Below are 72,089 nucleotides of genomic sequence, written 5' to 3'. Positions count from 1 at the left end.
TTAGCAGTCGTGTTTGCATGTGAAAAGTTCAGATCTTACATAGTTGATACCAAAGTCACTATTCGCACTTATCACGCTGCTATTAAATACCTTATGGAAAAGAAAGACGCTAAACCTAGACTTATCAGATGGGTTCTCTTGCTACAAGAATTTGATTTGCATGTTGTCGATAGGAAGGGTGCTGATAACCCCGGAGCAGATAACTTGTCTAGGTTGGAGAATGTTCATGATGACCCACAACTTATTGATGATAGCTTTCCTGATGAGCAACTGAACGTCATCAATGCTTCACGTAGTGCACCGTGGTATGCTGATTATGCAAACTATATCGTTGCCAAATATATACCACCTAGTTTCACATACCAGCAAAATAAGAAATTCTTCTTTGATTTGAGACATTACTTTTGGGATGATCCTCACCTTTATAAGGAAGGAGTAGATGGTGTTATTAGACGTTGTGTACCTGAACATGAACAGGGACAGATCCTACAGAAGTGTCACTCCGAGGCCTACGGAAGACACCATGCGGGAGATAGAACTGCACACAAGGTATTGCAATCAAGTTTCTATTGGCCCACTCTCTTCAAGGATGCCCGTAAGTTTGTCTTGTCTTGTGACGAATGTCAAGGAATAGGTAATATCGGTAAACGTCAGGAAATGCCTATGAATTATTCACTTGTCATTGAACCATTTGATGTTTGGGGCTTTGATTATATGGGACCTTTTCCAAAATCCAACGGGTATACTCATATCCTAGTAGTTGTTGATTACGTCACTAAGTAGGTAGAAGCTATCCCAACTAGTAGTACTGATCACAACACCTCTATCAGGATGCTTAAAGAAGTTATTTTCCCTAGATTTGGAGTCCCTAGATATCTAATGACCGACGGAGGTTCACATTTCATTCATGGTGCTTTCCGTAAAACGCTTGCTAAGTACGATGTCAATCATAAAATTGCATCTCCCTATCACCCTCAGTCCAGTGGACAAGTAGAGCTAAGCAATAGAGAGATTAAACTAATTTTGCAGAAGACTGTCAATAGGTCTATAAGGAATTGGTCTAAGAAGCTCGATGATGCACTGTGGGCTTATAGAACTGCCTATAAGAATCCCATGGGCATGACTCCGTACAAAATGGTTTACGATAAAGCATGTCATTTACCTCTCGAGCTTGAGCATAAGGCTTATTGGGCAATCAAAGAGCTCAACTTTGATTTCAAACTTGCTGGTGAGAAGAGGTTATTTGATATTAGCTCGCCTGATGAATGGAGAACTCAGGCATATGAGAATGCCAAGTTGTTCAAAGAAAAGGTTAAGAGGTGGCATGATAAAAGGATACAAAAACGTGAGTTCAATGTAGGTGATTATGTCTTGCTATATAATTCTCATTTAAGATTTTTTCCACGGAAGCTTCTCTCTAAATGGGAAGGTCCTTACATTGTTGAGGAAGTATATCGTTCTGGTGCCGTCAAGATCAACAACACGGAAGGTAATTTTCTGAGAGTGGTAAAAGGGCAGAGAATCAAGCATTATATCTCAGGTACTCCCATAAATGTTGAAAGCAATATTATCAATACCATAACTCCGGAGGAGTACCTAAGGGATATTTATCAGCCTGTTTCAGACTCCGAAAACGAAGAGGTATGTGATTCGGTAAGTAAACAGACTCCAAAAGTTTTCCAGTAGGAATTTTTCTCCGTTTTGGAATTTTTGAAAAAATAGAAAAATTTAAAACAGTCCGGAAAGCGCACCAGGAGCCACAAGCCTGTCAGGTGCGGGCCACCCCCCTGGCTGCGCCTGGGGGCTTGTGACCACCTCGTGTGCCTCCCGGACTCCGTTTTCTTGCGGAGTACTCCTTCTGGTCGGAAAAAAATCTTTATATATTCTGCCGAAAGGTCTGACCCTCGTATCACGCAAATTTCCTCTGTTTTCGTTTCGAGCCTGTTTCTGCCGCAGATTTAGAGCAAGATGTCTTCTCAAGATTCAGAGGGGGAGAGCTATGTGGCTGATTACCTTGCTAATCCCAAGGTCTATGGGGATTTGGATCACTATGGTTGGACCACTCATGAGGAAGAAGATTATGACCCCAAGGGGAAGGAACGAACAAGCTCCGATGAACAGGAGGCTCCTCTACCTCAACCTGGAGACACATACATGGAGTTCAAAAAGTCAAGCCTCTCTGACTCAAGGAACAAGCCTAAGATTTTGTTTATCCCTTCTCGTCTTTTGCAGGAAAGTCAACAAGAATTATGCCAAAGGGTGTTGAAGCTTGAAGAGGAAATCAACGATCTGAAGGAGCGGAACTTTGTGCTCAAGAGGAAATTAAACAAATTCAAGAACTCTGCAACAACTCCACCACCATCACCTTCAAAGGAAGACAACTAAGCATGGGTATGGGCAATCCCCTTGGATTATGCCAAGCTTGGGGGAGTTGCCCCGGTATCGTATCACCATCACATCTTTTGCCTTTACCTTTTCTAAGTTCGATCCTTTTTGGTTTTATCTTTCTCTAGTAGAATAAAGGTCTTAGTGTTTTAGGCTTGAGTTTTTATTTGTGTCACCCCCGATATATTCGAGCTCGTGAGCCATATAATAAAGAGTGTCTTAGTTAAGGGCATTGCCTCATGCCATGATCAAGAGAATGATAAAAGAACAAAAGCATGAAAGATCATGTAATGATCTTATGGGAAGTGATGGATTCACATATAAAAATAATGTTGATTGAAACTTGTTGAGGGTAGACAAACGTAGACCTTGGCCATTGTTGCAATTAATAGGAAGTGATAAAGAAGTAGAGGTTCACATATAAATATATCATCTTTGACACCATCTATGCTTGTGAACACTCACTCAACTATTACATGCTTAGAAGTAGATGTTGAACAAGGCAGACAACATAATGAATTGTGTTTGCTTGGTTCCGAACAATGTTATATGATTAGAGATCCCTTAGCATGTGATGATTGCTTCCACCTCATATTAGCCAAAACTCCCGCACCAAGTAGAGATACTACTTGTACATCCATAAACCTTCAACCCAGTTTTGCCATGAGAGTCCACCATACCTACCTATGGATTGAATAAGATCCCTCAAATAAGTTGTCATCGGTGCAAGCAATAAAAATTTCTCCCTTAATATGTATGATCTATTAGTGTGTGGAAAATAAGCTTTATACGAACCTGTGATGAAGAAGACATAAAAGCGACAGACTGCATAATAAAGTTCTTTATCACAGGAGGCAATATAAAGTGACGTTCTCCACACTAAGAGGACACACATCAAAACCTCAAAAGCACATGACAACCTCTGCTTCCCTCTACGAAGGGCCTATCTTGTACCTTTACTCTTTTGCCCTTGAAAGATTCATGGTGATCTACACCAATTCCTCATTTCGCCTTTTTCTTGGCTAACGTCATATGCTAGGGAAAGATCTATATTCATATGTCAGCTTGGAAGTAAGTATTCACGAATTATCATTGTTGACATTGCCCTTGAGGTAAAAGGTTGGGAGGCGAAACTATAAGCCCCTATCTTTCTCTCTGTCCGACTAAAACTTTGATCTCATGAGTACCACGTGAGTTGTAGCAATTGTAGAAGACAAAAGGATGATTGAGTATGTGGATTTGCTTTACAAGCTCTTATTTGACTCTTTCCGATGTTGTGATAAATTACAATTGCTTCAATGGCTAAAGGCTATCGGTTGTTAATGCTCCGTAAGGCTCTTGATCCATACTTTACCTTGTGAAGGAATTGTCACTTTAGCATAAGAGTTCATATGGTGGTATTGCTGTTCTGACTAGGATCATGATGCCTGCATGTCCGTATCTTGTTTTGTCAACACCGCTCTCTCTAAACATGTGGGCATATTTATTGATCTCGGCTTTCGCTTGAGGACAAGCGAGGTCTAAGCTTGGGGGAGTTGATACGTCCATTTTGCATAATGCTTTCATGTTGATATTTATCGCTTTTTGGGCTGTTATTACACTTCACAGTATAATACTTATGCCTTTTCTCTCTTATTTTGCAAGGTTTACATGAAGAGGGAGAATGCCGGCAGCTGGAATTCTAGCCTGAAAAGGAGCAAGTTTGAGATACCTATTCTACGCAACTCCAAAAGCCGTGAAAATCAACGAGAATTTATTTTGGATTTTATAAAAAATACTGGGTCGAAGAAGTACCAGAGGGGCGCCAGCAGGAGGCCACAAGCCTGCTAGGCGCGGCCTCCCCCCTGGCCGCCCCTAGGGGGCTTGTGGGATCCCAGCTGGCCCTCTGCCCCCCCCCCCTCTTTTGCTACAAGAAGGGTTTCGTTCCAGAAAAAATCAAGAGGAGGCTTTCGGAAGGAATCGCCGCCGCCACGAGGCGGAACTTGAGCAGAACCAATCTAGAGCTCCAGCACGAAGATCGTGTCGGGGAAACTTCCCTTCCTGAGGGGGAAATCGTCGCCATCATCATCACCAATACTCCTCTCGTTGGAGGGGACTCGTCACCATCAACATCTTCATCAGCACCATCTCATCTCCAAACCCTAGTTCATCTCTTGTAACCAATCTCCGTCTCGCGACTCCGATTGGTACTTGTAAGGTTGCTAGTAGTGTTAATTACTCCTCGTAGTTGATGCTAGTTGGATTACTTGCTGGAAGATTATATGTTCAGATCTTTGATGCTACTCATTACCTCTCTGGTCATGAATATGATTATGCTTTGTGAGTAGTCACTTTTGTTCCTGAGGACATGGGATAAGTCATGCTATAAGTAGTCATGTGAATTTGGTATTCGTTCGGTATTTTGATGTGTTGTATGTTGTCTCTCCTCTAGTGGTGTTATGTGAACGTCGACTACATAACACTTCACCATTATTTGGTCCTAGAGGAAGGCATTGGGAAGTAGTAAGTAGATGATGGGTTGCTAGAGTGACAGAAGCTTAAACCCTAGTTTATGCGTTGCTTCGTAAGGGGCTGATTTGGATCCACTAGTTTAATGCTATGGTTAGACTTTGTCTTAATTCTTCTTTCGTAGTTGTGGATGCTTGCGAGAGGGGTTAATCATAAGTGGGATGCTTGTCCAAGTAAGGGCAGTACCCAAGCGCCGGTCCACCCACATATCAAACTATCAAAGTAGCAAACGTGAATCATATGAACATGATGAAAACTAGCTTGACAGAATTTTCCATGTGTCCTCGGGAGCGCTTTACCTCCTATAAGACTTTGTCCAGGCTTGTACCTTGCTACAGAAGGGATTGGGCCACTTTGCTACACCGTTGTTACTTTTGTTACTTGCTACTTGCTACGAATCATCTTGTCACACAACTACTTGTTACCGATAATTTCAGTGCTTGCAGAGATTACCTTGGTGAAAACCACTTGTCAGATCCTTGTGCTCCTCGTTGGGTTCAACACTCTTACTTACCGAAAGGACTACGATAGATCCCCTATACTTGTGGGTCATCACTCGCTACCCCGTGGATTGTATCACGGAGAGGGAACATTGCAAGCTAATTGCTAAATACCAAAACCTAACATTAAAAGTGGCGGTCGGCTATGCCTTACCTCGTCGACCTGATGGAACTTTTCATTTCAATCCGATTCCAGATGGTGGATTTGAGGGGTTGGAGCTTGAATACCCTACAGGTGAAGGGGAGATTCATCTGGAAAATGCCTTAAGGACTAAGTGTCTTTGGACAAAGGAAAACATTCTGCTTCCAAAATGGACGCCGCCTCAGCAGACTCAGGTGGAGGAGGCCCCTCGTCTCTCTCCGCCGCATCAACAGACTCAGCCGGAGGAGTCCCCTCAGTTGTCTCTGCTGCGTCAGCACACTCAGATGGAGGAGGCCTCTCAGTTGTCTCCGCCGCATTAGCAGACTCGGCCGGAGGAGGCCCCTGAGCAGAATCCTCCTCTACGTGAGTTGTCTCTGCCATGTCAGCGGACTCCGCCTCCTCTGCCGCGTCAGCTGACTCCGCCTCATCAACAATGACAGAAGAGACCTGCTGCCGCTCCGGCGGCTAGCAGTACAAAAACAAAGAAATATATAACACTTCCAAGAGTCAACAACGCTCCTCCCAAGAGACCCTACGACATGACTAAGGAGGAAAATGTGGAAATCGTGGATGCCCAAGTTAAGACCCATTTTGCACCGAAACATCCACCTCCAAAGGATAAAATTGATTCGGTAAAAGCGAAGCGCTGTCTATATGCCCTTAAGCGACCACCACCGCGTCCTCTGCTATCACACTATGAGCAAACTATTGAAAAGACATATGTTGAAGCGAAGGAGTAGGGAATCTTAAGTACCAGTGGTGCAATAAGTGGGAAAAAAATTCCCCAGCTCGATGAACAGGAGAAGAAATCGTGCCCCCGCTCAAGGTGTTTACCGATGTCGCTGATAACCCACAAGTGGATCGCAACAGTTTTCGAGGGTAGAGTATTCAACCCAAATTTGTTGATTCGACACAAGGGGAAGTAAAAGAATATTCTCGAGTATTAGCAGTTGAGTTGTCAATTCAACCAAACCTGAAAGACTTAGTATCTGCAGCAAAGTTTCAGTAGCAAAGTAGCGTGATAGCAATGGTAGCAATGGTAACAGTAGCAGCAGTGACAACAGTTGCGGTAACAGTATTAGCAGTGACAGCAGTAGCGGCAAAGTAACGTAGCAAGGACCAGTAGGAAAAACTCATAGGCATTGGATCGGTGATGGATCATTATGTCGGATGGCATTCATCATGTAACAGCTATAACATAGGGTGATATGTAACTAGCTCCAGTTCGTCAATGTAATGTAGGCATGTATTCCGTATATAGTCATACGTGCTTATGAAAAGAAATTGCATGACATCTATTGTCCATCCCTCCCGTGGCAGCGGGGTCCTAATGGAAACTAAGGGATATTAAGGTTCTCCTTTTAATAGAGAACCGGAACAAAGCATTAGCACTTAGTGAATACATGAACTCCTCATACTATGGTCATCTCCGGGAGTGGTTCCGGCTATTGTCACTCCGGGGTTGCCGGGTCATAACACATAGTAGATGACCACAACTTGCAAGATAGGATCAAGAACACACACATATTGATGAGGACATAATAGGTTCAGATCTGAAATCATGGCACTCGGGCCCTAGTAGCAAAGTAGTAGCAACATCAATCTCAGAACACAGTGGATACTAGGGATCAAACCCCATCAAAACTAACTCGATTACATGATAGATCTCATCCAACCCATCACCATCCAGCAAGCCTACGATGAGATTACTCACGAACGATGAAGAGCATCATGGAATTGGCGATGAAGGATGGTTGGTGATCACGAAGGCGTCGATTCCCCCTCTCCGGAGCCCAGAACGGACTCCAGATCTGCCCTCCAAAGGAAGAACAGGTGGTGGCAACGGCTCCGTATCGTAAAACGCGATGAACTCTTCTCTCTGATTTTTTTCTGGGCGAAAGAGACTAAATAGAGCTGGAATTGGAGGCGGCGGAGCCCCGAGGGCCTCACAAGCCTGCCAGGCATGGCCAGGGGGGCCATGCCTCCTGGGCTTGTGGGCTCCTCGCTCCGTCCCTCCAGGAAATTCTTGCGGCAGTATTTTTTATATATTCCACAAAAAATCATCGTAAATTTCCAGGTCATTCCGAGAACTTTTATTTCTGCGCAAAAACAACACCATGGCAATTCTGCTAAAACTAGCGTTAGTCCGGGTTAGTTCCATTCAAATTATGCAAATTAGAGTCCAAAACAAGGGCAAAAGAGTTTGGAAAAGTAGATACGATGGAGACGTATCAACTCCCCCAAGCTTAAAGCCTTGCTTGTCCTCAAGCAATTCAGTCGACAAAATGAAAGAGACAAAAGAAAAACTTTTACGAACTCTGTTTGATCTTCTTGTTGTAATTATGTCTAACTCATATTCAGATTTTCAGCAAGATCAAAAGCTAACCACATAAGCAATGACATTTTGGTCTCATGGTAAACTCATATCAATGGCAAAATCAACTAGCGACCAATAATGATAAGTTTCAAACGTCAACACTTAATCAAAACAATCAACAAGCAATATGAACATATGGTATCTTGCTAGCTCTTTCTGAGACCGCAAAACATAAATGCAGAGCACCTTCAAAGACCAAGGGCTGACTGAACATTGTAATTCATGGCAAAGAAGATCCAGTCACAGTCATACTCAATAACAATTAAAAGCAAAGCATAAAAATAATGGAGGTGCTCTCTAATTGATGCTTTTATAAGAAGAGGATGACTCAACAGAAACATAAATAGATAGGCCCTTCGCAGAGGGAAGCATTGATTTGCAGAGGTGCTAGAGCTCAAGCTTTTAAAATAGAGAAAAATAATTTTGGGTGGCATGCTTTCATTGTCAACGCGATAACCAAGAGTTTTCACCATCTTCCATGCTACGCAAACTATAGGCGGTTCCCAAACAGAAAAGTAAAGTTTTGACTCCCCCACCACCGATCAATCACACTCCACGACTAGCCGAATCCTCGGGTGCCGTCCATACCAACAACAATCAAGGGGGAGTTTTGTTTGCAATTATCTTTTCGATTTGAGCATGGAACTGGGCTTTCCAATTACCGGCCCCTTTCTCGTGAGTGATAGTGAATAAACACGTATGGAGGATAACACGCCTAGCATGGAAGATACTGATCGCCCCTTGTCACCACATGAGCGGTTCGGGCATGCAAAACAGATTATTACTTGAAGGTTTAGAGAGTGGCACATGCAAATTTACTTGGAACGTCAGGTAGATACCGCATATAGGTAGGTATGGTGGACTCATATGGAACAGCTTTGGGTTTATCGAAGTGGATGGACAAGAAGTATTCCCGCTTAGTACAAGTGAAGGCTAGCAAAAGACTGGGAAGCGACCAACTAGAGAACGACAACAGTCATCAATATGCATTGAAATTAATCAACGTTGAGTGCAAGCATGAGTAGGACATAAATCACCATAAACATGAATATCATAGAGGCTATGTTGATTTTGTTTCAACTACATGCGTAAACATGCGCCAAGTCAAGCCACTTGAATCATTCAAAGGAGGATACCATCCTATCATACTACATCATAATCATCTTGAAATTCATGTTGGCATCCAAGACAAACCATTATAAGCTCCTAGCTAATTAAGCATGGCATCAAAAACTATGATCTCTAAGTTGTCATTGCAAACATGTTTCCCTCATAACAAAGCTGGATTAGGAACGATGAGCTAGTCATATTTACAAAAACAAAATAGGTCGAGTACATACCAGCTTTTCCGGGCTCAGTCACTTCATCATAAATCGTCATTATTGCCTTTCACTTGCACGACCGAATGATGTGAATCATAATGAGAGTGTTTGTGCATTGACTAAGCTAGAATCTGCAAGCAAACACGAAGGAGAAGAGAAAGTAATATGGCTCTTTGACGGATAAACAGATATGCATGCGAGAGCCACTAAACATTTTAACCATGGTGTTCTACCTTGACCCAAAGAAAACGAAAACTATTTACACAGGAAAGCTCCCAACAAGCAAAAGAAGAACGGGAAATCTTTTTGGGTTTTCTCAATCTAAACAAACACACGAGAAGAAAGCGAGAAAAAGAAAGAAACTAGCATGGATGATACAGTGGCAAGGTGTGAACACCGACTAACAAAGTGAAAGCGTGAGCAAGAATATAAAGTCGGTGAGAAACACGTACTCCCCCAAGCTTAGGCTATTGGCCTAAGTTGGTATACTCCCAAGGTGGGAAGTAGCCGTCTCCGGGGTACTCCGGAGTGTACTGAGGGTGCCACTGCTTGGTGAGCTCCTCTCGCTCCCACTAACAAACTGGCGTCTGGTACTCGACTGGTAGCTCGGGCATGGGCGCCTTGGTGGCGCTATGCCCCAATATGTGTAGATGTCCGAGGCATAATAATGTACCTGCCTAGATGAAGATTGAAGAAAGAAGGAGCAGGCAAAGTAATATTCTCACGAGTACCCTGACTAAATACCAAGTTATAAATCATCCTCTTATTTATATCTTTATCAAGAAAGTCATGGCGAACCATGCAATCATAATCTAGATATCTCTCGGGAAGAAGCATCTCTTCTTCCTCGTGCAGTCTAATAGCTATCTCAAAATGTCTAGCAAGACGGGTAGCATAGACACCTCCATAAACAGCACCTTTAGTACGATTCGTGTTCAACCATTGAGCCACTATAGCGCCCAAGCTATAAGTTTTATCATTATAAAGAGCTTCGCGCAAGACCGCAAGATCTGGGGAGCTAAGGGCTCCAGCTTTCCCACGGCCAATCAAACATTTTCCCGCGAATAGAGAGAAATACCGAAGCACGGGAAAATGTATGCTAGCAACTCTAGCGCTAGATACTCCTCTCTCCTCTCCTACAACAATAGTATCAATGAAAGCCTCCAAGTCCCGTGGATGAGGTTCATGAATATCCCCAACATAAGGTAATTTGCAGACATTGCAAAAGTCCTGAAGTGGCATGCGCTGGCGGATATCATATAACTTGAACTCAACCATAGGAGGGTTCTTCCTTGGATAGAAATTAAAGCTTTGCACGAAAATATTAGTGAGGAGGAGGTATTGTGGGCACTTATCTTCAACAAATGCGGTAAGGCCTCCGTTCTCCACCAAGTAATAAAAATCCTCATAAAGACCGGCGGCACGTAAGAACACATCGCTTGGCCACTCGCACGCTCGAACTTCTGCAACTCGGGGGACCGGATACTTGGGTTTCTTCTTTTCATTTTCATAATCCTTGGGGTCACGGCTTGAAGAGCCTCTTAGGAACCTCCTCGTCTGTTCCTTTTTCTTTCTCTGAAAATTTCTGAAATTTTTAGTGACTCAAAGGAAAAGTGAACAAGGCTCAACGAAACTCATATCAACTACTCCTACAAGTGCCTAGAGGCCATATCATGCATCAAAACTACTTGGGACCAACTAAAATTAACATCCAAAGTTCAAGAACAGGGTCACCAAGGCAGCAATAATACGCAACGAATAAAGCACTAGAGCAAAAACTAATTGGACCAATGGAGGAGTCACATACGAAGGAACAATTCCCCCAAAACAGTTTGGTGAATGGGGCTTTGCACAAGGAGATCGAAAAACGCAGCAAGAAGAGCAAGAACACGAGTTTGAGCTGTGGAATGATTTTTTCTGGAGGTAGGAGAAGGAGATGGGAGCTGGAATAAGTGGAGGGGGCCACGTGGGGCCCACAAGCCTGGCAGGCGCGGCCAGGGGGTGCCCGCGCCTCCTGGGCTTGTGGCCCACTGGTGCAACCCCCTGACTAGCTCTTTATCTCAGAATTTTTCAAAAATTCCAGAAAAAATCATACTTGATTTTCAGGGCATTTGAAGAACTTTTATTTTTGGGACACTTTTCTAAGGGATGCAAAAACAGAAAACAGGAAAAACTAAAGCTAAATTTATCATTTTTATTCTAAACAACAGAAAATAAAAGCTGGGAACAGAAGGTTGTGACTCCTAGATTCATTCATCTCATGGTCTTCAAAAGAAATCCGTCAATGAGGTTGATCAAGTCCCCTTGACAAACTTTTTTCGAATCGCATAAAACCGGAGAATTTTCAAATAGTCACTAGGTTACCTCAATGGGGATGTGCATATCCCCAACAAGCAAATCATACTTCATCTTAATAGTAGGTATAGGGCATTCAAAGCTCCCAATAAGAATCGATGAAGTTTTTTTAATAGCATTGATGCAATGTACTCGATATTGTTTCTTCGGAAAGTGCACCGTATTCTAATTACCATTGACATGGAAAGTGACATTGCCTTTATTGCAATCAATAACAGCCCCTGCAGTGTTTAAAAAGGGTCTTCCAAGGATGACCGCCATGGCATCATCCTCGGGAATATCCAGAATAAGAAAGTCCGTTAAGATAGTAATGTTAGCAACTACAACAGGCACATCCTCGCAAATGCCGATAGGGAAAGCAGTTGATTTGTCGGCCATTTGCAAAGACATTTTAGTGGGTGTCAACTTATCCAATTCAAGTCTACGATAAAGAGAGAGAGGCATAACACTAACACCGGCTCCAAGATCGCATAAAGCAGTTCTAACGTAGTTTCCTTTAATGGAGCAAGGTATAGTGGGCACTCCGGGATCACCTAGTTACTTAGGAGTTCCACCCTTGAAGGTGTAATTGGCAAGCATGGTGGAAATCTCAACCTCAGGTATCTTCCTTTTGTTAGTCACAATATCTTTCATGTACTTAGCATAAGGAGACATTTTGAGCATATCTGTCAAACGCATTTGTAGAAAGACATGTCTAATCATTTCAACAAAACGCTCAAAATCCTCATCATCCTTTTTCTTGGATGGTTTGGGAGGAAAGGGCATGGGTTTCTGAGCCCATGGTTCTCTTTCTTTACCATGCTTCCTAGCAATGAATTCATTCTTATCATATCTCCTATTCTTAGGTTGTGGGTTATCAAGATCAACAAGTTCAATCTCCACATCCTTATCATTGCTAGGTTGAGCATCATCATGAACACCACTATCGATATTATCACTAGGCTCATGTTCATCACCAGATTGTGTTTCGGCATCAGAAACAGAGACATCGTTTGGATTCTCGGATGTAACAGGAGCAGGTTTGCTAGCATGCAAGTTCCTATCATCTTTCTTTTTATTCCTATTACTAGGATTACTAGGTGCCTCAGTGCTAACTCCTTGAGAATCTTGTTTAGTTCTCTTAGGATGACCCTCAGGATACAGAGGTTCCTAGGTCATTCTACCACCTCTAGTGACGACTCTAACATAATTGTCATTCAACTCATTGAGCAAGTCATTTTGAGCCTTAAGTACTTGTTCTACTTGAGTAGTGACCATAGAGGCATGTTTACTCAAAAGCTTAAGATCATTGACATTTCTATCCACACAAGCACTTAAATGACTAAGCATACGAGCATTATGTTCCAATTGTCTGCTAACATAATCATTGAAACTTTGTTGTTTGGCAACAAAGTTATCAAATTCATCTAGGCATAAGCTAGCAGGTTTATCAAAAGGAATATCGCTCTCATTGAATCTACGAAGAGAGTTTACCTCTACTACCCATGTCAGGTTATCAAGACCATGTATTTCTTTGATAGGTGGTAGATTCTTGACATCTTCAGATTTAATGCCTTTCTCTTGCATAGATTTCTTAGCTTCTTGCATATCTTCAGGACTGAGAAATAGAATACCTCTTTTCTTTGGAGTTGGCTTCGGAGGTGGTTCGGGAATAGTCCAAGCATTATCATTACTCAAGATATTATTCAATAGAATCTCAGCTTGTTCCATAGTTCGTTTCCTGAAAACACAACCAGCACAACTATCTAGGTGGTCCCTAGAAGCATCGGTTAGTCCATTATAAAAGATACCAAGTATTTCATTCTTCTGAAGAGGGTGATTAGGCAAAGCATTCAGCAACTGGACAAGCCTCTCCCAAGCTTGTGGGAGACTCTCTTCTTCGACTTGCATAAAGTTATATATATCCTGCAAGGCAGCTTGTTTCTTATGGACAGGAAAATATTTCTCAAAGAAGTAGTAGATCATATCCTCGGGACTACGCACACAACAAGGAGCAAGAGAAGTAAACCAAGTCTTAGCGTTATCCTTTAGCGAGAAAGGAAACAGCTTAAGGATATAGTAATGGCGAATATTTTCCTCACTCGTGAATAGGGTGGCTATATCATCCAGCTTGGTAAGATGTGCTACAACCGTTTCAGACTCATAACCATGAAAAGGATCAGATTCGACCAAAGTGATTAACTCAGGATCGATAGAGAATTCATAATCCTTATCAGTTACAAAGATGGGGGAAGTAGAAAACTTAGGATTGTATTTCATTCTAGCATTCAGAGATTTTTCCTTCCACTTGCGCAGTATATTCTCAATATCATAGCTATCCTTACAAGCAAGAAAGTCCTCAGCTACCTCTCCCTCCATAACATAACCCTCAGGTATATCAGGCAATTCATATCTAGGACCGCTAGTTCTAACAGGTGAAACAACAGGTTCTACTTCAATAATTTCAGCAGTTTCCGAATTATCATCACATTCAACAGCAACTCTAGCAATTTGTGCATCAAGGAATGCATCCAGTGGCAAAGCAGTATCAAGAAAATCATCATAATAAGCATCATGGATAGAAGAAGTAGTATCATCAAGCACAGGCGACACATCAGAATTTCTAGTAGGTGGTGGTGTGACAAACTTACTCATAACTGAAGGTGAATCAAGTGCAGAGCTAGATGGCAGTTCCTTACGTGTCCTCGTAGTTGAGGGCAAGACTTTAGTTTTTGGATCTCTCGGATTCCTCATAGTGATCAACAGACGTAAATCCCAAGTGACTCAGAGAATAGAGCTAGGCCTTCCCCGGCAACGGCGCCAGAAAATAGTCGTGGTAACTCACAAGTATAGGGGATCGCAACAGTTTTTTAGTGTAGAGAATTCAACCCAAATTTGTTGATTCGACACAAGGGGAAGTAGAAGAATATTCTCGAGTATTAGCAGTTGAGTTTTCAATTCAACCACACCTGAAAGACTTAGTATAAGCAGCAAAGTTTCAATAGCAAAGTAGCATGATAGCAATGGTAGCAATCGTAACAGTAGCAGCAGTGACAGCAGTAGCGGTAACAGTAGTAGCAGTGACAGCAGTAGCGGCAAAGTAACATAGCAAGGACCAGTAGGAAAAACTCGTAGGCATTGGATCGGTGATGGATGATTATGCCGGATGACATTCATCATGTAACAGTTATAACAGAGGGTGATATGTAACTAGCTCCAGTTCGTCAATGTAATGTAGGCATGTATTCCGTATATAGTCTTACGTGCTTCTGAAAAGAACTTGCATGACATCTATTGTCCATCCCTCCCGTGGCAGCGGGGTCCTAATGGAAACTAAGGGATATTAAGGTTCTCCTTTTAATAGAGAACCAGAACAAAGCATTAGCACTTAGTGAATACATGAACTCCTCATACTATGGTCATCTCTGGGAGTGGTTCCGAGCATTGTCACTCCGGGGTTGCCGGGTCATAACACATAGTAGGTGACTACAACTTGCAAGATAGGATCTAAAACACACATATATTAGCGACAACATAATAGGTTCAGATCTGAAATCATGGCACTCGGGCCCTAGTGACAAGCATTAAGCATAGCCAAGTAGTAGCAACATCAATCTAGAACATAGTGGATACTAGGGATCAATCCCCGTCAAGAACTAACTCGATTACATGATAGATCTCATCCAACCCATCACCATCCAACAAGCCTACGATGTGATTACTCACGAACGATGAAGAGCATCATGGAATTGGCGATGAAGGATGGTTGGTGATGACGAAGGCGTCGATTCCCCCTCTCCGGAGCCTAGAACGGACTCCAGATCTGCCCTCCATAGGAAGAACAGGTGGTGGCGGCGGCTCCGTATCATAAAACGTGATGATCTCTTCTCTCTGATTTTTTTCCGGGCGAAAGAGACTAAATAGAGCTGGAGTTGGAGGCGGCGGAGCCCCGAGGGCCTCACAAGCCTGCCAGGCGTGACCAAGGGGGCCCGCGCCTCCTGGGCTTGTGGGCTCCTCGCTCCGTCCCTCCGGGTAATTCTTGCGCCAGTATTTTTTATATATTCCACAAAAAATCCTCGTAAATTTCCAGGTCATTCTTAGAACTTTTATTTCTGCACAAAAACAACAACATGGCAATTCTGCTGAAAACAGCGTTAGTCCGGGTTAGTTCCATTCAATCATGCCAATTAGAATCCAAAACAAGGGCAAAAGAGTTTGGAAAAGTAGATACGATGGAGACGTATCAGTCGCTAATATTGATCTTGGGGTAGTGGCCGCTAATCATTGTGTCACTATTGGTGATTTCTTAAGCGATGATGTATAGTTTGAAACTGCTTAGGTAGTAGCCCTTAGATACGAGCACGGGAATCCTCTCGTCAAACCTGAGCAGTTGACGAAACTATCAACGATGATGTAAAGACTACATGACTAGTACTTGAAAATCTGCAAGGATGGGACCAACAATATATACGTGGGAATTAAAGATGATCACTACTTCAATGAAGACGAGCCATTGTACATTGAATTTGAAGAATTATTTCAGTTATACAATCATGCCCTCGACATATCGCTTGTCGGTTCCTATTTTCTGTAAGTATTATTTCTGTAATTAAGTCTCTAGCTCAGCTCATTCATTACATGTATAATTATCCTCACTATATTATGCAGATTGAAGATCCTCGAATGCAAAGGAGGACAAATATATGACATTGGATTCATTAACCCAAATACCATAAATGCACATACGGTACTGAAGATGACCGTGGATACAGAGAACTTCATGCTAAGAGCGATACTTCGACAACATTACAGAAGGGAAATACTATTTCCTTACAACTTTGAGTGAGTGTTACTAGTTGCCTTCTGCACATTTTGTTTCGCTTACTCGAGGTTAAGTGTAATTGATGAGTTATGTGTGTGCAGCTTTCACTTTTTTTTGCTAATCATTAGGCTTGAGGAGGGACTAATTATTGTCTTGGATCATTATACAAAGACCCTATATAGTTGGTGCCGATTATGAAAATGCTTCACAAGTATGTTCAGTCATTATCTCACCATATCGACAACTTTCTTTCATTTCCTGATATCAAGTAATCATTTTCTTTGCTGTGCAAGGTTTGGAAAAAGTTCACCCGCACCGCTACGGGTGAATGAAATAAGAAGCTGAGATTTTCCTTCGCCAAAGTAAGTAGTACTAGCTAGTTCCGCACATCTCTCATTCATTCTAGTTTCAATACCATTATCATGCTTGATCATTAATTTGATTGAATTCTATTCTTGTGAAGTACTGCTCGAGGCAGCGAACCGGGAATAATTTATGTGCATACTACGTTTGCATGTGGATCCACCAGACGACCTCTGAGCAGGGCGAATTGGCGGGATTCTTTGTTGAGCATGTCATACCTACACACGGGGAATATCATCAGGATTTCCTTATCGATTTTGGTAGATAGATATTAGCTAGTTAGGGAACGCAAGAGATGTTATATATTGTATATATGCATGATCGTATAATATATGTAGTAGCGTCGAGTTGTTCGACCAAGCACGGAGAAAGAGAGGTCACTTCTCTCTATATATGTTCATGACGATGTTGTGTAATTAATGGTCCCTTCATTGCTATATGTAGTAGCTAGAGTCAAGTTGAATGAACAATATAAAATAAAAATGAAACCCTAAATGTAAAAGAATTGAAGGGTAAACACAAAAAGAAAAAGGGTGAAATACAATATGAAACTCCTAAACCCCTCCTTTAAAAAAAACAGAAACCCAGCGTCTAACAGCTGCTGACGCGTAGCTGCTTTTTAGTCACGGTTGGTGTTACCAACAACGGTCACGTGAAGCATCTTTAGGCCTGGTTTGTAATACAATCGAGACTAAAAGTGTCGATCTTTTGTCCCGATTATTTAGTCCCAGAACTGGGATTAAAGGACTGAAGCCCTTTTGTCTACTAGTGTTTTGTGACATGCATTTTCCTTATGCCGTGGCCCTAACATTACAAGGTCAAGTCTCTAGCCACCAACGTGAGAGAGAGAGAAGGGGGAACACGGTATGAGAATATAACCAAATTGCAATGGTTACGTGTTTGAAAGTGCGTGTCGAGGATTCGAGGTGGGATTGCAAGTAGAAATGGATAGGACAAGAAAAATAGTTTTTTTTCGGCTGGCAAGAGAATTAATGATACAATAGTAAATGAAAGTTGACAATTTCATATAGATGCATGAATATCTATATGTTACCTATACTTCTTCCGTTTCTAAATGTAAGCCACTTTAAAGATATCAATATGGATTACACACGGATCTATTTTAAAGTCTAGATTCACTCATTTTATTATGTATGTGGTCAATATTAAAAATCTTTAAAACGGCCTATATTTAGAAACGGAGGGAATAGACAAATTTAAAACAATTTTTTTAAAACGAAAGGAGAATGATGTTGAATTACTCGAATATGCCCGTTGCAACGCAATGAAAAAGAAAACACAAATTTAAGAAACAATTTTTTGTGTCGGTGAGAGTATGATGTTGAATTACTCGAATATAGCCGTTGCAACGCAATGAAAAAGAAAACATAAATTTAAGACAAAACTTTTAAGACGGAAGGCGTATGATGCTAGTGCCCGTTGCAACGCAATAAAAAACACATAATAATATGGACTTTGAAACACAATGAAAAAGAAACAAAAAGATCCACCGTATACGTCTACACGGATCTGGCAATGGTATAGCCTGGGAATAACCCACTAGCAGCCATACTTCACCGCGATCATATAGCCTGGGAATATAACCCACTAGCAGCCATACGTCGACCTTTTACCTCCGCAAACCCGATGAATCAGGGCGCTAACTGAATTCGGGAGTACATCTTTGGTGACAAATGAACGAGTAAAAGTGTATTTAAATCGTGAAGTTCGCACCTGCGCTCGCCGTGTGGTACTAAACTAAATTCTGCGAACCGAGCGGCGTGCTAAGAGGGTGTTTGTTTCCAGGGACTTATTGGTTTTGGGACTTAAAAAAGTCCCTATAAGTCTCACCTAAACCAAACACAATGGACTTATTGGGACTTATTATGGTTATTTGGGACTTATCAAATAAGACTCTCTAATAGGAGCTTATTGGGACTTATTCTGGTTAGGCCCGCGGTAGTCTCCCGATGCAGTGGCCGCCGCCCTGCCCCGATTAACGCTCGCACCGCCCCAATCGTCGCCGGCCGCCCCAATCACCGCCGGCCGCCCGCCCCGTCGCCGCCCCACCCGCCCGCCCCATCGCCGCCCAGTCGCCGCCCCGCCCCGTCGCCGCCCGGCCTCCGCCTCGTCACCGCCCGGCCGCCGCCTCGTCTCCCTCGGTTCGTCTGGTCCAGCCGCCGCAACATGGACTTATAAGTCCCTGTAAACAAACAGGTAGGGACTCGGGACTTATAAGTCCATATAAACAAACAGGTAGGGACTTATGACTTATAAGTTGGGACTTAAAAAAAGTCGTAGGACTTATGAAACAAACAGGGCCTAAACGCTCGCTGGCCACCCACGTCCGCGGTCCACCAGCTAACGACGCTCGCAGTGTGGTACTAAACGTACGGGTGATTTTCTCGTTGACAACGAGCTCGTCCTCCCGGCGCACGACTCAGGATGCCTCGCCGGCGGGGACGAGGTTGCCCTGTCCAAGATCTTCCCCACGCCCCGCGTCGACAAGAAGCGGAAGAGATCGATCCCCGGCAGCGCAAGGACGACCGGAGCCGCCTCCTCTCCGGCAGGCGCCCGCCTCGACTCTGGCGGCGCAGGGGGCCGCCGCATCTTCGGCCCCTTCCGCCTCCTCTGCGCCTTCTCTCCGGCAGGTGCTCGCCACGTCTCCACGCCCTCCATCCTCTCTGCCTCCTCTGCGGCAGGATCCCGATACAGCCAAGCGGGTGCTCTTTCTGAAGGTGGGGGACTCCTCCAGACTCCAGAGCACGGGAGTTGTCCAATTTTCGAAAAATTGGTAGAGAACGAGGTGGGCAATATTTATGAGAAGTTGGGAGTGGTCAAGGGGCAATATATATCCAGGCCGAATCGACCAGGATTTTGATCGGGAACACATGAACTCGTGCGTGATGAGGAGTTCGACCAGAGGAAGGAGATGGAAGGGCGGGCCCCATGCGCCAGTGGGCAGAGGGGCGTGAAGAAATAAAAAGGGAAGGTAACATTTGTGATGCACTCATGATCCGTACTTCTTCTGATCTACAACTTTCATATTGGACTTGGCTTCTTCCTGGCCCTCAACTACAGGACGTACACTCTCCAGAATGCAACCATAAATTTATTTTACTAGTCGTGAATCCGTCCATTCGCATGGCCTGGTTATCTAACCATTTAAAATATGTTTAATCTACACAAATTCGTTACGATCAAGCAATTTTATTTTCATTTCCCTAAACAGTTTTTCTTGTATTATGAATGTATATTGTAAGGCAATTTAAACAATCGAAAAATAGAACAGTAGTAGTATTCTTATGCTTAGTAAATAAAATTTGCACATAAATTTCTCTAAATTTAGATTACTAATATACATAAAGGTTTCAAAATGCTCGAGTGATAATACATACCAACATCGAAATTTCATGAAAATGGCATGATAATCCTATAACTTTATGATGCTTAACATTTACTTTTTGAATATCCTATAACAAATATTAAAGGAAAAGATTGTTGCTTGTAGTTATGTAATATCTATGTCAGAAACGTCTTCAAATCTTGTACTTGAAGGATGATTTTGTTTCATTCCATAGTAAACAATTAATCTTTCATCAAACTTCTCGTAAGAATGTAAATATATAGTGTATAACTTTATGTATGCTTATATTCCCTTGCGAAAATATTTAAATATACCATGATGTGTAAAAAAATTAGTTAGTTTAGAAATCCATATTGTCTAGTAAGTAATACGTAAGAAATTTGATTGTTAAATAATATGCTTAATAAAAAATGTAGAGTTACAAAATGAATATCTTATGAAAACTTGATAAACATGCCATGATGGATCAAGCATCGAGTAGCAGTTTTGGCTTATTATAATATAAAAAATAAGACAAAATGGATGTTGTTAGAGGTAGGCAAATGATGACTTACGTCCATGACAGTCAAACCATATAAGATAATAAACTGATGGATTCCCTAGAAAACTATAATGAAACTGTAGAGGACGAAAGTGAAACAAAAAAACATTTGTTGGGAACTGTATATTAGCATGCAATTTAAAAAGCAACACCATAGCCATACAACAATGAGAAAATAGTGTGCTACTCAAAAATAAAGTAGTGACTCATATGGGTTGAGCAGCTCATTCCCATATGTAGGAGATAATTAAAAACCAGTGTGATTTTTTACTTATTACTTTTGGTCAAGGAGAGCTAATTGGAGCACAGATATGAGTGGAAGAGTAGCTAAGTTTAGAATGGTAATGTCACAACATCAGGATGTGAAATCAAGCTTCTTAGGCAAAAGAAGGCCGAGCGGCAGCGTGTGCTAGTGTAACTTCTCAAACTGGTTAAGTTTTCAAACCCATCTTAAAATAATATCTATTGTGTTGTTCACGGTGAAATAAGCAGAGACATACGAGTTTAATAACAATTGTTTCACTCATTTGGAGATTTTCCACACAAAACTCCGAGTATTAAAGTTAGCGACAATTGTGGATTCCGCTATACATTTCACAAGTCCTGCCTTTGTACTCACAATCTTTTGATAGCACTTATTTCTTTCAGCATGAGGCTGATATCCTTGACTCCATTCCATTGATTTATATATGGACTGGACATTGCCAAAACAATCCAGATATATACGTGAACTGCGTCAGGGTAATATATTGAGCTTTCAACAGCTGAAGCATATGGTACCATATCCGTTTACAATCTTTTCTTATTAACTTTTGGAACACCATAGTTTCCAGTTCCATTACCCTTGACTATAAGAACAGGCGTAGGTTTTTTCGTATGCATACTTTAGAGATCTTTTTTAGCATGTCCATGCGACATTCCTAATACCCCCTTTTATTCTTTTGAACTTTGAGGACAAGAACTTCTTCTCTCCTCCAGCAGTAGATTGACATCACCACTAGCAAGTAGGACGTCATCCACATGCATAGGAATTGAGAAACGAATTTCCCATTCTATAACTTTGCATGAATACAATTGTCCTCTCATTTTCTTTAACCCAAGACAACATCTGATTCTTTTAACTTCAAATGTCACTATCTAGAGACTTGCTCTAGTCCATAAAAGACTTCTTGAAGCAGTGTTCCTTGTGATCTTTACTTTCATCTGATGTTACCTTAGATCATGATGTGCCACTAACACTCATTGTTATCTATTCATTTTCTTTGCACAAAATCTTTCGATTTAAGTCATGTTTTACACCTTTACATATTTCCTTTGGAGTCACATTTGCCTTGTAGACCCTTCATAAAGTCTATGTTAGTGAAATTCAAATGGTGGAATTTCACTAACATAGACTTTATAGTAATCACAAGTATCTGATTTTCACATTCCTAGAGACCATCAAAATCTCAAGTACTGACACTTCTTTCATATGGGGTTGCCGTTGCTCTCTCATTGCCAAGAGGAAAAATAATTCTATAGTCACCCATTTCCAAAAAGGCAATAGGTTTTACAGGGACCTGTATCACAAGATCCCTTGTAGAGCTAACAACAGGTGTTGTATAGGTCATATAACATGCTCCCCCAGATTACTCCATCTTCACTAAAGAAATGGCGTATCTTTAAACTTTATCATTTGGGTTTATTCTGTTAAAACTTTATTCTTTATGGCACTTTAAGCACCATTTTTGTATTCCTTGGTCTACTTTCGGAACTATAAAAGATCCAGAAATACAATTGTTTCTTTTCTTTACGGGTATCATAATGACGGTATTATAATGACTGTCGTACTCCCCTTGACAATCACATTCTTCATTAATGGATCACTTTAGATGCATAATGTGCATCACATCATCTAAAGTAGAGAGGAGTCATGAAATACAATGTATTTCATATCTCTTTCTCCCCCTCGAAATGTGGCAAGACCTTTTCTACCACAATTTCGAAACCCATTCATAGCTCTTGTGAATTGTGGAAACTTTGATTATCTAGTTCATTCATCTTATCACTTCATGCAAAATGAAGTTACATGTTAACTAGTATGGCAGTACTTTTTCCTCATTTCATTTCAGAAACTCAACAGAGTTCTTTACAATTGTCACTTTTGCAAGTCACACTTGCATATCATGTTACTTTTATCCTCTTTGGATTTATTGATTGCTTAATGACCGTTACACATAAGGTGTACGGTTGATACTAGGAAAGCTTAATAGCTACTCCATACTTTTCTTCCATAGTGGGACACATTAACCGCACATGAGTCATCATAGCTTTTTCCTGTCATACATGATAAGCCCTTTACCAAAATTTCTCTCGCTATACACGGACTATTGACATAATACAATGTCAACTTTACCCAGTTACGCAGGTATTTTCCCAGACTTCTCCCACCATGCAGGTAATTTCCTGTAAGGGACATAAATGTCATCATTGGCTCTTTTGACTGCATATTCAATCATCAAATTCAGAAATAAATCTGAATTATCTTTGACAAACATGCTTGATCCGACGTTGGTCAAATTAAACATGCATGTTGCATGTTTCATCTCAATCATGTTGACTGAAAAGGGAGACTTCTTCATAGAGAGTACATGAAAGACATTCGTCAACCAAGACTCTCAATGATCTATATCTTTTCTTTTCTTGAATTAATATCCAAGAGTTCTTTTCCTTTGAAGCCATTCCTTAGAGAGAACATATTCCCTCAAGTTATGACCTTTCTTGTTCATCTTTCGGGTCACTAGCACCCAGCCATTCGCTTTCATGAATGAAAACATAAAAAACTTTCAGTCTGAGAAAACTTAGCCAATAAACAACAATAATGGACATAAAAATAACCCTACATTGGTCTGGTTGAAGTTATGCACATTAAACCTTTTTAAAACTTTCTTGTATATGCTAAATCATCGTTGTGGCAGAATTAGAATAAAACATCATCCTTCTACATTAATTTCATATCACCCTTGGACAGAAATGGAAATAATGCATATAACTCATAATCAATGTGATGATGGTATTTCTATGGAACAAGAAATATACATTTCTCTATCTGTTCTGTGAAAATTGAACACTTTGATACAAAATTTATCAGAGATTTGATCTTTGAACATAAGATGACTCATAGAATTTTAGTATTGTTGTCGTCAACGTTGATCAGAAAGCAACAATACCATATTTGACTTTAAAACAAACATTTTTCTTTTGTCATAGCAGAAACTATTTGAATCTTATTTCACCCACACGGAAAAAGCATTGCTAAGAACAGTTCTTCCAATTAAATTTTCCCGTTGGTTCCAATTTAATTGGAGGATTAAACTTTTACTTTGTAGCATAAAACGTGAATATAAAATTCATGCACCTTTACAGAAAAATATTCTGTTAAAATTAAAAATTCACGAACTTTATAATCCCTTTTATAAAATCCATGAACTTTTTTTTTCTGAAAATCTTCTTTTATTTTCAGAACATTTTATTTTTCTTTTCAGAAAAATTATGTTACTATTACAGAAAAAATATTATGTCATAATTAAAAAATTCATGAACTTTACAATCCCTTTTATAAAATCCATGAACTTTTCTTTTTCTGAAAAAACTATTTTATTTCCTGAAACTTTTATTTTTATTTTCAGAAAAATAATATTACAGTTCTGTCTCAATTTACAGAAACTTTGAACTTTTATTTTCTCTTTTCTAAACATATTTTTCATAGAAAAAATATGCATAGAGTAAATATTTTGAATCTGCCTAAAAAGGACAGAGATCAAAAATTTCCTCTAAAAAGAAAAGGCCGGCCTGGGCCTGTGGGGCGCCTCCCTGCGCCCGTGTGTGCCTCGGCCTGAGGGCCTCGCATCGGCCGGCCTGAGGCCTGGCGCGACGCGCCTCTGTGTGGCCCATCAGCCTGCGTCGCCCTGGGGCTTCGGCCTGGTGGCCCGCATCTCCTTTAGGTCATCGCCCTAGACCGTCGGATCTAATCCGACGGCCGGGCGCTATTATCGTTGGGATAAAATCCCTCTCGCCACCGAGCCGAAACCCTAGCGCTCATTTTCTTTCCCTCAGGTGCCGCTCTCTCCTGTGGTCACGCCGTTCTACTCGCGAGACAGAGAGAGCTCTCGCCGCTTTCTTCTCTCCTTCCCCGAGCGCTCCGTGGCGGCTGTGCCTCGCGCCGGCGGCAGCAAGTCTACCTCGCGCCGACGGCTTGCTGCCCCGCCGAGGAGGGTCCTCGGAGCCCCTTTCCTTGCCTCTCTCGGCGCTCCCCCGTGCGGTGGTTTTCTTGCCTCGCCGAGGAGAGCCCAGATCTGGCCACCGACGTGGGGCTAAGCCCCCCCCCCCACACACACAGCCGGTTCTCTTCTTCCCCTTCTTTTGCCTTAGCTCGACCAGCCTCTCCTCCCCCTTCTAAATTTTGGACACAGAGAGTAATGGGCGTCGGTGGAGCAGCACTTCGTGGCTCCGTGGCCTTCCCTTTCACCGGTTCCGCGTTCCCTTTGCGGTGAGCATGCCGCCGTCGAGTGGGTCGGTCGTGGTGCCACTTCTTCCTTTCGGTCCCGCAGCGGCATGACATGGTGCTCCACTTCCGTTCCTTTGTCGGCGCGCGCGAGCACCTTCAAGGTGAACGTGTCACCGTGAAGGGCGTGGTGGTGGTGCCCTTTGCCCCGTTTGGGGTGTTTCCTTTGCATGTTGAGGAGGTAGGTTCTTCTTCCTCACACCTCGGCATGCCGATGCGTGTGGGGATCGAGAGGAACAGGCGCTGCCTTGCGGCGGCGCTTCTTTGTCGGAGAGAACTTCGGTGAATCTTTGCTTTCTTTGAACTTTGCCCTCCTCGGGTTCATATCGGGGAGGGAAAATCTTTTCTTCTACATATTTCAACCGAAAACACATCTAAAGCCTCGTTGCTCTGATATCATTGATAGATCCCGTGGATCGTCAAGGCTAGATGTGTTCGATGAGAGTAGTAGTTTATTACCTTGTAGTGTACTCGATGAGCTCCCTTCGGTGTCCATCGTTAGGTGGTGACGACGGTGGGGAAGGAGAGAGATGTGGTAGCGGCGGCGGTGGACTTCCCGTCGCTTCAGCGCTACCCTCTAGATCGGATTAGGGTTAGGAGTGGGGAACCAGTGACGGCGGCGAACCTCGTCACATGTGCCATGGTCCCCACCTCCTCTATATAGCAATGCACGACAGGGACCCACCAGCCTTGTTTGGATTGGACGCCCCCGATCAAGGCGTGGGTCAAGGTTCCAATGGGCCGTTGGACCCACTAAAGAAGAGCTCAATCTAACAGTACAAACATAGAAGCCGAAAGCACTCAAGTCTATACACTAATAAATAAATAAATAAAAATGAGAAGAAGTAATGCAACAAACATAATGTGCTTGCTTCAAATATCAAAAGATTGCTGCGATAAAACAAACCTTCGGACGGCGTAGCACTCACATGATTTAGGTCGTCTATTATTCCTTTTTAGCCTCAGTGCGCCAACAAAAACCATTCATTGGCGCAGGACTCGTAGATGTACGGCTACTTTTCTTCGATAGAATGGCCATAGTAGTCAAATCGGCTGAGATTTTTATGGACATATATGTACTACGCACACATACAAGCTTGCTTGTTCAACCGGACACTTTTATGAATGTATGACAATGAATTCATTTGTATCGTGTTGTTTCCGCGGAACGGATCAATGAGATTGTCAGATTTGAATGGTATACGTGCATCTCCCGTCTGAATCGATCCAGCAACGTGCTAGCTTGCATATCGATCCAGTAGCCTGCTATCTTGCATATTTGTGTATTATGCGATAAACTATCATCTGCTCGTAATACAAGCTGGATCGGAAGTACTCAAGCTAACCTTGTATGTGCTTCTCCTGACAGAATCAATCCAGCAGCCTGCGAGTTTCTGTATGACACATGTTTCATCGTATATTCTCATATCCTCGCAACACAACCGGCATGCCAATAATCGATCTAGAACACTCGTTTGCGTGGTTGAGGTGAGCCTTATTAGACAATATTTGATTTGATAGAAAGCGCTGCAACATTGGTGATGAACAACCAAAGTGTCAGATATCATCAAGGTGTAGAGGAGGCGGACTTGAGGGCATGCACGAATGCTAGGGCTTGATTGCAAGCCGATTGATACCGGCACCTAGCACTCGAAATCCATTGGCCACGTTGCTGTTCTAGCCTCCTAATTTTTTATTGATGGATGATCTGCACATGACGGTTCCGTATAAATAACCTGTACCATCATGTGCAATTGTATGGCTATCTTTTTTTTTCCTTTTTCCTGTAAATAGAGTCTAGATCTAAACCGGTCCATGCGATTCCGTGGCTCACCAACTTGTAATAAAAATCAAAAGCCATAAAAAATAATTCCAACATTTTTGGATGGAAAACACAAAAGAAAAAAGTCGATCCAGAATTCCAATATGAGAAGTACCGGGGTGGGGAAGTATTCTGATGGCTGGACGAAAGAGAGCTACCAAAAGCTACCAGATACCAGTTATGAAAAGAATCTTTGCGTGCATATGAATGTTATAGTCACACATATATGTTACCTCGTTCATTGTCAGACCTTTGTGATAATAAGTACTCACCTGTCCTATGTAGGCACTTGAATCACCAGTGATCATGATCATGCGTCCGTTCATGTAGGTCTACACATGCATCCATCAAATTAACAATTTCAGCTTGTAATTATCTGCTGACTGCTGACATGCAACTGTCAAGTGGACAAACCTAGTTCTGACTTCTGAACCCAGCATACACATTGTCCACGATGTGCCTTCTGTTAATCGCTTGACGTCCGTGATTTTCGCAATACACACCATATAAACTATGAGTCCTAGCACGCAGGAAAGATAGATCGCATAGATAGACTCTGGATGAGAGAACATGTTTGGTTTCTGTCATGATGGTAAACAAACCAAGACGGTAAGTTTACACTCAGATTGACTCGTTGAGTGGTGGTGGAATTGGTCTTGGGGAAGAAGCAATGGCAGGGAGAGAGGGGATACCAGAGAATGCTTGCTACCCGATGAAGAAGAAGAAGGGGCGGTCGAGGCGACACACAGGGCAAGAAGAGAAATTGGGCCATGAACGGGATGAAGCCTTGACCGAGGAGGATTAGGTCTTGACCGCTCAAGGAAGAGATGGGGGCCAGGTTACCTTTTTTTTTTTGAAGAATCGGGGCCATGGTACCTTGGAAAGAAGAAGCCATATCTCCTACGTGTAGAAAAAGAAGCGTACAATCTAAACTAATATTAAAAACAAAAAGGCCTAACTACCTTTCTTTTACATTCATGCGTCTAACTTATTGATGGCTTACTGGTTTATTTATGAACTCATATGTGGTTTTTTTACTATAATATAAAACATATCACTACTATTAAAGGGGATCTGCCGTCGTCGTGATGGTTCGACCTCCAGCGATCCCCCTCCTACCGTTAGCCTTTTCACCATTTCATCGATTTTTTTTCAATCCCTCCATAAACCGGGCGATAAACCAACCGATTAGTTCAATAAAAAACCCTTAGTATTAAAAGGAGACCTGCCCATACGATCCCCACCTTCTTCGTTCGATGCCCGCAGCCCGCCTCCTCTTCCACCGCTTGTAAAAAAATCACCCCCCACGCAACCCCATCTCCACTCGAAACAAAGAAAAACTGTCAAAGGTACACACGTCTCGCCTCTCCCCAACCCCTCGCTTTCGTCTATTCTCGCTGCCTTCGATCCCGTATGGATCTTTGGGGCGGAGGAGGATGACTCCGATCCCGTATGGATCTAGGGGAGGAGGAGGATGACTCCGATCCTGTATAGATCTAGGGGAAGAGGATGTTCTTGCTGCGTGTGATCCCATATGGATCTAGGGAAGGAGGATGCCTCCAATCTCGTGCCTTCCGCCCGCCGAGGGGGAGCTAGGAGAGAGGGAGGACCGCAGCGACGGTGCGGGGCTAATTGCCCACACACAAAGAGGCAGCCATGGTTCCAGCACATGGTGCCGTGGTTGGGAGGCGCTGCTGCTAAGACGGTCTTGGCAATGGATGAAGCAACCCACCCCACACCCTCCTCTACAGGATGCCCCCACCTTTTCCGGTGCCATCCCCGTCGCATGCCCTTATGACGGCAGCAGGGGGCGGCCGCCCCGGGCTCCCAAGATGCAAGGGGCCCTCCCCAAACACGTGTCTACCCATGGGCTTGTTCCGCAGAGAAGCGAAGATCAGGGACGCGACCACACAGGTTTCCTTCAATAAAGCAGATGCAACCTTCCTCCAATCCTGATATGCGGAGGTCACATATACCCATTACCTCGCGACTGTATATCCTTCCAAATACAGGTCCCTGTTTCCTATTCCCGATCCCCAATCGTGAGTCGATGTTGTCGTTTCTCTCGCTGGTAGAAATCAACGAGTACGAGTTGCTTAAGGCCAGGCAATCTCTATTCCGGGCCCTCATCGCTGGATGACAATGCATAGTCCAGCGTCGCTGGATGCCAAATCGTAGTCCAGCCCATGATTGACAACGATCCAACCGATTCAGGTACACCATATTACCTTACCTACCCCACACACGTATATTGCTAATTTAGTATTTTACTTTGGCATTCATGATGAATACCTTGCATCGTTCTAACATATGTATGTTGCCACTATTCGTGTACAATCCATGGTTCCCAGCGCCATGCTTTTCGCTTTGTCCTTTCTTTCTTTTACTTGAACATCTGCAACTTTCCTTCACTCCGTCTTCATCAAGGAAAATATGCACCTGCTGCATTATAGTAAAAAAAAAAGGGTATGTTGATTTGTGCCATTTTCGTATTTCTTGAATTCATTAGAACCCCAATTCACCATAGTTACATGCTACTGCCACAATGCCTCAAACAGATACTGTCCTAGGCATTGGCTGATGGGTCTCGCAAGATGATCACGCTCGCACAACAGTATTGATCATATGCCTCTGTTTCAAAAAAAACTGTGTAGATCATATGCCAGCGCAAATGAACGAATGGAAGCTCGGTATAAATATTGTATTAATTACTATTGTTATAACGATTGTATCAAAAAGGCCCTAAATTTTATTTCGCCACGGCCCCCGAAATCTCAGGGCCGGCCCTGAGTCTCGACCGCCGTCGTGCTTGCCGCGGCATCCCGCGCGAATATGAATTCAATAGAGGTGCGGGCGCGGCGGAGACACACATGGCGACGGCGTAGGGGATGGCGCGGCCTCGTCTTCTAGGTATGTTATCCATCCATGTCTGCTAATTTCCGTTCTTGGTATTATTTTCTGCTGATACAAATACTCATGTTGATTATTGCTGGCAATTTCTTTTTGCACACAATTAAGCTTTTTAGTAGTATTGAGTGAACACCAGGAATATAAATAGTCTCAGGAATTACATATGTTTTTAAGATGCTTTGAATAGTCGGCATCACTGAATTGTACATCTAAAATTCATTTGCATAAATTGACTGAAGACTGTTACAAATTTTGTATCATATTCAGGTTAAGTTTAGTTCATATATGCCATTCAGTGAGCTTTGGTCGACCATTCTTTTTTCTCCTATATTGTTCGTGATCTCATTATGAACAAAAATCCCAGTTTTTGTTTGGGTCATCTTAATCAAATAGCCATTGTACTTGAATGCAAAATAAGTTCAAAGTAGGCTATTCATTGTCATCTTTCCATATTATTAGTTCTAATGTTTTTTGTATTTGTATAGTATTGGGCGCTTACATACAATATGTTAATAGAGACTAACATTAAGTTTGTTTCAGCCTTTGGGTCTACTGGAAAGTTCCTGGTACTCGGAATATTTTATCACAGCATGTGGGAATAAAAAAACCAAAAAATTCCTAGACATATAAATAGTTTGTTGTAAATCCATTAAACAGCGCCTGCCAGGAGTAATATCAAAGGCTCTTCTCTCCTTCTATCCAGAAGATCAGGCCGGAACCCTAGCTATCTAGCCCGACGCCATGGAGACCACAGGAGGACCTAAACCCGACCATGGATGGCGTGGATCAAATCGACAGGAGGTGGATCCTCCAAGACCTAACTCCTCCCCCATGCATTTTTCGGTATAAAAGGTTGATCACTGCATAGCAGTTGCGTTTCTTTGGGTTTTGGTGTCTGATTTTATCATGTCTTTTTGCCAGGCACTGGATTTCGTGGTGAGCGAGGCAAGAAGGTATAAGATGCGGTTAATACTGTCACTATGTAATATTTGGGAAGATTATGGAGGGAAGGCACAGTATGTAAGATGGGGCAAGGAGGCTGGCGTGGATCTTACTTCTGACGATGACTTCTTCTCTGATCCAACACTTAAAGGGTACTACAAAGCTTTTGTTGAGGTAAATTTCGGGTTCCTTACCTCAGATAGCCATCGGAAATGGGTTCTTGATATCTATCATGTTGCGTGACCAATGGAAATCATAATATGCTTAGCTATATGAAATGATACCAGCAAATTGTTATTGCTAATTGAGGTGTACTTAGGTAGACCCATCCCCCCTCCACAAAACATAGAAGGGCAACGTATACCCACCTCGTACTTTACACTGCAGGCCGTCGTACGTACGTAATACGAGGTGGGTACAATGTGAGGTATGTACGACGGTATGTTAGTGTACAATACGAGGTGGGTATACGTTTCCCCTTCTATGTTTTGTGTCTAAGTGTTGCTAATTTTAGTTTGCCATCTCTGAATTCTATAGTACTGTATTCCTGTTATACCACAGTTCCAATACTGTGCATATGGTTCCGTGAAACTTTCATGCACACAATGTACAACAATTTATTGGGCTCTTGGGAGAGTGGAATGGTTGGACGAGGCTGCCTTCTATGGCAGCTCTTCCGTGAAGGTGCAGAACACATGGACGATGGTTATGTAGTTATTTTTGCCAAATCACCATCCACATTCAACCTACTTGCAAATCACTCAAGGAAGCTAGAATGATGAGAGCATGCTCCTTCCCCTTCCCCTGCTACGGCTCCGTTCGGTATACAGGAATGTCGCAGGAACTTTTAAATGACCAGTTTCCGTAGGAACTTTTAAAGGACCAGTTCAGTATGCATGGTTTTTGAAGCCAAGATTTTACTATAAAGTTGAATGCCTTATGTATATCATGTACCCTAATAGCTGGTCTCTGGTTCAAAAGAACGTGATACCATGAAAAAAGGTAGAGATTGAATTGTGCAATAAAAATTTGCCCCTCCATCCTGCACATAATATATTTATGGCATTTTGTTTCCATTTTATGTATGTATTTGTTTGTCATATATGGATATGCAAAGAAAGTCACGTTGAATGGTACCCTCCATCTCCAGAACGTTGGGTAAGTGTAATATTGCATTTGGTATTGTGGTAGAACGTTAAGGTTTAATAAAGAGTGTGGATTCATGAGCACATGGGCACATGGCCATATATGTTTAATATGTCACTTGCCCTGTCATGCTTATAGTTTTCTATTTTTGTTTCTCAATTATATTACAGAGGCACGTCTCGAGTGTTTCTACTGCAGTTGTAGTTCTGCAAATGTTGTTTCTTTAGAAAATTGTGAATGTTGTGCTCATAGTAGCAAATGCACAGCTGGAATTTTTCACATATACTATCCTCAAATTGTGCAGATGTACATTAAAGATTCCCTGATTTTTTTTCTGCAAATGCACAGCTGGAATTGCGTTTTTGTGGTTTAAATTCCATTTGTTAGACAAGCATGTACTATTGATCTTTAGTTTCTATGTATCATCATCAGATTTCGGTAAGAGTTCCAGCATCTTTTGTTTTCATTTTCCAGAACCAATATGTTTTGATGCGTTTGCTTTGACCAGACAATGTCAATGAGTTGAGCTTAAGAAAATCAAACGAAGCATTTATTTGAATAGCCTGGTAGTCCGAAATCCAAGTAGTTCAAAAATGCGCACCTACATATGAGTGTTACCAATCCATAAATCAACAAATGACAAGTATAGCAAGAGCTAGCTTATCACGTCATAGTGGAAATGTATGAATTGAAGTAGAGTGGTGATACCAAAGCTAGAGCAAGGAGTGGACCGAGAATAAAGAGGGCAAAGGAATAGCAAAGTTTGTCTTGTTAGTTCAACGAAAGAAACATTGTTATGTTGTCCCGTGGCAACGCGCGGGCATTTAACTAGTAAGAGTTTAAAATGAAAATAACATGGGTTAATCTAGACCGTTATCATTCGGTCCCATCAGATTAACGACTCATAATTTTCAATTGACACGGTAATTTTTTGGGAGTCTTAAATTACTATAAGTATAGATATAGATTTGTTACAAGACCATACGGTCTTATATGGTTTTATTAGCTAGCATTGAAATTTTAAAATATGCCCAACAAACAATTCATCATCGCACCAAGAGTGCATATGATTAGCATCTAAGTCTAACGATATGTGATATGTCTGATATAAGCATCTCTCTTTTTTCTTCTCTGGGGATCATATAAGCATCCATCTTTTTTTAGAGCATATAATTAAGCACCTATCTGGTTCCAATGTGACATGGAAGCTTTACTCCATTTCTAACGCGCAATGCATCATTGAGCGATGGCCCAAGGCCACATTAATACTTTTATTTTTCTGAATGGCCCCATCATAGCTTAATTTGTCCGATTAGTTGCTAATCAAGATTAGGTACCTAAATTTCGTTACGTCTGCTAGTAACATGGTATGCTTGATGCACGATCACGGCGAGGTGGTTAACCGACGAACACACAAGTATGGAACTGAATGAATAATGGCCAACTGAAAAATAAATTATGAAATGGTCGAGATTAGCGAGCCATCATGAGTGGTGGTGCCTACGTACGTACGTGTCACCCGATTGGAATAAACCACTTAATCTTTGTTTTGCTGTAGGCTTAGAGCATCTTCAGTGAACGGTTCATATAAAAAATAATTAATTTTTGAATTTTCTGAAGCAAAATACAACTCTCTAACAAATGGTTCATATGCAAACAAAATACATCTCGGCATTCTTAAGATGTAAAATTCAACGCCTCACGATACAAATTTACATCTGAGGCAGGAGATGTAAAATCGTGGCCGTGCGCCAACCCACAACCGCTATTCATTTCCTTTCCCTCCTTCTTCCTCCGCCACCGCACCGCCGCATCTCCCCGCTCGGCCGCAGCTCCCCGACGCCGCCACGCTGTAGATCCAACCCCCTGCCGCCGATTCCACCCCGCCTGAGCCACCGCTTGTCGTCATACGGGCAGATCAGGCCGTTGCCGCACCGCGCCGCCCCGACCACGTCCGCCTCCACTCTGGCCGCCTCCGTCCTGCCCTGGCCCCGGCCCATCAGCCTCCTTTCCAGCTGCTTTCGCCTCTGCTCTGGCCTCCGCCCGCCCCCGCCCGCACAATACGTCGCCGCCCGTCCTTGCCCGCACCGCACCCGCCGCCCCATACTGCCCGCTTCCGCCCCGCGCCGCACGCCACCGACCGCTCCCCGCTCGGCTGCCGCCCCAACTCGCTCCCCGTTTGCCCGTCACCCGCTTCCCGATGGCGCCGAAGAAGACGCCGAAGGGCAAGTTAGGTTTCTTCGACGTGAGGGTGAAGCCCTCCGGGAACTTCGGAGTGGAGTTATCCGACGATGCGCCGCGTTGGTGGCTCTAGACGTATCCCACCGTCGATGAGGCCGCGCATGCCTATGACGTGGCGGTGTGGCGTGCCGGACGACCGAAGACGGTCCTCAAATTCCCGGAGGTCGAGACCCGTGCAGTGGCGGAATGGCTCATGCCGCAGGGCATCCGGATGGAGTAAATGCCAGCGAAGAAGGCGAAGAAGAGATCGGCGGTTGTCGTCACTCCCAACGAGCTGGAGCATTACTGGAAGTGTGACGTCGAGGCGGAAAAGAAGGGGGTGCAGAAGGAGGACGAGGACGGCCCCTCAACTGTGATCCCTATCAAGTCATCGGATGAGGACTAGGGTGGCTCTGACGAGGAGGACGAGGGGTGCGAAGACCCGGACAAGGACGAGTTCTGGAAGAAGTTTGTAGCTCCGACGATGAGGAGTAGTTTCATCTAGTAGTTCGAATAAGTACTAGTTGAATTTATGTATGAAACTATGTTGAATTTGATGTTTGAACTATAAAGTAGTAGTTGGTCATTTTCAGAATTTTACATCCTTGTTTTGGATCATTTGTTGAAGTTGCTCTTTTATAAATCTCTATTTTAGATCATTTGTTGGAGTTGTGCATTTTTCGAAGATGTAAAAAAGACTTTTTAATGCTTCAAATTTATACATCACCGATTTGGAGCATCAGAGCATACATCATTTATCGGAGATGATCTTACTCAGTGGCCGGTTCCACCACCCAATTTCTGGGTCCCACAGTAATGTAAGTGCTACTTTATTAAGGCACCTTATCAACCACTGATGAAGTACGTATGAACACCCGAGAGATTATGGCAGATTGTACCCATGTGCACCCGAATAATTGCAACGACCTTCACGCCCACCAGATCGATAATGCATGAAGTTTCAAAAAAGAAAAAAAGATCGATAATGCATGCATGCATGCAAAAGAAGAAAAAAAGGTGCCCTCATGCATGAAGAAGCAGAGGCACAGCAGCAGCACCACGCGCTATAAAACCGCGACATCTCCCGTGCTTCTTCCCACCACACACAACACACCACAAAGCACTCCACTTTGGAGCTCAATTGATTCCAAGAAGCTCTCTAGTCCACCAGGACATCCACCATGGCACAGCGCTTTCTGGCTGTGCTCGCCGTCGCCCTGGCGCTCTCGCAGGTCGCCTCAGCTAAGTCCTGGCTCGATAAAAGGTTCAACACCGACGGCACCGTCCGCACCGGATACGACGCCTCGGGCCAGCAGGTGGTTATGCTCAACCTCAACCAGCAATCCGGCGCCGCCGGATTCAACTCCAAGCAGCAGTACCTCTACGGCGAGTTCAGCATCCAGATGAAGCTCATCCCGGGAAACTCCGCCGGCACCGTCTCCTGCTTCTACGTAAGTCCACTTATATATTTGTTCCGTTGATCAGCCTCCGATTGACATAGACAAAAACCTCCCTCTACCGATCTTGAGCTGAACCAGCGTTTACTATTAATGGCAGCTTTCTTCCGGTGACGACGAGTGGCGCGACGAGATCGACATGGAGTTCATGGGCAACTCCAGCGGCCACCCGGTGGTGCTCAACACCAACGTGTGGGCCAACGGCGACGGCAAGAAGGAGCACCAGTTCGACCTCTGGTTCGACCCAGCCGCAGACTACCACACCTACACCATCATCTGGAACCCGGAGAACATCCTCTTCAAGGTGGACAACCTCTTCATCCGATCCTTCAAGCGCTTCGCCGGCCTCCCTTACCCTACCTCCAAGCCCATGAGGCTGCACGCCACGCTCTGGGACGGCAGCTACTGGGCGACCGAGAAGGGCAAGATCCCGATCAACTGGTCCAACGCGCCATTCGTCGTCTCCTACCGCAACTACTACGCCAACGCCTGCGTCAGCGGCGGCGCGTGCCATGCCGGCAGCGACAGGTGGATGAGGAAGCAGCTCGACGGCGACGAATGGGGCACCGTGAAGTGGGCGGAGCGCAGTTACATGCGCTACAACTACTGCGAGGATGGGTACAGGTTCCCGCAGGGGCTTCCCGCCGAGTGCAACCGCTACTGATCCTAGCTCTGATCCATCCACACCGGCCGTGCATCCAGTGTTGACATTGATACTACCTTTTTCTTGGATACAGTACATGATTCTTGTTCTTCTTTTGTGAATTTGTGATTACAAAGCAGCCCTACAGCAATGTGTGGGCGATTGTTTGTAGAGTTGTTGTTTTTTTCCTAAAGAAAGAAGCATGTAAATTTTATTGTGCCTTTGGTTACAGCAATATATAGTACTTTTATGAGGGGAAAGGTGTGATAGCATTCGGGTGTCTAGACACACTCTATGAACAGTAAAATCAAAAGAAATAGAAAACAAAATTAAAAAAATCTAAAACTTTACAACATAAAAGATGATCAAACTTTGTACATATTTGCAAATTATCATGTACAAAACATCTTGTAGAGAAATATGTACAAACAAGTTTCAGATTTTGATGCTAAAAGTGCTCAAAACTTCAAGCACTGAAATCTTTTTCGTGTGTAGAGCTCCACGAATAGTTTTTTGGAATGAAAATTTGCAAACACCTACAAAGTTTCGTCATCATTGATGCTGCAAAGTTTCAGAATGTTTTGATGTTGATTTCTATTTTTTTTCAATTTTACTGTTCATGGAGGGTGCCTATTCATAGAGGGTGCCTAGGCACCCGGGAGCTAAAAATCCACTCTCCTTTTATGAGCTATGATCGATAATTTTATTTTGGTGTCACTGAGCAAACAAAATAAAATCAAAATAGTAATCCTATACTAACTCCCATAAACAAATGTATAACACATAGGACGCCCGAAGATACACAATGGATCCTTGGTCAGGCGCACCCTAATTGAAAATAATAATTAAAATGGTTAAAGAAATTCAAATAATTTTGAAACTTTTTGGCAACATACATTACTGAGCATAATAACCACGTAAAAGTTTCGGGATAAAATGACTTACGCCGTATTCCGAGCAAAGTACAACATGATCAATACTATATGAACGCTATTATTCATGAGTTTTGCAGCTGCACTTTTGTTTTTGTTTTTTTGTCTTGAAACTTTAAATGTGAGTATTAGCTAGACTATGTTTGTCGCAAAAAAGTTTCACATTTTTTCTAAACTTTTATTTACTATTTTTACTTCCTTCAATCCAAAATAAGTGTCACAATTTTAAACTAAGATTAGTTCAAAGCTGCGACACTTACTGTCCATTGGAGGAGTAACTTTTTTATTGCTTAATTGGGTGTGCCTACTCCCATGTTTTAAAATTATAAACATATAATTTTATGCGCTTTTATCACATACATTACACAGTACTTTTGTACAAAACACAATCTTAATGGTAAGAGAAAAATTCGGGTATGGGATTACCCAACACTGTACTACCGTACCCCATATTCATAATATTTGATGAAGACTTTTTTTAATTGATCTGTTATCTCTGTGCTAAATTCCAAAACTAATTGTGCTTTTCAGTTTTTGTACTGTCATGACATCTAAAAAGTACACACTCAGAAGAAATTGTTGGAGGCGACTGATATTTACTATCATTGGTGATTTTGCATCTCCGAGAAATTTTTAAGGTGCAAATATTATCTGATATATGCATATTAATTTTGGATGCACTTAGTTTTTTGCCCTCAAAATTTACATCTACATTCGTTGATTATTATTTAGACATTTACACAAAAGGCTTCGGATTTTAGTTTCGCCTCGGGCCCCTAAATACCCAGAACCGGCCCTGCGCCGGAGGAGTAACTTTTTTATTGCTTAATTGGGTGTGCCTACTCCCATGTTTTAATATTATAAACATATAATTTTATGCGGTTTTATCACATGCATTATACTCACTCCGTTGCTAAATATAAGTCTTTAAAGAGGTTTTATTAGTGGACTACATACGGATGTATATAGACATACTTTAGAGTGTAAATTCATTCATTTTGCTTCATATGTAGACTCCTAGTAAAATATCTTAAAAGACTTATATTTAGAAACGGAGGGAGTACAATACTTTTGTACAAAATGCAATCTTAATGGTAAGAGAAAAATTCGTGTATGGGACTACCCAACACTGTACTACCGTACCCCGCCAAAGAAAAAAACACTGTACAACCGTAGAATGCAATGCATGCGCACTAGTGCTGCGCCGCAGAGCATGTTCGGTCAGTCAGTATTGATATATAGACACGTACGTTTGCTTGTCCAAGAAGACAAACAGCGCCTTGTATCACGGTTTTTTCACTGTTCTGACCTTTACAGATAAACATGAGCATAAAATAGTATTTTCGGATCTGATCCTTTTTAAAAACGTCAGAGTCCGTGACGTTGCAGCTACACGTAGAAACGCCAGTCTACCTTGACGTTTCTGCTCCAAATACAGACGCCAGTTTACAGAACGTTGGGGTGGCGTTTCTGTGCATGCTGCAACGCCATGCGATCTGGCGTTTCTTACCTACGGAAAAGAGCATGGCCAGTCTTGCTCAGCGATCAGTAAGTGCATGCGATGAGGAGACCGAGTTCCTTCACTGCGGAGAGAGAGACAAGAGACGACAAGTACTCGCGTGACGGATTAATCAAGCAGCAGATGCATCTCAAGTCAGGGGAGGCATTCAATCGAGTAGCAGATGCATGCAGACTTGGCACTAGCTAGCGTGATGGGTGCATGGATGGATGGCAGCAGCCAGCTCCCCACCACTTGATGTGATTGATGGTGATAAATATGCGTCAAGTGGCAGTTGTTGTTGTCCTGCACCTAGCTAGCTAGCTCCCCTGCCATGTTGTTGTTGTCATGCCCTAGGCAGCAACGTCAAGCTGCATGGCGTTCCAGGCTGTATAGAAACGCCAGCGTTCATGGCGTTTTTTATTCGTCGCGTCGCAGTAGACTCATGTTTAAATGTAGATAGAAACGTTAGATTGACGTTTCTACGTGTAACCGCAACGTCACGGACTCTACCATTTTTAAAAGGATCAGATCCAGAAATATTTTTAAAATAAATTCATTTTGTGTTCATGTTTTCCTATAAGGTTAGAACAGTGAAAAAACTCCTTGTATCATGCATGCATCTTTATACCCGACCGTGCCAGCCACAATAATGCATTTTAGTCCCGCGGGCATATGTCTATGTATCCTTTCGGCACTGCGAACTGAATGATCGGTCTGCATGTATATACTTTTGTGCTGTCTTCCACTGATAATATCGGTTGGTGCTGTTGATAGTATATTAGTGTCAAGAACTACTCCCTTCGTTTTTAAATATAAGTCTTTTAAAATATTATACTAAAGGACTACGTACAGAGTAAAATGAATGAATCTACACTCTAAAACATATTTGTTTGATAAAGAGTATATATTAATATCGAGGAGATATTAGTTACACCCACCCTCTGCAACAACTCAATGCCCTAATGGCATGACGGATGCACACAACCAAAAAACGAAGAAGAAACTAAAAAAGAAAAGTCCCGCTACAGAGTTTCAGTACTTATAACAGCAGCACAATCACCATCAAGACAACACCTATTGTTCAAGTACTCCAAAAATGACGCCTCCAAGAAGAAAACAGTGGACAAGCATCGTCGTCGCCCGATCGTAAATCTTGGGTTTTCACCCTGGAGATAATGCCTGCTCTTAAAACAATGTCTTCAATAAAATCATTGCCACGCACAATCAATTAATGCAGACCTTGGATTTTCATCCTCAAAGGTAATATCTTGAACTTTACATTCCACTGCTACGAATCCCGAAACTCCAAGCAAATACCTCAACGCCGTAGGCTATAATCACCACTACTAGTCCTCTAATCTTGGCTTTCATGACATTCTCCGCCTCTCACTTTACCATAGAGTAAGATATCTCCTGATGGAACCAGATAGCAGAGCTTCTCGCCGCTCCCTCCTTAGTGGAGAACCAATGGGCACAACCGAATTCCACCCGATCCAGCAATCTCTAGGCATAACGTCCATGGGAGTTCGCCGGCGGAGCCTTCCGGAACCCGCCACTCCGACCAGATCAGAAAGTTCGTGTTCAGGCAGATCTTTGTCTTGGCGCAAGAGGAATACTAGGACCGTCGCCTTTATTCAAGCTCGCCAGCAGGCCCCACCATTGCCATAGGTTTGCACCATCACCTTCGGCCATGACCGCCCGTCCGTCCCTGACAACCCATCCACGTCTCCCTTCGGCGTGTCGACAGACGCCACGCATGGGCTAGCGTCACCGCCTCGCTGCCAGACTTTCACTGCGCCGCTAAGGAGCCGAATCCCCCGCTCGAAGGGATCCAGCAGGCTACGCAGAAGAAGCAGCAGCCGGGCGGAGGAAGGGGGCACCACAACCGGCTGGAGAAGCCCCAGATCCAATCAGGGTGGACGGGGATGGCGTCCCAGGAGTTGGGGCGAGGCCACCCACGACAGCAGCTAGTCGGGGAAGAGGCCACTGAGGAGTCGCTGGGGAAGGTCGCCTATGTCGCCAGGAGCGAATCTGGGGATGGGGTGGGTCAAGAGAGCAGCTGGGTGCGCGGGAGGGGGGAGAGGGGAAGAACCGCCCCGCCGCCGCCATCACAGGGCTCGACGCAGCTTCACCGGCCGGCCCTCCAGCGACGACGCCGCGGGCTAGGCTGGAGGAAAGGTGGCTGGCCCCGGCGGCTGGGTTCCCCCCGAGTCGCCCGGGGCGGACGGTGCGAGGGCAGATGGGGTGGGCTTAAGACGTAGAATGGTTGTCTAGGCTGGGGCGGCATACTCTAAAATATATCTATATACATGTGTATGTAGTCCCCAAGTGAAACCTTTAGAAAGACTTATATTTAGGAACGGAGGGAGTATTAGTCTGCATGACATACATCCTAGCCTAGCACATACTTTCTCCGTTCCTAAAGATAAGTCTTTTAAGAGTTTTTACTAAAAAAACTACCTACGAATGTATGTAAACATACATTAGAATATACATTTACTTATTTTGCTCCATATATAGTTCTGTAGTGGAATCTTAAAAAATAATTATATTTAGGAATGGATGAAGTATATCGTCTCACTAGTAGAAAACAGGGCTATCGTTCGGCCCTGGCCAGCCCATTAGTCCCGGTTCTTCAAGAACCGGGATCAATGGGGGGTATTAGACCCGGTTCGTGAGCCCAGGGGACGGCCGGGGCCTCGTGGGCATTGGTTCCGGTTCGTGTAGAACCATTTGTCCCAGTTCGAGCCACGAACCGGGACCAATGGTCCTCGTTGCTGGCCCACAACCATTGGTCCCGGTTCGTGGCATGAACCGGGACAGAAGGGGTGGCTTTAGTCCCGGTTCATGCCATGAATCGGGACAAATAACTTGCCTATATATACCCACCGCCGCGGCAGAGCACTCCACAGTGCTCTGTTTTTTCAATCCGGCGAGGTTTCTAGTTCACCTCCTATGCACATGAGATGTTTGATGAAATGCCCGAACCACACTAGTTAAGCTTTCTCCTCTCGAAGCTCGACCTAGGAGCTCCATTTTTTCGAGATTTGTCTAGATTCAGGGGTCCGTCACGCCCCGTCCATGTTTTCGCCGCCGTTGATCGCCCGCGCCGATCTCGTCGCCGGCACCACCGTGGTGAGCCTCTTGTTCTTATCTTCTTTATGATACTTGTCTGATTTTCTTACTTTAGATAGATATTTGTCTGATTTTTTTAATTTTGACACACATAATTATATGTAATGCACGCAGATGAACCGGCAATGGATGTATGGTGACAGACACACCTCCGAGTACATTAAGGGCGTGCATATTTTTCTCGAAGTGGCCGAGGCAGACAAGCAGAATGGTTTTATGTGTTGTCCATGCAGTAAATGTGGGAATACGAAGTCTTACTCTGACCGGAAAATTCTTCACACCCACCTGCTTTACAAGGGTTTCATGCCACACTATAATGTTTGGACGAGGCACGGAGAAATAGGGGTTATGATGGAAGACGACGAAGAAGGAGAGGACGATGACAACTATGTGCCCCCTGAATACGGTGATGCTGCAACGGGGGGAGTTGCTGAAGATCAAGAGGAACCAGACGATGTGCCGGATGATGCTGCAACGGGGGAAGTTGCTGAAGATCAAGAGAAACCAGACGATGTGCCTGATGATGATCTCCGCCGGGTCATTGTCCATGCAAGGACGCAATGCGAAGGTCAAAAGGAGAAGCTGAAGTTCGATCGCATGTTAGAGGATCACAAAAAAAAGTTGTACCCCAATTTTGAAGATGGCAACACAAAGCTGGGTACCGTACTGGAATTGCTGCAGTGGAAGACAGAGAATGCTGTGCCTGACAAAGGATTTGAGAAGCTACTGAAAATATTGAAGAAGAAGCTTGCAAAGGATAATGAATTGCCCGACAGTTCGTACGCAGCAAAGAAGGTCGTATGCCCTCTAGGATTGGAGGTGCAGAAGATACATGCATGCCCTAATGACTGCATCCTCTACCATGGTGCGTACGAGGATTTGAACGCATGCCCGGTATGCGGTGCATTGCGGTATAAGATCAGACAAGACGACCCTGGTGATGTTGACGGCGAGCCCCGCGGGAAGAGAGTTTCTGCGAAGGTGATGTGGTATGCTCCTATAATACCACGGTTGAAACGACTGTTTGGAAACAAAGAGCATGTCAAGTTGATGCGATGGCACAATGAGGACCGTAAGAAAGACGGGAAGTTGAGAGCACCCGCTGACGGGTCGCAGTGGAGAAAAATCGAGAGAGAGAGTACTGGGCTGAGTTTGCACGTGACCCAAGGAACGTATGGTTTGGTTTAAGGGTGGATGACATTAATCCTTTCGGGGAGCAGAGCAGCAATCACAGCACCTGGCCCGTGACTCTATGTATGTATAACCTTCCTCCTTGGATGTGCATGAAGCGTAAGTTCATTATGATGCCAGTTCTCATCCAAGGCCCTAAGCAACCCGGCAACGACATTGATGTGTACCTAAGGCCATTAGTTGAAGAACTTTTACAGCTGTGGAATGGAAACGGTGTACGTGCGTGGGATGAGCACAAATAGGAGGAATTTAACCTGCACGCGTTGTTGTTTGTAACCATCAACGATTGGTCCGCTCTCAGTAACCTTTCAGGACAGACAAACAAGGGATACCACGCATGCACGCACTGTTTATCTGACACCGAAAGTATATACCTGGGAAGCTGCAGGAAGAATGTGTACCTGGGCCATCGTCGATTTCTTCCGACCAACCATCAATGTCGAAAGAAAGGCAAGCATTTCAAAGGCGAGGCAGATCACCGGAAGAAGCCCGCCATGCGTACCGGTGATCACGTACTTGCTAGGTCAATGATTTACACGTAATCTTTGGAAAGGGTCCCGGCGGACTAGCTGTTCCGAGTGACACTAGGGGACACGCACCCATGTGGAAGAAGAAATCTATATTTTGGGACCTACCCTACTGGAAAGACCTAGAGGTCTGCTCTTCGATAGATGTGATGCACGTGACGAAGAACCTTTGCGTCAACCTGCTAGGCTTCTTGGGCGTGTATGGGAAGACAAAAGATACAACTGAGGCACGGGAGGACCTGCAACGTTTGCACAAAAAAGACGGCATGCCTCCAAAGCAGTATGAAGGTCCTGCCAACTACGCTCTTACCAAAGAAGAGAAGGAAATATTCTTTGAATGCCTGCTTAGTATGAAGGTCCCGACTGGCTTCTCGTCGAATATAAAGGGAATAATAATTATGGCAGAGAAAAAGTTTCAGAACCTAAAGTCTCATGACTGCCATGTGATTATGACGCAACTGCTTCCGGTTGCATTGAGGAGGCTTCTACCGGAAAACGCCCGATTAGCCATTGTGAAGCTATGTGCATTCCTCAATGCAATCTCTCAGAAGGTGATCGATCCAGAAATCATACCAAGGCTAAGGAGTGATGTGGTGCAATGTCTTGTCAGTTTCGAGCTGGTGTTCCCACCATCCTTCTTCAATATCATGACGCATGTCCTAGTTCATCTAGTTGACGAGATTGTCATTCTGGGCCCCGTATTTCTACACAATATGTACCCCTTTGAGAGGTTCATGGGAGTCCTAAAGAAATATGTCTGTAACCGCGCTAGGCCAGAAGGAAGCATCTCCATGGGCCATCAAACAGAGGATGTCATTGGGTTTTGTGTTGACTTCATTCCTGACCTTAAGAAGATAGGTCTCCCTAAATCGCGGTATGAGGGGAGACTGACTGGAAAAGACACGCTTGGAGGGGAGACAATAATATGCAGGGACGGATATTCTTGGTCTCAAGCACACTGCACAGTTCTACAGAACTCTACCTTGGTGACACCTTATGTCGATGAACACAAGAACAGTCTACGCTCCAAACACCCGGAGCAGTGCGATGACTCGATTACATGTGAACACATCAGGACTTTCAGCAGTTGGTTGGAAACACGTCTCAAAGATGAAAACACTGTTTGTGATAAGCTGTACTCGTTGTCCAGGGGACCATCTTCGACTGTTACGATTTGGAAAGGATACGAGATAAATGGAAATACATTTTACACGATCGCCCAAGATCAAAAGAGCACCAACCAAAACAGCGGTGTTCGCTTTGATGCAACCATCGAGAGGGGAAAGGACACATATTATGGTTACATAGTGGACATATGGGAACTTGACTACGGAGTAGATTTTAAGGTCCCTTTGTTTAAGTGCAAATGGGTCAATCTGTCAGGAGGCGGGGTACAGGTAGACCCGCAGTACGGAATGACAAGAGTGGATCTGAACAATCTTGGGTACACTGACGAACCGTTCGTCCTAGCCAATGATGTGGCACAGGTTATCTATGTGAAGGACATGTCTACCAAACCGAGAAAAAGAAAGAATAAGGAAGCGAATACATCATACGATGAGCCAAAACGCCACATAGTTCTTTCAGTAAAAAGGGACATCGTGGGAGTGGAGGGCAAGACAGACATGTCCGAAGATTATGAAAAGTTTCATGAAATTCCTCCCTTCAAAGTCAAGGCAGACCCAAGCATCCTGATAAATGATGAAGATTATCCATGGTTACGGCGCAATAAGGAAAGGACACAAGCGAAGAAAAAGTTAACACTTTCTCCACAACTATTATGATGATACCATGCCAACTTTCAACCTTTTTGTAGTTCATTTGAAATGCACGTTGTAACACGTTTCCGTATGAAATGCTGATACTTCGAAAGAGATTGTCCGTTTTGTACACGAAGTTCATCCAGTTTTTGCCGTAACCCTCTCAACTTTCTTGCATATGCTATGTGGATGAAATGATGATACCATGCCAAAATAAAAGAGAGGCGCAATGCTCACCTGCACGTTGCTTAGCTTCAGGCCAACGTGCAGGTGAGCAGTGCGCTTCTCCCTTCATCGTTTCTACACTCAGGGCTTATAAACCGCCGCGAGTGCCTCTCGCTTGGCGAGGTGGAACTAAAAAACAGCTGCAGAAAGAAACAACTAAAAAACTATTTTACCGGTTCATGCCACGAACCGGTACTAAAAGGTGCTCGTGGGGCCCAGCCTTAAAACTTGTACCAAATAAAATGCCTTTGTAACAGCCTTAGAACTGGTACTAAAGGAATCAACTAAAAAGCTTTTATAAACCTCTAGTATTATTGAAACTAAAATTATATAGAATTTTGTTACAAACTTTAATAGCAAAAAGAATTATCATAAAAGAAAATAAATAAGTAATTAGAATTTTGTTCAAAACATTAAAAGCAAAAAGAATTATCATAAAAGAAAATAAATAAGTAATTAGAATTTTGTTACAAACTTTAATAGCAAAAAGAATTATCGTAAAAGAAAATAAATAAGTAATTAGAAACAAAAAAGAAAGCAAAAAATAGGAAAAAAAAAGTGCCACCTACAAAGCCACAACGGCCTGCATACGACTAGAAACCCATTAATAGGGCCAGTATGCAGGTCCGCAGTAGGCCCAATAGGCCCACAAGCATAGAGAGTGCTTTTAGGCCCGTAAGCCTGCAGTGGAGACGAGCTCGAAGTGGTTGGTTTGGCAGGGCTTATAAACCTCGCCGAGCCCCTCTCGGCTAGCGAGGTGGGACTAAACATAGCACCGCACCGCGCCAGCACACGCGCTTTGGTCCCGGTTGGTGCCACCAACCGGGACCAATGCCCATCTTTTGTCCCGGTTTGTGGCACCAACAGGGACCAAAGGTCCTTGTTTCCCGCCCTTTGGGCTACTGAAAAAAGGCCTTTGGTCCAGGTTGGAGGGGTGCATTGGTCCCGGTTGGTGCCATGAACCGGGACCAATGCTGTGCCTATATAAGCAGCACTCGCGAAAATTTGGTTCATTTCGTTCTTCCCCGCCGCCTGACGCCGCCAGGCTGCCCGTCCGTCTCCGCCTCGCCGTCGCCGTCGTCGCCCCGCGCCGTCCCGCGCCGCCCCGACGCCGTCGTCGCCCCCCGCCCCGCGCCCCGTGCCCCGTGACGCCGCCGGGCCCTGCCCGTCGCCGCCCCGCCCCGGCCCGCGCCGCACCTCACCGTCGACCGTCGCCGCGCCGCCCCGCCCCGCGCCGCACCTCGTCGTCGTCGTCGCCGTCCCCGACACCGTCGCCGTGAGCAAAAATTTTGCTAATTTAATTTGATGTTAGTAGTAGTTAATTTAGATGTGTAATTAATTGAGTTAGATTTTGTTAGATTTTTTTTAGATTTTTTTGTAGTTCATAGATTTTTTTGATAGATGTGTAGTTCATAGATTTTTCTGTTAGATTTTTTTTCATATTGTGTAATTAATTTGTTTATATTGTGTTAGATTTTTTTCTGTTAAAAGATCTTTTTGGTGATATTATTGTTGAATATGCATGTTTGTATGTTCATATATATGTAAAAATCGAATATGTCAAATTTTTATGATTTTTTTCTGTTCATAGAATTTTTATGATTTTTTTCTGTTGTCATTTTGTTCATAGAATTTTAATAAAATTTTTCTGTTGTAATTTTGTTCATAGAATTTTAATGATTTTTTTGTTCATAATATTTTCTTTGTCAATTATGTATATGTCCATATTATGTATGTATAGGAAAATTGTGCATGATCAAAGTCATTTATGAATATGTTCATATTTAGAATAGAGGAAAAAGGAAAAAAATAAGAAGAGATAGTGTTAAATATAATTAGTTAGAAAAATAATAGAACTATAGTTAAACTAGTTTATTTTTAGTAAGTACTACTTTATTTTATTTATAGTAAGTGCTTCATATATAGTTGAACTAGCTAGTTGATTTAATAAACTACTTTATTTTACTATATATAGAAGTAGTTTGTTTTTAGTAAGTACTACTTTATTTATTTATAGTAAGTGCTTAGTAGTTGAACTAGTTGATTTAATTAATAAAACTACTTTATTTAACTATATATAGAAGTAGTTCCCGCATCGACGTCGACGATGCCTATCCCACGTCCTCGTCCTCGTCGACTCGGCGGTGGAGGCCTGCTTGATCAGGGCCATGTTCGGGACTGGGCTCCGTCGGGCTGGTATTGGGAGGTGCTACCTTCCGGGGGACGTAGGTTGGTGAGGAGGCAGCCCGTTGTTGACCCGATCCTTGTTTGGTGGCGGTCGCGTGGGCCAGTGACGGTGCCGAGGCTTCCGGACACCGCGGAGGTGGTACGTCACCGTGTCAGCGAGGAGGACGAGCACGTCCGTCGCTACATGGTTGCATTGGAGGGCAGGTTCGACAATACCTGGCAGGTTCTTCAGGGATCTCACTGGAGCTATGATCCTGTGATGGTTCCTTATCTTTGGGTGTCCACCGCCCGCGATGATACCCGTCGGGCGCTACGGTTCTAGTTGTATTAGTGATGTTATATGTATGACAAGAGATGATGTAGTTTTGCTTATAATTGAATGCATGCTAATTTGAATACTACTTTATTTTACGATCTGGTTTTGCTTATTGAATGCTTAAATTGGAAAAGTACTCCTACTTTGAATGCTAAAATTGGAGAGCACTATGCAGAAATCTAGAAGCCCCCTCCATCATCCACGTCGTCGTCCCCGTCACTGACCCCCCTCCGACCTCGAGTGAGGGTCTATATTTTTTTATGCTATTTTACCTTAAAGAGGGTATTTAATTAGGTCCTACCTAATACTGATGATCATGTTGCTGTAAATGTTGTATGACAATGTTGTAAAGGGTAGTAATTGGTCTCTTCAGCTGCTTTTTAGAGATGGAGTTCTTCATGATTATACTTGAGAAATCCTCCAGCAGGCAGGTGCTGTCGGACAATTTTGTGAAGATGTTGAACGGCCGTAGGCCATAGAACATGAAGTTGAGGCAGGCCGGCAACGGGCTTCGCAAGCTGTGGGACGTGGAGGTGGTGTTCGACACCGATGGAAGCATGTACCTAGATCGTGGCTGGAAGCAGTTCGTCCGTGCCTACGACCTGCGGCACGGGTACTTCCTTGTCTTCACGTACGACGACAACGCCACGTTCGCTGTGAAGGTGTTCGACACGACTATGTGTCGGAGGCGCTACCAGGACGAGGACGATGCCAATATGCTCTGTCTCTTCTTCCTCTCCATTAGGCTATGTCTCACACCCATTTTAAAAAAAACTTTTTTGCATTTGGCAAGGCAATGGGAGCAGGAGCAGCGAGTACTGACAATGTTGTAAAGGGTAGTAATTGGTCTCTTCTGCTGCTTTTCAGAGATGGAGTTCTTCACGATTATACTTGAGAAATCCTCCAGCAGATAGGTGCTGCCGGACAATTTTGTGAAGATGTTGGACGGTCATCGGGCACAGAACATGAAGCTGAGGCAGACCGACAATGGGCTTCGCAAGCTGTGGGACGTGGAGGTGGCGTTCGACACCGATGGAAGCATGTACCTAGATCGTGGCTGGAAGCAGTTCGTCCGTGCCTACGACCTGCGGCACGGGTACTTCCTTGTCTTCAGGTACGACGACAACGCCACGTTCGTCGTGAAGGTGTTCGACACGACTATGTGTCGGAGGCGCTACCAGGACGACGACGATGCCAATACGCTCTGTCTCTTCTTCCTATCCATTAGGCTATGTCTCACACCCATTTTTAAAAAACTTTTTTGCATTTGGCAAGGAAATGGGACCAGGAGCAGCGAGTACTGCGACAGGTGCTATGTCTACGGCAGCAGCGACTCTGGCTATAGCAAAAGTAGCAGCGACTCTGGCTACAGCAAAAGTAGCAGCGACGATGGCCTCGCGATGGTGATCCCACAGCTGGGCGACAGGGCCATGCCAATTCTGGTAGAGGAGTACATCCCACAGCCTGGCCTGGGGCTTCGCCGGTCTAAGCGCATCAGGATGATGAAGGAGAAGGTGAAGAAGCAGGAGTGAAGATCTTAAGAACCTGATGGAGCTTTAATCTTTATAGTGTAAACCTTTTAAGTACGATAGTGTTGAACTGCTACTGCACTTTTAAGTATGATGGTGGTGTGCCTCATGAAATTTTGTGCATGCTCATGGATGCTCATTGATGAAAGATAAAATTATTTCTTTTTGTGCTTGCTCATGGATGCTCCTTGGTTGGTATATATAACAACCTAAATTAACCCCTAAACCAGCCCCTTTCAAAAAAAAACTCACCTTCAGCCAGGTGCTGACGCGTCGATGCCTTTTGGTCCCGGTTGGTGTCACCAACAGGGACTAAAGGCCCCCCTGCCTGGCCTGGCCGTAGCGGCCACGTGGAGGCCCATCTGTCCCGGTTGGTGTAAGAACAGGGACTAAAGGCCGAGGGCATTAGTAACGACCTTTTAGTCCCGGTTCCAAAACCGGGACAGAAGACCCTTACGAACCGGGACAAAAGGCCCTTTTTCTACTAGTGTCTCACCCGTTGACGCTTTGGCCAAAGTCTGGCAGCCTCTTCGCTCGAGAGTGGAGAGATCACTGCTTTTTGGGGTATCTTCACGTGCTTTCGCATTATGTTCGCGTCCGTCATCATCGCGTTTATTGAATATGGCCGAACGAACGAAGTAGCCAGTATGCCGCCCCACGTCCACCGCATGTACTACGCCGGGCGGGCTAGGCAAAATTGACAAAAATGACCCCTGGGGGAAAGAACTCACGGAGTGAACCCTCGGGGGAAAGATTTCACGCGTCCGACCCTTTTGTGTGATGCCCGACACCTAGGCGCCACACTACACTGTGCGACGCCTAACCGTCGGCGCCACACGCCCCGCCCACCTGGCAGAGAGGGCCCACCCCCCAGGCAGTGTGACGCCTAAGCCTCAGGCGTCACACATTGTAATGTGTGGCGCCAAACGCTTAGGCGCCACACGTTGACTTATACAGCCACGGGCCAGCCCCCCTCCCCACCCCCTCCTCATTCCCCTCCCCCATCCCCCTCTCCCAGCCACGGGCCCCTCTTCAAATCCTTCTCCAAATCACCAAATCTGAAGGTTTGGACAGGGCATTTGTTGTCCAATCACTCCCCTAAGGTAATCCCCACCTCTCCCCTCATTCTCATCCAAACAAAAATATCTTGTGGTCATTTTGTTGCAAATTTGAGAAAACCCTAGTTTTTCATGAAATATGGGATGTATATGATATTGTTGTATTTGTTTGTATGTTAGGATAAGGGGTATGATGGGGTTAGGATTAGGGTTGTTTGGATGTTTGCATTATGGTTGTTTTAGGGTTAGGCTAGGGTTAGGGATGTTTGGTTCTGTTAGGGTTATGATGGGGTTAGGGTTAGGGTTAGTGTTATGGATGTTTGGAAGTTAGGAATAGGGTTTATTTTTACTAAGTAAATATTGTAGTTGTATGATTGCTTATAAAAAATATTGTTGATCACCATAGTTGTATGACTACATCAACCGCATTCTTTAACGCTTCTACTTAGCGATCTACAAGGGAATGTGGATCCACTCTCCTTCTCGTAGCTTGTTGATCTCCATAGATGATCTTGGGTGTTCGTATAATTTTTTTTGTTTCCCATGCAATGTTCCCCAACAGGAGCAAGGTAGGGAAGTGTAGGCAGGAGGGAGGAGGGAGGGAAGTGGACGGAGGAGCTACCTCGTCGGGCGACGGTGGAGGGCGACACCGGCGGGTGCGGAGGGCCGCGGTGTCAGGCGCGGGATCGAGGCTGATAGCTGCGGGCGGAGAGAGTGGGATTGCATGGAGAAAGGAGACGAAGAGGATAAGGCAGGCTTAGCAGCAACGCGGGACAGGGACCACCGCTATTGGTAATAGGCTTAATTAGCAGTAACGCATTTAGAGGACCAACACTGGTGCTAAGTGGGGCAGGAAAGCTAGGGCCGTGCTGTCAATAGTAGCAACACAGGGCGTAGACCCAGGCTACTACTAGTTGTCTTAGCAGTAGCACGGGGATATGTGCAGCGCTTATATATTGCGGCCACCACAGGGGCACTGTATGGCCCCGCTTAGTAGTAGCATCGGTTTCCCTCCACGCGCTACTGTTAAAAAAATCAGCAACAGTGCTTAGTTTTTCCCCGCGCTACTACTAGTTAGCAGTAGTGAATCCTGTTAACCAGTGCTTATGATACCTCTCTACCTATAGGTTGTTCCCTAGTAGTGTGAAGGTGCCTTGGAGGAGGCGGACTCCTCCCTTCCTTGTGGAGGGAGGACTCCTCCCTAGCCGCCGGCTCTCCTTGGAGGATGGGTCAAGGCTGCGCCCCAACCCTGCCCCTTGCCTCCTATATATAGTAGAGGAGAGAGGAGGGATGCACACAACAATTCCCACGCCTCCAGCGGCAGCCCTCTCCCTCCTGTTACTCCCTTACTTCGCAGATTTGTTTCAGTAATGATTGGCGAAGCCCTGCTGAAACTGCGCCACCACCATCACCACCACACCGGCATGCTGGTCGTGATCCCATCTACTTCTCCTCCCTTACTAGCCGAATCAAGAAGGAGGAGGCGTCATCAAGCCACACGTGTGTTGAACGCGGAGGTGACGTCCGTTCGGCGCTTCATCGGATTGGATCATGGTTGTATCGTGACGTACTACTTCAACCGCATGATACATGCTTCCGCTAAACGGTCTATGAGGGTACGTAGACATGCTCTCCCCTCTCGTTGATATGCATCTCCATAGATAAATCTTAGGTGTTCGTAGGAAATTTTGTGTTTCCCATGCAACTTTCCTAACATCCATGTGTTGCCCGAATAATTGCAACTGCCTTGGGGCAACAAGGACCACTCACAGTCAATATCGTTTCAACAACCTAACTTGGCTACCAGAATTTATATCAAGTTAGGTATATAGGGTTTATTCATTCAATAAAAAGAAAGCATATGAACTTTGCTTTCAAGTTCTACTATGAACCATTAACATTGCTAGTTAGCATATTTATAACTCTAGAACACAAGCAACATTGAGTCAATAGTTCCAAAATTTCTATAAGCAGAAAGCTAACAACCTTACAAATCCAGGTCCACCCTTTCGTCCTGATGGGCCAATAGTTACCACCTCTGATGTCCTAGTTTTCGAACAAAGCTAACCAAAAACACTCACTCGCCTGGAATTTTTGGGCCAGGCCAATGTCCCAATGGGTACTGTTGGCCCATTCCCATCTTTATTTCATAGTACACTTGCTTTATGGTTGGTCCCCAGCTATAAAATGTATACTCTCTAGTGCAACCAATATTTATTTTATTTCTTAAGAGATCACACTAGTCTTATAGTGTTTTACATTGGAGTATCCCCCCCCCCCCCCCCCCCCTCTCTAAGAACTAAGAATTCATCATTGCACCAAAGCACTTGGGCGACATGACTTTGACAATTATCATCTAACGAGAGGTTTAGTATAAGCATCTGTCAGGTTCCAATGTATATATTCATTGAACAAGTGGCATGCAAACTTTACTCCATTTCTAACCCGCAAAATACGTCATTGAGCAAGGCGAAGTGGTTAACCGACGATCATGCAACTATAATATATGACGATCAATGGTCAAGATTAGCGAGCAATTATCAGTGGCGGTGCCTACATGTCCTTTTTTTAGGGTCGGGGTGCCTACGTGTCACTCGAGTGGATTCCACCACTTAACCTTTGCTTTGCTGATGGGTTTAATCAGTGATGGACAGGTTCCAGCACCTAATTTCCGGGTCCCACAATAGTCCAAAGTGCTCCCCTTAGTTAAATTAGGACACCTCATTGAACAGCTTGTTGTATTGAGTTGATCTTGCACTCTTGTAGTTTTGAGTTGATCCTCCGGACTGACCATGTAACATATGTTATACTTGCCTCGCAAAAAACAAACATATGTTATACTCGTCTACTTCCCCTTTACACAACTTCCAAATTGAACTTAGCTTCTGCCAAGTCCCCTGCAACAGAATGTACACTCTACGTTGCAACACAATTTTATGTTATTTCTTACGATCATACTAGTTTTATACGATTGTGTTGTTGTTGTTGTTGTGTTTTTTTGTTCTTTTGAGAAAATGTTTTTGTTGTATTGAAACGTTAAAGTTGTTCCCGACAAACAGTCCATCATTGCACCAACCACACTTGAGTGACATGATTTTGAGCATGATTAGCATCTATCCGGTTCCAATCTACGTGCAAACTGGTGTATGAACAACCGAACCGAGAGATTATGGCAGATTGTGAGTACTATATGATTGTATCCATGTGCTGCCCGGACGATTGTAACGACCTTCGCGCCCACCCTATAAAAAATGTGCCCCATGCACAAGACGTGTGTGGCCTGCCCCGGCACCATCAGTATAAAGCCGCGCCATCTCGTGTGCTTCTTCGCACCACACACACCAACCGCCCTTCACTTTGTAAGCTCATTTCCAAGAAGCAGCTCTAGTCCAGGGGCAGCCACAATGGCACTGCGTTCTCTGGCCGTGCTCGCGGTCGTCTTGGTGGCGCTCTCGCAGGCCGCCTCGGTCAAGCCCTGGCTCGATGACAAGTTCAACACGGACGGCAATGTCCGGACGGGATACGACGTTTCTGGGCAGCAAGTGGTGACGCTCAGCCTCGACCAGCACTCAGGCGCCGGCTTCAACTCCGATGAGCAATACCTCTACGGTGAGTTCAGCATCCAGATGAAGCTCATCCCGGGAAACTCGGCCGGCACCGTATCCTGCTTCTACGTAAGTTAATGAGCTATCTTAATTTCGAGTACAGAGTTCCTCGAATGTTATTCGATCATCAAACTTTGCAAGCATCGATAACATTTGTTCATAATCATTCCTTCAAAGTTTTAGATTTTTAAAAATGTTTTGTTATGTTTTTTCTTAAGGGGTATAGCTAGAAAAACCACTCTCATATATAATTGATCGCAGCTTTCTTCCGGTGATGGAGACGGGCACGACGAGATCGACATGGAGTTCATGGGCAACTCCAGTGGCCCTGGCCATCCGGTAGTGCTCAACACCAACGTCTGGGTCAACGGCGATGGCAAGAAGGAGCACCAGTTCGACCTCTGGTTCGACCCCGCCGCCGACTACCACACCTACACCATCATCTGGAACCCGGAGAACATCCTCTTCAAGGTGGACAACCTCTTCATCCGGTCCTTCAAGCGCTTCGCCGGCATCCCCTACGCTGGCTCCAAGCCCATGAGGCTGCACGCCACGCTGTGGGACGGCAGCTACTGGGCGACCGAGAAGGGCAAGGTCCCCATCGACTGGTCCAACGCACCCTTCAACGTCTTGTACAAAAACTACTACGCCAACGCCTGCGCCAGCGGCGGCGCTTGCCATGCCGGCAGCGACGGGTGGATGAACAGGCAGCTCGACGGCTCCGAGTGGGGCACCGTCAAGTGGGCGGAGCAAAATTACATGCGCTACAACTACTGCGCAGATGGCTACAGGTTCCCACAGGGGTTCCCCGCCGAGTGCAGCCGCTACTGATCCAGACGGCCGGGCATTCACCCATTGATTGATATCCTTTTTTATACAGTACATGATTCTTGTTCTTCTTTGTGAATTTTGTAATTAAAAAGCAGCCCTGAGGCAGCGTGTGGGCGATTGTTTGTACATTTTTCCTACAGAAAAGAAGCATGTAATTTTTATTGCGCCTTTCGGATACAACAATAGTACTACCCCCTCCCTCGTTCCATACAACTTTTCACTAAAATCGATGTATCTCGACATATTTTTCAATGCAAGATACATCCGTTTGAGCGGCGGCTATGGAATGAAGGAAATACTTGTGTAGCAAATCAATCATGAAGGTTTAAAGAATAATGGAATATAGTACTACTGAACGTGAACTGAGCGGAGCTTAGGTGGTTAGATCTTTTGTGGTAGAATTTATTTCTGACTTTCCTGTAATGTTTAGTTAGTGAAAGAAGATGTTTAAGGATAGAGTTTGTATGTATGCATTCATCAAAGTGAATGTTTGTGTGTGTATATGAGTATTTGCAATTGTACAATGTTTAAAATGAGAATATAGTACTGAGCAACACCATTGCAAAAGTTTGGGTTCTTGGATGCGCATGCGCCCAAGTAAACAGTAAAGTAGGAAAACACATGTGTGGAACCACATGTGACATTTTTTAGGAAAGTTTGTCATTTTTTAGATTTCTACAGTTCATTCCGATGCATGTGTGGAACCACATGTAACATGTCCGCCATAGCATTTCAGGCACGCCACTCTTTATGCTACCGTATAAGTATAACGCAAATACGCAATGCACTGGTGCTGCACAGCCGGCATGTTTGATATATGGACACGTACGTAAGCTTGCTTGTCCAAGAAGGGAACAGCTAGCATGCTGTATCATGCATGCATACGCTACATCTTTATACCCGACCGTGCCAACCCCAATAATGAACGGAAGTTCCGCCGGTGGCATATATATCTAGTAACCTTTTTGGGCACCGCAAATTGTATGATCGGTCTATATATACACACCTTTGTGCTGTCTCCTCCACCAATAATGCCGTTTGGTGGTGCTGATTTTTATAGTATAGTGTAACGAACTGATCGATATGACATTCATGTATGTAGGGCATCGTCGCCTACTTCCGTCCGTTGACGCTTTGGCCAAAGTCCGCCAGCTGCCGCGTCCTTTTGCGGTAGCTTCACATGCTTTGGCACAATGTAATCCGTGACGCGTCCGTCTTCAACGCGCTAAACCAGCTGCTAACACGACATGGCATGTGTTCCGGGCGGCCGAACGAACGAAGCAGACAGTAGGCCTCCCGCGTCCACCGCCACGCCGGGCGGGCTACCTGCACCTCCTCATCACCATCTGCATGTGCATGTGCATGTCCACCCACCGGCGGACGCGCGCGCCAGAGTCAAGCACCAATGATTACATTACTACACTCCTACTCGCTGCGTTCTTAAATATAAGTCTTTTTAGATGTTTCACTAGGGGACTACATACGAATGTATATAGACATACTTTAGAATATAGATTCACATATTTTGCTTCGTATGTAGTCATTAGTGAAATCTCTTAAAAGACTTGTATTTAGGAACGGAGGGAGTAGAAAACATGGCTTTCGTCCTAACCGGATCGAAGCAATACTCCCGGTCGCGTCACGAATCGGGACTAATATGAGCATTAGGCCTGGTTCAAGCGGCTAGGACGTCGGACGGAGCTCAATAGACATTAGTCCCGGTTCGAATGAGATCTTTAGTCCCTGTTGCATACACCAACCGACACTAAAGGTCTCCTTATTGACGGCGCAAATTTCACACGGGAAGTCACCTTTAGTCCAGGTTGGTGGCTCCAACGAGCACTAAAGTTCTGTTTTCTTTTTTTGACTTGTTTTGTTTTTCTAAACATGACAAATTCTGTTTTTAGATTTGGAATAACTTATAGAATATTCATAGTTTTTGAATCGATCTTTTTGCTTTAGGTCACAAAAATTATAAACTTTCTGTCAGTGTCAGTAGTTTTCAAATTTGAATAGTTTAAATTTGGTTTTTTTGAAATTTGTGTGAATAGATACTTTGTGAATAACTTTACTTTAAAATTGATTTTGAGTGATTGTTTTTCCCGCTGTTTAATATTAGCATGTTTTATCATTATACTAAATTTGTTATATTTTGGTTATTTTAAATGAATGTTTTAATCAAAAATTATTTTGTTTAGCTCTTTTTGTTTTATAGCTCAAAAAATCATTAAATACATTAAAAATAGCAAAAGAAGTTAGAACTGGTTGAAAATTGATGACGTACCTTTGAATGATGCATATTGAACGCACAAAAAGTCTGGAGTTAAAATAAATTAAAAAAAAAGGAATGTCTTTGTAACACATGAGTTTTCGTTCGAAACCCTCATACTTTAAAAATGATTGTTCAGTATGTACAGGGAATGCATCCAGTTTTTGCCGTAACCTTGTCAACTTTTTAGCACGTGTTATGTGGATGAAATGATGATACCATCCCAAATTTCAGCATTTTCAGAGTTAATTTGTAGTGCTTTTCAATTTCACGGTCATTTAGCTCAAAAAATCATTAAATGCATGAAATATTACAAATGAAGTCAGACAGGGTTGAAAATTGATGACGTGGCTTTGAATGATGCATATTGAAAGCACAAAATGTGTGGAGTTAAAATAAGTTTTAAAAAGTATCCTCCACCCTAAAATAAGTATGGGAAATGATTTTTCTCAATCGGCTGATTTCTTTGATCTCATCCGTCGCCTCGCTCGTATTACGTGTATCCCTGCCGTTTTGTTTCTGATGGTTTTTCAACTTTTGCAACATCAACAATGTTGCAAGTTTCTTTCGTAACATTAGCTATGTTGTAAAAATACGAGACAAAAAAGTAATTTTGCAACAAAGCCTTTGTTGCAAAAATAAAACCGCAAGAAAACCTTCATTGCAAAAAAAATGCACAAAGATGAACACAAAAAAATCTGCAACAAAATCTTCATTGCAAAAAATAAATCTGCAACAAAACCTCCGTTGCGAAAATAAATCTGCAATAAAACTCTAGTTGCAGAAAAAAATATGTAACAAGACTTCTGTTGCAGAAATTTTCTGCAAGAAGATCACTGTTGCAAATATTGAGGGCGTCGATGCATCAAATCTAACGCTAGGCGTGCCGGCCGATCTTTTAAAAAGATTAGTCGGCGGACGCGTAGCAGTCCCCAATAAGTATAATTGATCTAGTATAAAATTTGTATTTATTTACCTAAATGATAACGTTCACATGTGTGACACGAGGCAATATGATTCATACGTTTTCATAACCATTCATCTCGCCGGATCAAACATATGACATCAGCGAGTTTTATTTTGTTTTTATACTTGAAAATATTTTATCTCTTAAATAAAAAAATATTAAAAATTCGTTTTCACTATTAAACGTTTTCACCAACGGCCGGACGCGTTCGTGAATATTTAGAAGATCATATTTACTATAGGGAGTACCTAGAACTCAGCTAGCTGAGATTTATCTATGGTCTCACTCATATGACATAATCATATTGTTGGGTAACGTCGCATGGGAAACAAAAAATTTCCTACGCGCACGAAGACCTATCATGGTGATGTCCATCTACGAGAGGGGATGAGTGATCTACGTACCCTTGTAGATCGTACAGCAGAAGCGTTAGTGAACGCGGTTGATGTAGTGGAACGTCCTCACGTCCCTCGATCCGCCCCGCGAATAATCCCGCGATCAGTCCCACGATCTAGTACCGAACGGACGACACCTCCGCGTTCAGCACACGTACAGCTCGACGATGATCTCGGCCTTCTTGATCCAGCAAGAGAGACGGAGAGGTAGAAGAGTTCTCCGGCAGCGTGACGGCGCTCCGGAGGTTGGTGATGACCTTGTCTCAGCAGGGCTCCGCCCGAGCTCCGCAAAAACGCGATCTAGAGGAAAAACCATGGAGGTATGTGGTCGGGCTGCCGTGGGAAAGTCGTCTCAAATCTGCCCCAATACCTCTGTATATATAGGTGGGAGGGAGGGGACCTTGCCTTGGGCCTCAAGGAGCCCCAAGGGGGTCGGCCGAGTCCAAGGGGGGAAGGCTCCCCCCCAAACCGAGTTGGACTTGGTTTGGTGGGTGGGAGTCCTTCCCTTCCTTCCCACCTCCCTTTTTTTTCTTTCTCTTTGATTTTTCTTTGTATGGCGCATAGGGCCCTTTTGGGTTGTCCCACCAGCCCACTAAGGGCTGGTGCGCCACCCTTATGGCCTATGGGCTTCCCCGGGGTGGGTTGCCCCCCCCCCCCCCCCGGTGAACTCCCGGAACCCATTCGTCATTCCCGGTACATTCCCGGTAACTCCGAAAACCTTCCGGTAATCAAATGAGGTCATCCTATATATCAATCTTCGTTTCCGGACCATTCCGAAAACCCTCGTGACATCCGTGATCTCATCCGGGACTCCGAACAACATTCGGTAACCAACCATATAACTCAAATACGCATAAAGATGCTCTACAGGTATCTCCGAACAACTTCCGTAATACAAGATCCCACAACTTACACTAAGTCACATTGCTTGCAAGACTTGTGTGTGATGTTGTATTACCGAGTGGGCCCCGAGATACCTTTCCGTCACACGGAGTGACAAATCCCAGTCTTGATCCATACTAACTCAACTAACACCTTCGGAGATACCTGTAGAGCATCTTTATAGTCACCCAGTTACGTTGCGACGTTTGATACACACAAAGCATTCCTCCGGTGTCAGTGAGTTATATGATCTCATGGTCATAGGAATAAATACTTGACACGCAGAAAACAGTAGCAACAAAATGACATGATCAACATGCTACGTCTATTAGTTTGGGTCTAGTCCATCACGTGATTCTCCCAATGACGTGATCCAGTTATCAAGCAACAACACCTTGTTCATAATCAGAAGACACTGACTATCTTTGATCAACTGGCTAGCCAACTAGAGGCTTGCTAGGGACGGTGTTTTGTCTATGTATCCACATGTAAATGAGTCTTCATTCAATACAATTATAGCATGGATAATAAACGATTATCTTGATACAGGAATTATAATAATAACTATATTTATTAGTGCCTCTAGGGCATAATTCCAACACATATATGTTGGTTGGATTTTTTTCTTTTCCCCAAAGTTTGCACATGTCGTGTTGTTTTTTAGGCTAGCCTTTTCATTTTTATTGTCACATATGCAAGAGCAAACATACGAATACATAAGAGAAGCACATACGTCTTAGTGTACTGACCTATGAAACATATTTTTGTTGCCATAACACTGTTGTGGAGTATGCTCTTCTTGAGGAGTGCGGCGTTTTGGCTCTCGGGTGCATCTGCACCCGGGCCGACGGAAAAAATCAAAACAAATAAAAAAAATTCAAAAAAATCCAATTTTTTTGTATGTGGTAGATGATTAGATGCGCGAGGCCCGCTCCAATTTTAAGTTCATTTGGGGATATGAGGCGCTCTCAACAAAAAAGACAAAATCTGGGTCTGTGAAAAAGGTTCACTGTTTATAATTTTTTTGACCCAATTTGTCTTTTTTGCTGAGAGATGCTCGAATGTCCAAATGATGTGAAATTTGGAGAGTACCTTGCGCATCAAATTGTCTACTACTCAAAAAAAATTTGGATTTTTTTGGATTTGTTTAGTATTTCTTTTTATTTTTTTCGTCAGCGGGAGCATTTGAGCCCGTGCTCAGAAGTGAATTATCCCTTCTTGAGCTATATCCTGTCGTAAGAAGAACAATAGGAGTTGTCTTAAAAAATATTTTCTTTGTTGTTTTTCAGTTTTGCCTCAGTTCAGCAGTAATCACCGGCATGATACCTCTGGCGCACATAATCTGTCCTGGTCTTGTCCCATGCATTATTTATTTATTTCTTTATTAAAATCCATCATTTTTAAATGATTGACTCTGGAACCGACTATGAAAACTTGCTCTTGCGCCTTTCTTTTAACATTTGTAATTGCGACCTCACTAGAAATTTTGTAGTTGTTGTTGGGGAACGTCGCATGGGAAACAAAAATTTTCCTACGCGCACGAAGACCTATCATGGTGATGTCCATCTACGAGAGGGGATGAGTGATCTACGTATCCTTGTAGACCGTACAGCAGAAGCGTTAGAGAACGCGGTTGATGTAGTGGAACGTCCTCACGTCCCTCGATCCGCCCCGCGAACAATCCCGCGATCAGTCCCACGATCTAGTACCGAACGGACGGCACCTCCGCGTTCAGCACACATACAGCTCGACGATGATCTCGGCCTTCTTGATCCAGCAAGAGAGACGGAGAGGTAGAAGAGTTCTCCGGCAGCGTGACGGCGCTCCGGAGGTTGGTGATGACCTTGTCTCAGCAGGGCTCCGCCCGAGCTCCGCAGAAACGCGATCTAGAGGAAAAACCGTGGAGGTATGTGGTCGGGCTGCGGTGGAAAAGTCGTCTCAAATCAGCCCTAAAACCTCCGTATATATAGGTGGGAGGGAGGGGGCCTTGCCTTGGGGTCCAAGGACCCTCAAGGGGGTCGTCCGAGCCAAGGGGGAGGACTCTCCCCCCCCCAAACCGAGTTGGACTAGGTTTGGTGGGAGGGAGTCCCCCTCCCTTCCCACCTCCTCCTTTTTTTTTCCTTTTTCCTTTGATTTCTTATCCTTGGCGCATAGGGCCCTTTTGGGCTGTCCCACCAGCCCACTAAGGGCTGGTGCGCCACCCTTATGGCCTATGGGCTTCCCCGGGGTGGGTTGCCCCCCCCCCCAGTGAACTCCCGGAACCCATTCGTCATTCTTGGTACATTCCCGGTAACTCCGAAAACCTTCCGGTAATCAAATGAGGTCATCCTATATATCAATCTTCGTTTCCGGACCATTCCGGAAACCCTCGTGACGTCCGTGATCTCATCCGGGACTCCGAACAACATTCGGTAACCAACCATATAACTCAAATACGCATAAAACAACGTCGAACCTTAAGTGTGCAGACCCTGCGGGTTCGAGAACTATGTAGACATGACCCGAGAGACTCCTCGGTCAATATCCAATAGCGGGATCTGGATGCCCATATTGGATCCTACATATTCTACGAAGATCTTATCGTTTGAACCTCAGTGCCAAGGATTCGTATAATCCCGTATGTCATTCCCTTTGTCCTTCGGTATGTTACTTGCCCGAGATTCGATCGTCAGTATCCGCATACCTATTTCAATCTCGTTTACCGGCAAGTCTCTTTACTCGTTCCGTAATACAAGATCCCGCAACTTACACTAAGTTACATTGCTTGCAAGGCTTGTGTGTGATGTTGTATTACCGAGTGGGCCCCGAGATACCTCTCCGTCACACGGAGTGACAAATCCCAGTCTTGATCCATACTAACTCAACTAACACCTTCGGAGATACCTGTAGAGCATCTTTATAGTCACCCAGTTACGTTGCGACGTTTGATACACACAAAGCATTCCTTCGGTGTCAGTGAGTTATATGATCTCATGGTCATAGGAATAAATACTTGACACGCAGAAAACAGTAGCAACAAAATGACACGATCAACATGCTACGTCTATTAGTTTGGGTCTAGTCCATCACGTGATTCTCCCAATGACGTGATCCAGTTATCAAGCAACAACACCTTGTTCATAATCAGAAGACACTGACTATCATTGATCAATTGGCTAGCCAACTAGAGGCATGCTAGGGACGGTGTTTTGTCTATGTATCCACACATGTAAAAGAGTCTTCATTCAATACAATTATAGCATGGATAATAAACTATTATCTTGATACAGGAATTATAATAATAACTATATTTATTATTGCCTGTAGGGCATAATTCCAACAGTTGTGACCCGACTTTGAAAATTGGCAGTTGCGACCCGACTTCAAAACTTGTACTAACACCCTTGTTTTAATACTTGCCATTGTGCATCCACTTGAATACTAGTAGTTGCGCCCCGACTTTAGAAACTTGCAGTTGCGTCTCGACTTTGAAAACTTACAGTTGCGCCCCGACTTTGAAACTTGTCGTTGCGCCCTGACTTTGGAAACTTACGGTTGCGACCCAACTTTGGAAACTTGCACCCGACTTTGGAAACTTGCAATTACGACCTGATTTTGAAAACTTGCAGTTGCGACCCAACTTTGAAAACTTACAATTGCGACCCGACTTTGGAAACTTGCAGTTGCGACCCGACTTTAGAAACTTGCAGTTGCGTCCCGATTTTGAAAACTTGCAGTTGCGCCCCAACTTTGGAAACTTACAGTTGCGACCCTACTTTGGAAACTTGCATCCGACTTTGGAAACATGCAGTTGCGACCCAACTTTGAAAACTTGCAGTTGCGACCCATCTTTGCAAACTTACAGTTGCGACCCGACTTTGAAAAACTTGAAGTTGCGACCCGACTTTAGAAACTTGCAGTTGCGACCCGACTTTGAAAACTTGCAGTTGCGACCTAACTTTGAAAACTTACAGTTGCGACCCGACTTTGGAAACTTACAGTTAGGACCCGACTTTGGAAACTTGCAATTATGACCCGACTTTAGAAACTTGCAGTTGCGACCCGACTTTGAAAACTTGCAGTTGCGCCCCGACTTTGGAAACTTACAGTTGCGACCCGACTTTGGGAACTTGCACCCGACTTTAGAAACTTGTAGTTGCGACCCGACTTTGAAAACTTGCAGTTGCGCCCCGACTTTGGAAACTTACAGTTGCGACCCGACTTTGGAAACTTGCAGTTGCGACCCGACTTTGCAAACTTACAGTTGCGACCCAACTTTGAAAACTTACAGTTGCGACCCAACTTTGGAAACTTATGGTTGCGACCCGACTTTGAAAACTTGCATTTGCGACCCGATTTTAAAAACTTGTAGTTGCGACCCGACTTTAAAAACTTGCAGTTGCGACCTAACTTTGAAAACTTACAGTTGCGACCCGACTTTGGAAACTTGCAGTTGCGACCCGACTTTACAAACTTGCAGTTGCGACCCGACTTTGAATATACTTGCAGTTGCGACCCGACTTTGAACACCTGCAGTTGCCACCCGGCTTTGAAAACCTACAGTTGCGACTCGACTTCGAATACTTGCAGTTACAACCACGATATGAAAACCTGCAGTCGCGGCCACATTTGAAAAATGGTGTTCTCGTGCCATTTTTGAAAACCCCGCGGTTGCGATTTCATCTAAAATCTAATAGTTGCAACCCGAGTTGACAGATTGAAATTACAACCCAATTTGAAAAACTAGCAGCTGTGACCAGAGTTAAAAACTTTGGTAGCACAAAAGTTTTAACGGAAAAACTCATGAAAAAGCATTTCTACGAAAAAGGAGGCATGGGCTTTGATATCATTAGAAAAAATACACAAAATATAAATAAATAAGAGGGATAAAATAGAAAATAAATTAAAAATGAAAATATGAAACAAAAAATATAGAAAATGAATAAATGGAAGAGAAAAATAAAAATATTGAAATCCCTTAATAATCAATTGTCCAATCTATGGTAACAAATGAATATTTATCTAAAAACAAAATGAATACACTAATTTAGTTAATGGGAGAAGATTGGAATTGTATTCTACTACATATTAGTGAAATAAGAAAAAATAAACAGCAATTAATCATGAGAGAAAAATATATGAAAAGAAAGTCGTTACAAAGAGCTGATCCTAGAAGCTACTGTCAACAGATGACACTAACATGATTTAAAAATGAAAACAAGTTACAATAACATGCAATTAGCACATCAACGATTCACATCATTGGATCATATCCTCTTTCCCTTTTTTTCGCTGAGTAAAAAAGAAGAAAAAGAAAAAGAAGAATAAAAGCCCATATAACCTAGCTCCATAAACGGAAAACAAAAAAGGTACTACTCATGCACATGGGCCACGTCCTATACGGAACTAGAGCCGCCTTATTCGGACAAAACCAAGGAAAAAAATAACGCCCTATACAAAATAGTATTGTCTCTAAAAATATATTATTAGCGTGTTAGTAGCAAAGATATTATACACCGATCAATTTAACGAGACAATTCTCTATGCGCGCTATAGCATACTATTAGCAACGGTATAACGTGTGTTTTTTCGTGGACAAAACATACAACAACTACAATCTGTTATGTGACGATCGGACGGTAAAACAAAAAAAAATATCATTACAAAGTGCTATAGTAAAGAAATGACAAAACATAAAAGTATTACATTCGTATCTCTGACTCCATGGTTTCTCATTCGGCTAGGAAATATGAAAAAAAGAAAAGCCCACATAGCCCAGCCCAATAATCAAACAAACAAAGGACAAAGAAAAAGATTCAACGCACATGGGGCTGCCCTGTACGTGACCAGCCATGCATTTTGTTACGCGAAAAAAAATGTTTCGCACGAATCTTAAAACCCAGATCTAATGGTTATAACGGTGAATGAGACCATAACAAAACTCATCTAGCTGAGTTTTAGCAAAACCGTTTACTATATCTGCAGTTGTAGATGTTCTAACATTCTCGTTCTTGCATCTGGCGTATCCGAATGCGGGCGGAGATGCACATGCAGGTGGTGATAGCAGGCAGCCCGCCCGCCCGCCCGGTATGGCGGTGGGACGCTGAGCGGCGTACTCGCATACTGGCTACTTCGTTCGTTCGGCCACAGCTGTTAAGCGCGTCGATGACGGACACGAACATAATGCCAAAGCACGTGAAGATACCCCAAAAAGCAGCGGTCTCTCCACTCTCCAGCGAAGAGGGCTGGCAGACTTTTGCCAAAGCGTCAACCAACGAAACGATATATGTCATGTCGGCTAGTTCGTTATCTATACTATAATATCAACAGCACCAACCGATATATATTATCAGTGGAGGACAGCACAAAAGTATATACATTCAGTTCGCGGTGTCGGAGAAAGGATAGGTATATCATATATGCCCGCGGGTCTAATCCATTATTGTGACTGGCACGGCAGGGTATAAAGATGCATACATGATTGATGATACTACAAGGCGCTGTTTCTCTTCTTGGATAAGCAAATGTACGTGTCCATATACCAATATTCTTTTCCAGATAACTGACCGAACACGCTTTGCCGCGCAAAAACATATTTAAGACTGCATTTTCTACAAAAGTAGTGCATAATGTATGTGAATATATAAAAGGCACATAAAATTATGTGTTTATAATTTAGAACATGGGTGTAGGCACACCCAATTAAGCAAACAAAAATAATACTAAAAATCAAAAACATGTGAAACTTTTTCGCGACAACCATAGTTCAGCATAATACTCAAGTTTAAAGTTTCGAGGCAAAGTGAGTCATAGTGTACTCCGAGCGAAACGGTAAAGGTGCAGCTACAAAAACCATGAATGGTATCGTTTATATAGTACTGATTCTGTTGTAATTTGCTCGGAATATGGCTTTTTACCGTGGGTTATTATGTTATAGACCATGTATGTTGCCAAAAAGTTTTGAAAATATTTGATTACTCTTACTATATTTTAATTATTTGCACCTAGACCCGGATTACATTGTGTATTTTCGGGTGCCCTACCACTAACGTTATACGTTTGTTTATGGTAGTTAATATAGCAATTATTCTTATGAAGTTTTTTTGCTCAGTGACACCAAAATAAAATTCCAACCCATAGCTCATATACTATAAAAAAACAAAGGCACAATAAAATTTACATGCTTTTTTCTTTAGGAAAAAAAAAACAAGTGTACAAACAATCGCCCACACATTGCTGTAGGGCTGCTTTGTAATCACAAATTCACAAAAGAAGAACAAGAATCATGTACTGTATCCAAGAAAAAAGGTAGTATCAATGTCAACACTGGATGCCCGGCCGGTGTGGATGGATCAGAGCTAGGATCAGTAGCGGTTGCACTCGGCGGGAAGCCCCTGTGGGAACCTGTACCCATCCTCGCAGTAGTTGTACCGCATGTAACTTCGCTCCGCCCACTTCACGGTGCCCCATTCGGCGCCGTCGAGCTGCTTCTTCATCCACCTGTCACTGCCGGCATGGCACGCGCCGCCGCTGACGCAGGCGTTGGCGTAGTAGTTGCGGTACGAGACAACGAATGGCGCGTTGGACCAGTTGATGGGGATCTTGCCCTTCTCGGTCGCCCAGTAGCTGCCGTCCCAGAGCGTGGCGTGCAGCCTCATGGGCTTGGAGGTAGGGTAGGGCAGGCCGGCGAAGCGCTTGAAGGATCGGATGAAGAGGTTGTCCACCTTGAACAGGATGTTCTCCGGGTTCCAGATGATGGTGTAGGTGTGGTAGTCGGCGGCGGGGTCGAACCAGAGGTCGAACTGGTGCTCCTTCTTGCCGTCGCCGTTGGCCCACACGTTCGTGTTGAGCACCACCGGATGGCCGCTGGAGTTGCCCATGAACTCCATGTCGATCTCGTCGCGCCACTCGTCGTCACCGGAAGAAAGCTGCAACCAATAGCAACGCTGGCTCAGCTCAAGACAAATGAAGATCGACAGAGCGAGGTTAATTAATGTTAGTCCTGGTCAAAATTAACTTGGCTCATGAACTTACGTAGAAGCAGGAGACGGTGCCAGCGGAGTTCCCCGGGATGAGCTTCATCTGGATGCTGAACTCACCATAGAGGTACTGCTGCTTGGAGTTGAAGCCGGCGGCGCCGGATTGCTGGTTGAGGTTGAGCATCACCACCTGCTGGCCCGAGGCGTCGTATCCCGTGCGGACGGTGCCGTCCGTGTTGAACCTCTTGTCGAGCCAGGACTTGGCCGAGGCGGCCTGCAAGAGCGCAAGAGCCACGGCGAGCACAGCGAGAAGACGCCGTGCCATGGTAACTGCTGTTCTAGCAATCTAGCCTAGAGAGCTTCCTGGAATCAAATGAGCTTTATAAAGTGGAGTGCCTTGTGTGGTGTGTGGTGTGTGAGAAGAAGCACGGGAGATGTCGCGGTTTTATAGTGCGTGGTGCCGTCCAGCATCACTTTCTTTTGCATGCATGCATTATCGATCTGGTGGGCGCGAAGGTGGTTACAATTATTCGGGCAGCACATGGGTACAATCTGTCATAATCCCTCGGGTGTTCATACGTACATCGATGGTTTGATTTGATGAGGTGTCTTATAAAAGGAACACTTAGATTACCGTGGGACCCAGAGATTGGGTGGTGGAACCATTGATTGATGGTTGATATATATCAGCAAAGCACATATTAAGTGATGGAATCCAGTCGAGCGACACGTACGTACGTAGGTACCGCCACTAATCTCCGCCATTCATTCATCGTTGTAGTTGCGTGCTCGTCGGTTAACCACCTCGCCGCGCTCGAGCATGCCATGTTACTCGCATGCATATACCGAAATTAAGGGACCTAACTCTAGTTAGCATCTTATTAATCGGACAAATTAAGTAAGCTATGATGGGGTCATCACAAAGAAAAGGCTATGATGGGGCATGTGGGCCATCACTCAATGATGCATTGCGGATTAGAGATAGAGTAAAGCTTGCATGCCACATTGGAACTAGATAGATGGTTATAGCATCTCCAACACTGAAACGCAAACCTTTCTCGATGGCTTTGTGAGGACCATAAAAGTCATCCAACGTGGCCTTGTATCGGTTTATGGTACGGTCTGAATATATTTTCTTTCGCAAACTGAAGACAAATGTAAAAATCTTTGCGGGAGTCCGGACCGCTCTCATGTCCGATTCTGACCGTCCTGACCCGCCCAAAACACCTCCTTCATCCCGCGTGCTTTTGGTCAGCGTCACTTCAGAGCATCAGCTTTTGCATTCATGCCCGATCAGAGCAGACGCGGCCGCTCACTCGCGCCGATGTTGAAGCAGTACGCCGGCAAAGAGAGCGCCGCCGCCCACATTGCTTGCCGGTGCAAGCATCTGTTGCATGTTCACACGACACGACGACCGGCCATCTGTCCGTCTATCGTCCACATTGATGGCACGCGGTTGTCGAGGCATCTTCTCCCGCGCCACTTCTTCGTCCCTCTATCGCCCACTATTGCTATATAAACCGTTGCCCTACCATAGCCGCAGTCATACGTCTTTGATCCCCCTCCGCACTACTCCAACCATGGATTCCTCAGCCACCAAAGCTCTTTAGGACGGGCTGACACTGGACCAGAAGAAGGAGACGGTTGTCATTGCTGCCGACCGGCTTGCCGGCAGGAAATCATAGGACGCCGGCGTCCACATGGAGGACATTGACGACGATGGACCGGTGTCACCACCCTCCTCCGTGCCACCCTCATTGGTGCATTGCACCATGACCATCGACGAGGCATGTGCCCTTTACATGGACATGATGCGCGAGGAGTAGGAGGAGAAGCTCTGGGAGGCGCAGGCCGACGCAGCCTACAACCACCACCTCTTCACAACCACGTGCACGCGGAGGAGCAACTCCCCATCGACACGGCGGTCGCGTCGGACGCGAACTTGGCGATGCAGGAGGCGTGCTCGAGTCCTATGGCTCCACACGCGAGATCCGCCTCGCCCGCTGGCGGTCCCGCCAGCGAGTGGCGGAGGTGACGGCCGCCTACAAGAGTGCGGCGACGCGGGCGATACGGTGTTCGGCGAAACCGACGACGAGAAGGAGGACCTCACCGATGCCACGCCCTGTGATACGTCCATTTTGCATCATGATTTTCTATTTATATTTATGCTATTCTTGTCCATTATTTCACATTATGATACAACTCTTATGTCTTTTCTCTCTAAATCTACAAGCTACATCACAAAGAGGGAAATTGTCGAAAACCAGAATTCTGGACCTGGAAACCTAGTAAAAGGCTAAATATCACTCGACTCCAAATGACCTGAAACTTCACGAAGAATTTTTCTGAAATATATCTGAAATATTGGGCCAAAGATATACCAGAGGGGGGCCATCTTCCATAAGGTGTATTTTGACCACAAGCCAATAGGGCGCCCCCCGGTGCGTCATGTTATCTTGTCACCCCGTCATAGGTCCCTAGGCCTGTCTCTTCTGCTATAAGGTGTGTTTTGACCTAGAAAATTTAACAAGAGACTTTCCGGACAAAGGGCCGCCGTCTCGAGGCGGAAACCTGGAGAGAGGCCCCTTTTTCTCTCGGGCAAAGCGATTCTGTCGGGGAAACTTCCTTCCGGGATGGGAGATCAAAGTCGTTGTCATCACCAATGCTCCCTCCTTCATAAGAGGATCAATGAAAGGATCAATATAGTTGACTAGAGGGGGTGAATAGGAACTACCAATTTTTAGCTTGTCTTAACAAATTCGCATTAGCAACCAAAGGTTCTCTATGTGAACAACTAGGTGAGCAACCTATATGATGCTAACCACAAGGATAACAAGTGCAAGCAAAGGAATACACCACAACAATAACAAGTACAAAGTAAAGGTAAGAGATAACTGCAGTTACCGAAGTTCCTTCCCTTTGACAGGAAGTACGTCTCCGTTGGAGCGGTGCGGATGCACAATGCTCCCTAAGAAGCCACTAGGGGCACCGCATTCTCCTCACGCCCTCACACAATGCGAGATGTCGTGATTCCACTATTGGTGCCCTTGAAGGTGGCGACCGGACCTTTACAAACAAGGTTGGGGCTATCTTCACACAAAGCTTGGAGGCTCCCAACAAGACCACGAAGCTTCACCACAATGGAATGTGGCTCCGAGGTGACCTCAACCGTCTAGGGTGCTCAAACACCCAAGAGTAACAAGATCCACAAGGGATTAGTGGGGGAATCAAACATCTCTTGGTGGAAGTGTAGATCAAGGCCCTCTCAAGCAATCCCTAGAAAATCAACAAGTTTGATTGGCTAGGGAGAGAGATCAGACAAGAATAAGCTTATGGAGTAACAATGGAGCTTGGAGAGGTTAAAGGTGAGCTTCTAGAGGAAGAAGACACCTATATATAGTGGGGGCTAAAATCCAACCGTTACCCACCCACCACAGCAATAGCCAAGCGGTACTACCGCTCTTGGAGCGGTACTACCACCGCTAGGAGCGGTACTACCGCTCCTAAGAGCGGTACTACCGCTCTGTAGCTTACCAACCACGTTAGTAAGAAAATACTACCGTGCCTACTACTGTGGGGGGAAAAGAATGCACAAAAAGTCCGACGGAGCGGTAGTAGAAAACTACTACCGCCCCGAGGGCGGTAGTACTACTCTTGGAGCGGTAGTAAAAAGTTACTACCGCTCCTAGAGCGGTACAACCGCTGGCCCTTTTGCATAGGCATGAAGGATAAGGATGGAGCTCCATTGTAGCAAGGGAAAGGTGGTGCACTAAATGTGTATGTGATGATTTCACCCAAACCTTTCCGACGCGGACCCCCTCTTAATAGTACGGCTTTCCTACGACTCAAAAGCACCAAATAGAAACGTAGAAAGCTACATCTTCGAGAGATTCCGAGGGGCATCGAATCATCTTGTGCCTAGACATAAATTATTTGAAATGCTCAATGCACACGATTAGTCCGCATAGGCATTGTCATCGATCACTAAAACCACTTAGGGAGAAGTATGCCCTAACAATCTCCCCATCTCATCAATCACTCCCTGGATGTGTGCATACCAACACACAACCAAAGAAAAAGCACTCCCCCTAGATTTTATAGACTAAGCAATCCTTGCAACATAATAGAATAAACATTATGCATGGAAGCAAGGCATAGCATGCGATCATGAAGATAAGGACACAAGATAATAAGACTCACAAGCTACTAATAAACTAGATAATAATAAGATAAAAGATAGGGAAGATAAAGCAGATGTCTCACACCATATGATACAATATGACGTCTCATAGTTTCACCCATAAATCAAAGACAACCAACGAAGCAACTAAAGTTCAACAAATAAAGCAACCATGAAAACGAGAAAACTTGCAAATGCTACACTCTCTCCCCCTTTGGCATCGGGACACCAAAAAGGTAGAGAGCCCACTTCAGATTGTTCTTTTGCATCCACTCTGCCTCCGAGGTGATCTCTCAC

The 72,089-nt window shown here is 44.1% G+C and overlaps 4 protein-coding genes and 1 long non-coding RNA gene across 6 annotated transcripts; 4 read left to right on the top strand and 1 right to left on the bottom strand.

Moving 5' to 3' along the window:
• Positions 1-29,398: 29,398 nt before the first annotated feature.
• LOC123439431 lies at positions 29,399-30,444 on the top strand. Its single transcript, XR_006630093.1, has 3 exons — positions 29,399-29,492; positions 29,585-29,716; positions 29,805-30,444. It is a non-coding gene; the product is annotated as an uncharacterized LOC123439431 (long non-coding RNA).
• Positions 30,445-30,454: 10 nt separating this feature from the next.
• On the top strand, positions 30,455-31,925 carry LOC123439430 (mannan endo-1,4-beta-mannosidase 7-like). 2 transcript variants are annotated; one of them, XM_045116145.1, is made up of 3 exons: positions 30,455-30,779; positions 30,858-31,052; positions 31,198-31,925. In XM_045116145.1, exons 1-3 carry the CDS (start codon positions 30,678-30,680, stop codon positions 31,225-31,227), a joined length of 327 nt encoding a protein of 108 aa, XP_044972080.1. In that variant the 5' UTR covers positions 30,455-30,677; the 3' UTR covers positions 31,228-31,925. The 2 variants fall into 2 exon arrangements, with proteins under 2 accessions (XP_044972080.1, XP_044972079.1); XM_045116144.1 differs by having other exon boundaries at positions 30,858-31,925.
• Positions 31,926-35,342: 3,417 nt separating this feature from the next.
• LOC123439429 (xyloglucan endotransglycosylase/hydrolase protein 8-like) lies at positions 35,343-36,597 on the top strand. Its single transcript, XM_045116143.1, has 2 exons — positions 35,343-35,695; positions 35,802-36,597. Exons 1-2 carry the CDS (start codon positions 35,426-35,428, stop codon positions 36,363-36,365), a joined length of 834 nt encoding a protein of 277 aa, XP_044972078.1. The 5' UTR covers positions 35,343-35,425; the 3' UTR covers positions 36,366-36,597.
• Positions 36,598-54,019: 17,422 nt separating this feature from the next.
• Positions 54,020-55,452, top strand: LOC123439428 (xyloglucan endotransglycosylase/hydrolase protein 8-like). The gene is made up of 2 exons (XM_045116141.1): positions 54,020-54,379; positions 54,572-55,452. The coding sequence occupies exons 1-2, from the start codon at positions 54,110-54,112 to the stop codon at positions 55,139-55,141; spliced, it is 840 nt and encodes a 279-aa protein (XP_044972076.1). The 5' UTR covers positions 54,020-54,109; the 3' UTR covers positions 55,142-55,452.
• An 11,303-nt stretch (positions 55,453-66,755) lies between these two features.
• On the bottom strand, positions 66,756-68,049 carry LOC123439427 (xyloglucan endotransglycosylase/hydrolase protein 8-like). Its single transcript, XM_045116140.1, has 2 exons — positions 67,668-68,049; positions 66,756-67,561 (listed from the first exon to the last, which is right to left on the bottom strand). Exons 1-2 carry the CDS (start codon positions 67,935-67,937, stop codon positions 66,998-67,000), a joined length of 834 nt encoding a protein of 277 aa, XP_044972075.1. The 5' UTR covers positions 67,938-68,049; the 3' UTR covers positions 66,756-66,997.
• Between the last annotated feature and the right edge of the window lie 4,040 nt (positions 68,050-72,089).

The sequence above is a fragment of the Hordeum vulgare genome, chromosome 3H (genome assembly GCF_904849725.1).
Source record: "Hordeum vulgare subsp. vulgare chromosome 3H, MorexV3_pseudomolecules_assembly, whole genome shotgun sequence".
In the NCBI taxonomy this organism is placed as follows: Eukaryota; Viridiplantae; Streptophyta; class Magnoliopsida; order Poales; family Poaceae; genus Hordeum; species Hordeum vulgare.
Note: the sequence above shows the minus strand (reverse complement) of the source record. Positions and strands in the feature narration are given on the sequence as shown.

Excerpts from the sequence above, each read along its gene's own strand:
- LOC123439430 (XM_045116144.1), top strand. The coding sequence starts at position 30,678 with ATGGAGACCACAGGAGGACCTAAACCCGACCATGGATGGCGTGGATCA. Across the intron at positions 30,780-30,857 it reads CCTCCCCCATGCATTTTTCG|GCACTGGATTTCGTGGTGAG; the intron begins GTATAAAAGGTT and ends TCTTTTTGCCAG.
- LOC123439429 (XM_045116143.1), top strand. The coding sequence starts at position 35,426 with ATGGCACAGCGCTTTCTGGCTGTGCTCGCCGTCGCCCTGGCGCTCTCG. Across the intron at positions 35,696-35,801 it reads GCACCGTCTCCTGCTTCTAC|CTTTCTTCCGGTGACGACGA; the intron begins GTAAGTCCACTT and ends TATTAATGGCAG.
- LOC123439427 (XM_045116140.1), bottom strand. The coding sequence starts at position 67,937 with ATGGCACGGCGTCTTCTCGCTGTGCTCGCCGTGGCTCTTGCGCTCTTG. Across the intron at positions 67,562-67,667 it reads GCACCGTCTCCTGCTTCTAC|CTTTCTTCCGGTGACGACGA; the intron begins GTAAGTTCATGA and ends TATTGGTTGCAG.
- LOC123439428 (XM_045116141.1), top strand. The coding sequence starts at position 54,110 with ATGGCACTGCGTTCTCTGGCCGTGCTCGCGGTCGTCTTGGTGGCGCTC. Across the intron at positions 54,380-54,571 it reads GCACCGTATCCTGCTTCTAC|CTTTCTTCCGGTGATGGAGA; the intron begins GTAAGTTAATGA and ends AATTGATCGCAG.